At 38.3% G+C, this 64,290-nt stretch overlaps 2 protein-coding genes across 2 annotated transcripts; one reads left to right on the plus strand and one right to left on the minus strand.

Annotated features, from left to right (window-relative positions):
• Positions 1-4,277: 4,277 nt before the first annotated feature.
• LOC139713689 (uncharacterized) lies at positions 4,278-10,632 on the plus strand. The gene is made up of 3 exons (XM_071625395.1): positions 4,278-5,478; positions 6,374-6,619; positions 8,492-10,632. The coding sequence occupies exons 1-3, from the start codon at positions 4,278-4,280 to the stop codon at positions 10,630-10,632; spliced, it is 3,588 nt and encodes a 1,195-aa protein (XP_071481496.1).
• A 15,833-nt stretch (positions 10,633-26,465) lies between these two features.
• Positions 26,466-53,050, minus strand: LOC139713690 (epithelial sodium channel subunit alpha-like; the record flags this gene model as incomplete). The annotated part of the gene is made up of 14 exons (XM_071625396.1): positions 26,466-26,789; positions 28,668-28,743; positions 33,416-33,488; positions 39,991-40,201; positions 40,913-41,076; positions 41,322-41,437; positions 42,429-42,591; positions 43,172-43,357; positions 45,787-45,882; positions 47,028-47,123; positions 48,265-48,360; positions 49,861-50,037; positions 51,461-51,663; positions 52,878-53,050. Coding segments are annotated over 14 exons (2,154 nt in total), but the record flags the coding sequence as incomplete, so codon positions are not given.
• Positions 53,051-64,290: the final 11,240 nt, after the last annotated feature.

Consider the following 64,290-nt stretch of genomic DNA (forward strand, 5'->3'; position numbering starts at 1 on the left):
TTCCTGTAAGGTCGTGTTCCTCCACTTGCTCTCTTTGTTTCCATTCAATTTTCTCCGTTGGTTTACAAATCGCATTGCGAATAATTGTAGATCATTACTTTAACGTGGTGTCAACCAAATAATATCAATATTTGGTGCAAATGTATAATTCAGGGATCATTGCTTTATGATACTTCTACTAATTTTTATTTTTTATTTTTCAAGCATAGCTAAATATATGTGAAACTAAATTCAAGTCATGGCAATACGTTTAAAGATTGCATGATATTACGTAAAGATTGTCAAATAAAACACGACGGACCTGCAGAATTATCACAATTGACAACTTTTATGTAGGTATCATGATTATTTTTCCTAACTTTTGAAAAGGCATAACCTTTGACATGTTAGCCAAGAACCTTTGAAATATAACAGGTAAAGGGTAAGCTACAGGGAAGGTGGGAAAATGGGAATGGGAAGGAAATTAACTTTCGAATTATTCAAAATAAAAATGGGGGAGATGAAGAAGGCAGCAGTGGCAGACAAGAAGAAAGAAATAAAGTGAAGGAAAGAGAGAGAGAGAGAGAGAGAGAAAGAGAAAAGAAGAAAGAAGAAGAGGGTAATGACATTGTGGTTGAGGATGGGGAATGTGATGTAACAATTAAAGATGATTACTGATACACTGTAATAAAAACCGAACATCAGTCAAGGAAAGAACACTGCGCTGACAGTAGAGGGCGCTATTACAGCCAATGCAATACTAGTAGCCAATGAGCGATTCTCAGTCACTGCCCGTTCAATGAAGTGAACAAAATTGACTAACAAAATCAGTGATAACAGCAAGCTGCAGCTGTAGCAACAAGAACAGCAACAATAACAAAAACAATAACAAAATCACACTTCGGTAATCATTCCTTTAATCGTTATTCATCTCTAATTCAAAATAATATGATAAAAGTACCTTTTGATATTTTCTTGTGTGGGTTAATCGTGTAATTTACCTCCACCTCCTTCCTCACTGTCTTGTTTTATACCATTTTATTTTTATTCTCTCAGATCGAAAGCGGGGGCAGCTGTTCTTATTCGATTCTTTTACTGCCAAAGTTCACTTTGATTCGATTTGTCTTTAGCATTATCTCGCCAAAATTCTCTAAAATCAAAAGATTAATCTTATTATATCAAAATATTTGAATAGAATGTTAGAGCGATGACCATATCATACAAAACAAAAGAAAAACATCGGGTATACAATAGCACTTTTTAAATTATTATGGTATTCTCCCCTTGATAGCGAAACTGAAATTCGAAAGTCCTTATTCTTTATCATAGTTCATTAAGAAAGTGAATCTTGGTGAAAAGCATCATTAAGTCGGTACATATAGCCAAGACTAAGACTTGATCATCAACATGAACAACAACAAAAATATCTAACTACCATTACCACAACAACTGCAAACAACAACAACAACATCAACAACAACTACAACAACATCATCATCAACAACAACAACAACAAATGAAGTTATTCTATCAGGACTTAAATTTTGCTAATTCAGTTTTTACCATAGAACTTTACTTCTCTTTATTACTATAACATTCTTTATCTTTACCCTATTGGATACCAATGATTATTGTATGCATTTTGTCAATATTATATATAGTTTGTCAAGATTTTAGTGTTTTCTAGTAAAGTGTATTTTTGACTCCAATTTCACGTGCAGTCACCAAAATCCCCGCACGTGAAATCAGTGTAACTTTTATCTGTAATTTTTTTTTTTAATACAAGTTCAAGTTTTTATGGCGCCATGCCAATAGAAGTGACCAAAATTGATCGACATAAACTAAATAGATTTAAGAATGTTGCTCTGTCTTTCTGTCTGATTGAAGAGCAGCCAAACTTTCTAATTTGTTTTAAAGACGAAGGTAATGCATTACAGGCTCATTTTGTGTGACCCATTCGTTACCCTCTATTTTAATAAACAATATGAATAGATGGTTTTATACACTTAAAATGACATATATGATGTAATTACAAAATGTATTTTTCTTCCTTCAAATAATTTGTATGCTTTGAAACCGTATTAGATAAAAATCACTACTACAAACAAAATTCTTTATCCTTTTTTTTTTCGGGGGGGGGGAGGTGGAGGGGATGATTTGAGATAACATGGTGTGGATCACCTTCGTAATCGAGCATATTTCTATCATCTATCTTTTGTTCTTTCTTTCTTTCATTGTAGTTTTGTTTTTGTTTTGTTTTTACTTTGCAGAGGATCATGAATGACAGGAATATTGAGAGATAGAGAAAGATCAGGAGAGAGAATAAAAGACGGAGGGAGAGACGGAGGGGGAGGGGGAGGGGAGGACAAAGATCGAAAGGAGAAGCGAGAAAGAGATTATGAAAGACTATTATAGTAAAATTAATTCCCAGTTCAAGGTCAGGAGGTGCAGGTGCAGGTGCAGCTGATCTGTCTGTGACACTGGACAGTTTTAACGTACAATACAATATATCTGTAATGTAACTGTCGGTATCCGGCATAAAGACTTTATTACCTGGTACTTCATCATTTTGTCGTCCGCATCGAAAGAGGGTGCTGTCTCTTCGCAGGCAATCAGCAAACATCAACCAGTCCCTGCCTGTCGCTGACTGATGTAAAGGGAAGGCCGCTGGCTGACACTCTGGTTCGGGCAGCTGCTGCATGCTGCGGGTGACTGCGGCCGCTGGAGCTCTGGCCCACAAAACGATCGTCGCATCGCCTTTCCAGCTAGCTGCAGCCGCTAAGCGCAAAGCGAGGCCTACATATTGTAGCTGAGGCCGACTACAAACTACATTGTTTACTGTGTGAGTGCCTCAACACTAAACAGTCAGTCTTGTTTATGCTGTACCATCAAGGGTCTAGATCCAAGCTTCTGGTGACTTAATTGTCTTTAAGGTAAGGTTGTAAAGATTATTGCGACTACTGTGTATATCTTGTACAAACGTTTATTCACGCATTAACCTATTTGAATAAATTTGTTGGATATATCTTAAACTTTGCAATGTTTACGGCAAATTCTGACTCAGTGATGACACAAAACGAAGTATATGGGCCTGTAATGTACGCCACAATCCAGTTATGCTCTTTAAAAGACCATTGAAACCTCTCACTCTCATATTATACGTGGATGGTGTTCATATTCTGTAATTATAATTATTGTAGACATTCTAAAGGTGAATACTAGTAAGACCAGATATCGAAAGCATCTTTCAACTTACATAGCTGTTGCACAAAGTGCAGTGCCAGTGCAGTGGCTAGTTAGTATCCAAACAGTAACGTTAGAGGGTTCTTACTTTGACTAGGCTAGTATATTACTAAAGGGTATGTCATGTGTTTACATTATCTCAGCTAGCCAAAATGTATGTACCAGGTAACCGTTAGTAGTAAGCCAGTTCATAATTAGCTCATGAACACATTGGTACAAATGACCTTTTTTTTTTTTCTCTCTCTCAGTTGGTTAGGCACTTCACTCGTTTTCAAAGCGGCATGATGCATAAGCTTGCCCGACGTACCGGTAACATTTTATGGAATTTATTCAAACAAAGAATGAGCTTGGGTTGAGATCAGGTGATCAGAATACTCCATCTGTTGACACTTTAGCAGGCATCCATTTCATTGTTTTGTATTGAATGCAATAACAGCCTATTTCCTCTTTGCGAAATACCATTCTTGCTGTCAGGTGGATGTGCATGCTGGCAAGCACCATTTAGATAAGGATCATGTGAATAATCATCGCATCACAGATGCTTATCACGTACAGATGCTTATTTCAATGAATTTACAAACCAAAATGCCTGTTGGTACAAATGATCTTTTTCTGCTCTTGCGCAAAGTGGAATTACGAACTGGTTTCTTGTAGTCTAAGATCTATCATATCATACGCATTGTCTATGGATATGAGCATGATAGAGGTTATTTGAAGTGAACTTTTTCTTTCATGTTTTTTTTTCTCTTGGTTGATGGATCATACAGTCAGATTTCTACATTGTAGTCAATATTCTGACCACTGATCAAAATTCAATAACAAATGCAATTTGTAAAATAGACTTGTTTGTACATAGTGATTGTACTTGTGCTGTAATGTTTGTCAGTATTATGTTTCAGGCAATAATGCTTTTATAAATAACTTTTTCTTTGTAATTACCAGGTACAACAAAGGTGAACTCTTGATATAGAAAATCCTCTTATGTAGACAACACGAACTGGAAGAGAAGCAGTGCACAAGGAGGAGTTCTGTTACCTGTGAGAGTGTTTGTCGCCATGGAGACGGAGATGCCGATAAAGAAACAGTCCAAGAGGAAGCCGTACATGTGTGCATTATGTAGTAGGGCTTTCTCCAAAGCCTTGTCACTCCAGAGACACATGGAGGATATTCACAACATCCAGGAAACAGATAGTGAAGATGAGGATGATGATGATGATGACGGTGAAGAGGTGAACAAAGATTCGGGAGGAAATGTCAAAGTGATGAGCAGTGATCGTCTGAAGCTCTCCAGTACTCTTTGCTACCCCAGTGATGGTGTTAATAGTCAAAATCATGGTATTCTTGTGTCTGAACATTCGCTGAATGACATAGATACCCCTTCTCAACACACACTTCTACCTCAGCATCAAATGCAAAATACCATCGTCCAACCTGTAAGCTCAGGCCAATCACAGCAAAATTTCTCATCTGAAAAAGATGTGATAGAGCAGCATGATGGCTGTGTTACTGGAGATAGTTTTGTTCTTGGATGCAGGATTGAAAAACTAAATCATCACCGTGGCAACAACAGTGCGGTTATTGGTTCTCACCTCTTGTCGGAGAAGAATTGGATTCTGGCTGTATCAGACCAGAGTGCAGCAGATGTGGAGGTAGACCTCGAGCAGGGATGTAAGGACATCTTGGCGGAGGCTGCATCAGCAGCAGACATTTTCAGTCAAATCAGAGAGGAGAAGAGTGGAGTTGTGAGAAATCAAATCCATGATGAAAGTGTACAGGAAAGACGGACTCCTGCACCACCTTGTTCAACCATGCAGGGTGCTCAAGAGAGGAAGGTTTCTGAAAGCGCAACTGTGTCTCCTGGACTCAAACCAGACAGCAGTGAGCAGCCAGGGGTAATAAGGCAACATCAATCTTCAGCGCAAAGTGTCACCCCAGCGAGAAGACCGAAAAGAAACTTGAAAGAATTTATTCAGATTGGGAAGTCTGATGGAGGGCCATCTAGAAAACAGCAACCATCAAAGGATATAGGCAAGCAAAAGTCCACGCAAGTAGAAACTGCTACACCAAAAACAAGGAGTCAAAAGTCTGCGATAGAAGTCTCTCGCAATTGTCTTTCTGCTGTTAGCCATGATACCAGTTGTTCCAGAACATTGCGAAGATCACCACGAAACACTATGCAAGCTAGGAGCAAAAAGGCTGTATGTGATCTGGCAATTGGCAAAAAGCTACATGTAGAAGCTTCAAGTTGTAAATCTGGTAAGAAGAGACAATTTGAAACAAGGTGTAATCAACAGATGTTATTTTAAAGTCTCCATTCTAAGACTGCCATGACACTTTAACTGTATCAATATGTCTAGTTTTAGTAGAAAAAGAAAAAGAGTACAATAAAAAAAGTAACAAGATTTAAAGCTTGTACAAGATCATTCATGCCTTTACAGAGCAGTGCCCTAAATCAAAATCAAACAAGTAAAACAGATGTCAATGTGGCTTTAATTCATAACTTGTGAGGTATGTGAATTTTTACTTCATAATTAGCCACTAAATCTGAGGTTAATGAAAACCGGGCAAATGATGCAGAGTTCAGAATGACTTCATGTTGTGACTAAAAAAAAAGCAAACAAAAGATATTTCAATAAATGGAAATTCAGTGACAATTTACAGTCCTGCCATAGATTTCTGAGGTGACAATATCACTAAAATGTGGCATAATTTTTCAGGGTATGGTTCCATGCCATAGTATGACAGTTGTTAAATTTGCGAACACAACACCAGAAGAAAGTTTATTTGTTAACTTCAAATTCAGGAGATATTCTGCCAGAAAAGAAAACCATAACAGGAAAAAAAAAAAAAAAAACAAAGACAGTTGAAAACCACCATTCATTTTCAGCAGTCGGTAACCACTGTAAAATTGGAAATTTTTGCGCTTTTCATGCAACCAGAAGCTGTCGCAAAAATAAATGATGCAAATATTTTTGCATGCCATACAGTGTATGTTCCAGTTGTTTATGTCCTGATTCCGCAGAATTTAAAACATTTGAAATTCATCGTATTAGGCCGAGTGCGAAAAATTGGGTGAAAATATCCTTTTTAACAGTTATCTCTTCTGTATGATGTAGGTACTTTTATGAATATTCAATGTTGAATATTTCAGGTTCACCATCATCTGGAAAGCACAGACAGCACAAAACTTTGCAGCAGAAGATTCTGGACCTCCAGAAGGCCAACGAGGAAACCAGGAAACAATCTCTCTCGGTCAGCAAACTTCTTGGCAGGGACTCGGTCAGTAAACGCTCAAAGGGTACGAGGAAGACCAAATCAGCAGGCAAGGTCAAGAATGTCGGCTTGACTGATGCTAATGAGAGAAATGAGGAGGAAGATGGAGCACAGGAGGAAAATGGTAAATGTCTTATTGTTTGTTTTTAACTTTGAATGGACAGATATAGATACCACTAGCAAATTACTGATGCATGTAGAGACGTATTCTGTCTGGAGCTTCAAAAAAAGGCACATGAAGTATGCTCATAATATTGCATTGTGGAACCCTGTGAGTACGTTGAGAGAAAGCTGCAGGCGATAAAAAAACATTGATCATTTTTTTTTTGGGGGGGGGGGGCACAATTATGCAGCAGAAGGCAACACGCAATATGTCTGCAGCAAGATAAAGTTAGAAAATTGTTTTTAGAAAAGTACATTTGACAGTTTTAGACTAAGAGTTTTTGTTAAATGATGTGATGTGTGATGGAAGCTTATTGGGCATACACGGTCGTCATGAATATTTTCAAATTTGTTTTTATTTACCTTGATGAGTTATAACTTATAAATTCATTGTTAGGTATACTGAATGACAAATGTTTGGATATGAAATTATTCCAAGTGTTCTACTAGCATTCAAAATAATAATTCTTTTTTAGAAGAAAATGCAAATACACCCATGTTGTGATCTTGATGAGCAGAATAGTTCTGTGAAAAGAATATGTTTGGGAACTTTTGCAGTTTCATCATTAACATTGCTGTAATTCAACATTGATTACGAGTTATTAGGTTCTAAGTTGAAAATATTGTAAAAGTGGTTTCTTTCGCGTACAGAAACTTTCGCGGTTTCCATCGATGCCGACTTTTTCGCGTTTGTTTAAATTCGCGGTCGATAATCTAGCGTTGTAACAAGCAACGAGTTCAAAACATTTTCGCGTGATGCTAAATTCGCGGTTCAACCTCAAAGCGTGAAAAGCGCGAAAATAAAACCAGCGCGAAAGAAACCACTTTTACAGTAGTACTTGCAAAAACATACGTTAAAAAATACATTAAAAAAATAGTTAAGGTATAGAGTAATGGTACATGCAAATGACAGAACCCTTGGACCACAGTGCTGTGAATAGGCCGAACAAAATAGTTGTGCTGGTCAATAATTTGCAAATTATTAAAGGACAAGTCCACCTTCATATGGATTGAGTGAACCCAGCAATAATTGTAGAACACATTAGTGAAAGTTTGGGGAAAATCGGACAATCTGCTCAAAAGTCATGAATTTTTAAAGTATGTGTGCAGTCACTGCTGGATTAGAAGACTGCTAGAGTGTATGATGTCACATGCATTTTTAGGAAAATATTGTACAAAGAGAATTCATAAAATGTTTCTTTTTTTTTAAGTGCACATTTCCTCAACTCGTCACTGGCGTATGTTAAGGGTAATATTCTCCTTGCCTTGAAGTCTGAAAGAGGGAAGTTATGTGTTCTTATCATTTGAGAAAAGTGAAAGTATCTTGAATTTTCCTTATACTTTTTCTATACCAGTACCGTTGTACACATGTGACATCACAAACTGTAGTAGTCATCTCATTCAGCAGTGACTAATCAGAAACTTCAAAAAATCATAGTTTTTAAGCAAATTGTCTGATTTTAACTCAAACTCTTGCTGATTCATTCTATTACTATTGCTGTATTCTCCCAATCTACATGTCTATGAAGGTGAATTTGTCCTTCAAGGTTCATTCAAGAACCAGCTACTCTGTAGTGTTTCATCTCATATGTAGTTTGTTGTGAAATTTCATGAAAGTATCAGTATATTTCAATAAGTATAACATAAACAAGTGCCAGTTAAACAATTGCCCTCTTAGATATACTCCAACCAATTGGCAAGGTTTTGTAAACACATTTGCCCGCGTTTGTATTGAGCATCACACAAGTACTGTGATGCAAAGAGTACCATGCAAACACCAAAACACTGGGTTTCTCAAATGAATGTCATCTGTAATGCTTTGTTTATCCTACAGATAAACAGAGTGAGAAAGGACAGGAGCCCTCTGAGAATACTGCTGCAAAGATGATGCCTGAAGATAAATACTCTACTTGTTCAGTGTGCAGCAGCGGGTTTCCTTCTGAAGATGCCCTTCAGCATCACATCCAGCAATCACCAAAGTGCCAACAAGATGCTGATGATGCAATGTCTCCATGCATGTCACCACCAAGAGCTGAGCAAGGCCTGATAGTGACAATCCAGGGAAATGAGATCCTACAGTCACGAACATGGTCCAAGGAAGGAAGACAGAGTATGCCGTTTGTAGGTGGTATGCAACCCAGCTGGAAACCTCCCGGGGCACAGACATTTCCCTGCAAGTACTGTGAGGAGGTCTTCAAGACCGAGGGAAGCTTGAGGCAGCACATGACCAACCACTGTGGACATGGAGAAGGAAAGTGCCACAAGTGCCAACTGTACAGAGATCCCCCTTCCTCAGCCGAACTGGAGGACATTGCTCGGGCTGTTGAGGAGATACGGGACCTCACGGGGGACAGTGAGTACCAGCACAAGAGGGGAAAGCGTCTGAGTGTGCAGTACTTCCAGTGTATCATTTGCAATGACCGGTATGCTGTGGAGAAGCACCTGAGGAATCATCTGAAGACGCACAGAAGCATTGTCTGCCAGTTTTGCGATGGAGTCTTTGCAAGTACCGATGCTCTGGCCAAGCACATCCCCACTCACAACAAGGGACCTCTGGCCTGCAGGACGTGTAAGCAAACTTTTTTCTCTGCGTACATGTTACTCCTTCATATGAGAGGACATACAGGAAATGTTCACTGCAAGTTATGTAATGCAGTGTTCATGTGCCAGGGAAGTCTCCCAAGGCATATGAGACAGAAGCACTCCAACGGTAACAACAGCCCTCAAGGAGACCAAGTAGCTGAAAGGAAGCAGGAAGGAAGAACACATGAGAGAAAGTCCGCCAAGGGTTGGACCAGACAGCTAAACTTCAGGTGCCAGCATTGTGGGAACCTACATCGCAAGGAAGCCACGTTGAAGCGACACATTGAGAGGTACCATCCTGACAAGGTAGAGAATCCTGGTCAGTTTGTCTGCGAGGTGTGTGGTGCTGTGAGACACAAGGCTCAGCACCTCAAAGCTCACATGGTGTGTCACCAGTTACCCAAGCACAAGTGTCCTCACTGTGGCAAGGTCTTTGTCCGGCGTCTCTCCCTGAAGATCCATATACAGAAAGTACATGAGGGGGTGCGCAAGTTTCACTGCCAGTACTGTGGCCGGAGTATGTCTACCCAAGGCAGTCTTCTGGACCACGAGAGGCTGCACACAGGGGAGAAACCATATGAATGTACTGACTGTGGGAAGCGTTTCCGTCTTTGCCAGGCGTACAAGACGCACAAAGCCCGCAAGCATTCACAGGAGAATCTCTTTGCCTGTAACTTGTGCCCGAAGCGATTTGCCACGCGGCAGATGCTCCGAAAGCATATGAACACGCATAACCCCTCAGGAACATACATGTGTGACATCTGTGGGAGGATGTATCAACGCCCTGACCTACTGAAGCAGCACCTCGTGAAGCATCGCCAGCGCATCAACTGCCTCCAACCAGGATGCAAGCGGCAGTTCACTACAGAGAAGTCCCTGCGCTACCACATGAAGAAGATTCATGACATAGACCTCTATCGGTGTGCTGCCATCAAACTCCCGCCGAGCTACCAGTCTTCACTTCAGTTGAGTCCAACTTCTGAACCAGGCCTCATATCTTGCCATTCCTCTAGCCTGACCAATCTCTCATTGGGGGAAAATAGCATGGATATTGATGGCATGCTGTCTTCCAGACATGTTGATGGATCGATCAATGTACCACCTTCGCTCCCTCTAGGCCTTTCTATCTCCTCCAGCCTTACTCAGGACAGCATCACCTATGAAGCAGTTCCTTGTTCAGGGAACAAAACGCTGCCCTCTGCAGTGATTACTGAGGGTCCTGTCAGCCAGGCAGATGTCCAGGCCTCTCTGACCCCTGACCCTGTTCCTGCCCATTCCACTCTTGCCACTGTGGATCCAACAGAGATATCTTGTGACACAGAGACACGACTTAATGATCCCACCAACCTTGCCATATCAGAAATCCTGTCACAACTCTGTGAAAGAACATAGGTCACAATTTTTTTGTTTTCATGTAGAAAATAATTAAGTTCAAATTTGACTTTTTGCCCTGTTTTGTTATGTAGCCAGATATTCAAAGGTATTTAACTGTGAATTCAGCCTTAGGGAGACATTATGTGACACTGCACCTCAAAACAAACAAAAAGTCACCAGACATGAATTTTTAGTTCAGACCATATTCTGAAAGAACAGACTTTAAGCTTTAAAATGATGTATAACTCAAATCAAATGGACTCTCCTAACCTATCTAAATATTGGAAAGAAAGCACAAACTCAGGAAAAGTGTTAACTGAGAAAAGAGGCTCTGAAGTGCAGTGTCTATTCAAGCGCTTAATCTTTACCAAACCGTGCTGGCTGAGCGATGAATGGGACAAAAAACAGGAAGTAAACCACCAGAGTAACAACAATGAAGGAATTATCAGATTGAATTGAAATTAAGAATGCCTCATTGACACATTCTGTCCATAATTAATGCCAACTTTCAAAGCAGTAGCACTATCCTTTCAAAAGTTATTAGAGTTGAAAGTGAAGAGTGTGGACAAGGTTTTTCAGAAATGAAAAAGGGATTCTAAAGACACACATAATCACACTATTCTACCAAAAATGTTCGAGATAAACTGTTAAAAAAATACACTTTTCTGCCCGTTTTATGATACCAAATTTTAGCATAATGTAAAAGAAGACCCGCTCTTTCAGAAAATACATGTATGAAAAAGTCAAGTTCGGCTAGGTTGACCCATTTCACTTATTTTCAGTCCTCACGCAAAATCAGTGTGTGCGACTTTATGTTCGTTTTGAGGTGCATGGTCACTTATGATCATAATAGCTATATTAAGGAGGTGTACAACTTAAAGGAGACAGTTTGTGTCTCCTTAAAGTTTTCAACTTTATTATGTGTATATCCCATACAAACACTTGTAATTAAACTGATGATGCCAATTCATTTGTAGCACATCTTATATGGCTCACGTCAGTAAGACACCTTAAAGAAACTTGGCAAAACTACTCTGTATTGTGAATGGAAATGTCATGTATTCATACTGTGTACCACTTTATGAATTTCCTTGAATGTTATGCTTGTCCCTTTTGACATAGAGAGTTTGTCAGAACACATGCTTGATTTTTCCATCAAAGAAATTGTTCAGTTCATTCAGTACCAGTATCCTATCTGCAAGACACTTGAGATGTACATGTATGCTAATACAGTATTGTGACATAGATAATGTTTCAGTCATTATAAGTTTCCTCAATATGGTTATGTTAAATCTTTGTGTCTTTTTTTTTTTTTTTTTGGGGGGGGGGGTAATATTCTGTACCTGCTTACATTTGTATTCCAGGAAGCATTATTGTCGAATACGAATGTGCTTTATAGGAGGCTAGTCTAGATTTGCAGACCCTTGTACCACTGATTTAAACTCCTACACTGTGACATGTCGATTGCAATATCCACTTTCTGTCACCTTCCCTGCTTGAAAGACATTCACCCCCCTGCTTGAAAGACATTCACCCCCAAATATGTAAAATTCCCTCTATAGAGTTGAATTAATTTTAACTGAGCAAACCTCCCCAAAGTAACGAAGCGGTCTCGTCATTGCTCCCTACACTTCCTTGCACACACTGGTTTCATTTGTTTGAACGGAATTTGCCTCCAAAATACACTCAAACTGTCAATGATGTGTCGGGAAGTCCAGTTATTGCCGAAACTGGCAGACGACCAGGGTTAGAGTTGACCCCTTTCGAAGTCCTATCTGACCTTCGATGTCCGCTACTGGCAGAACTCGATTCCAACCGGTCGTCCTGCAGGTTTGAATACACCCACTGAAAAGAACCGTAATAATCGTCATCATCGCTGTAATTATCGTCTTCACTACCCATGGTTTCATTTTCAGACATTACTCCATCAGTACTTGTCAGTACTTTTTCCAAGCACGGGGAGATGCTCTTCAAACGTCTTCGAAAAGATCAGAATGTCGTCTAAGTACAGCACAACCTCTGTCAAGTTCATGTCCCCTAGTATATATTCCATGGTACGTTGAAATGTCGAGGGACTGTTTTAACAGGCTTTCAAGTGGCCCTACTTTTCCTACTTTTTCCTACTTTTTTACTGCTGTCCCTACTTTTCCTACTTTTTTGCTCAAAATCCTACTTTTTCCTACTTTTTCCTACTTTTTTGGTGAAAAACCCCGCAAAAAAAATGTGCAAGGCTACTTGAATAATTTATATTCAGAAATGATGAGTAGGCTCTAGTTGCAGATTCTTACTGGTGGGGAGAGCCTCTTCAGCATGAAAGAGGGATAACACACACCAATCAACCACAAGACTGCTGCCAGCCTCAGCTTTTGCTCCTGTGCAGATGTGATTGATCCCACTGAAATTGCAGCTTAGGACTTGGAGCAGTGCTCAACCAGCTCTCATCATCGCTCAAAATTACCAGGCTCTCCCAGGAGCAAAAGTGAGGCTGAGGCAGCAGGGTTGTGAGTACAAATTAAGATTTACATGTAACATCAAGAGTTCTGGTGAGTGTCGACGAAAACTACTCCAAAAAGCCTGCACATGTCCTGACTTATTCCTACTTTTTTTTCTTTAATGCCCTACTTTTTCCCTCTTTAAGTCCTACTTTATTCCTACTTTTTTACATTATCCCACTTGAAAGCCTGTGTTTACCAACCCCTGCGGCATTCTCTGGAATTCGTATAACCCCCATGGAACTCGGAATGCGGTCTTCTCCACTGAACACTTGTCCATGGTCACTTGGAAGTAACCATGGGCCAGGTCCAGTGTAGAGAAGAATTGTGCCCCTCTAAGGGCCTCGAGGGTTTCATCAATCCTTTGGAGGGGAAACGAGTCCTTCACCATCCGCTCATTTAATTTGCTATAATACACAGATGCAGGGTGTTATCTTTCTTGCGTACATGGACGATGGGGCTGGCATAACTACTCCTGGATGGCTGGATGATCCCCTGTAGGAGTATTTCATCCAGCATCCTTTTAACTTCTCGGATTAAGTTGGGGTGGATCCTTCGGTAGGGCAGGCAGATTGGTGGTCCCTCCTCGAGATCTATGTGATGAGGGATGACCTCACACTTGCCTACATCATATGTACCTTGTGAGAACACATGGTTATGCCTCTCTAGGAGTGCCCTCACCATTCCTTGTTCTTCATTTAGGCCACCCAACCTAGCCCCAGGTGGGAGAGAGGTCTGTTGGTCATTATCACCCAGGTGCCTCACCGTGTCATCTCCTCCCACGATGGTATTGTCTGAAATGTGCTCCTGTACAACCTCACAGAGGGATACCATTAGGCTGTCCACCTCTACTTCTACTACCACTTCTACTTTCTCTGTCACTGGTGAGGCTTCGGCGACTGTCATCTCTGGGGAGATCCTTACTTCTTTGTTGGAATGGTTAGCAACCAGGAGATCCAGTGGGTTACCAGCCTTTATCTGGTGTCATCCTTCTTACGCTTCTATCATTGGTTTCTCCTGCACTGTAGGGTGGATTATCACATCGTTGCCCCCAGAGACTTCTCTCTGTAGATCACCTCAACTGCAAACCACTCGTCTCAGTGAGTATGTGGAAGGATCTCGGCTTTCATCAGGTGTATTTTGATGAACTTGGCATTCAGCTCTGTCTGAGAAACCTCCTCTCCATCCCATCCTCAATTCCGCTAAGGATCTCGTGTGCTGAAGACAAATTCATCAAATTCCTGAGGATGTTGCACCCCAACAAGAAAGCAACGTCAGAAACGACAAGGAAACTACCCTTCAGTTCTTGTCCGTTTACCTCTATTTAGACCTCTATGAATCCCTCAGTTGGGATCTGTATCCTGCCTACACCGACAACATTCAGGAATAGCCCAGTGGTCTGCTTTGGTTCCCCCAGATCCTCAGTTGGCCATTGAACGAGTGAGGAAGGAATTATAGAGGGCTCAGCTCCCATGTCAAAAATGCATCCATACTTTCCTCGTTCCAATCTTGACTTGGACTTTGCACCACCAATCGGTCCACAAGTTCTGACTTGGCTACGTCTGGTGTCTTCACACTGCTGACACTGGGATTCGCTGCAACTTGGTTTCTCTTTGCAGGGCAGTCTCGGCTCGTGTGTCCCCATCCCTTGCAATTGTAACAGAGTCTCCCCTTTGCATTCTGTCTTTGTATGACCTCTCTTTCTGCAATTGTAGCTCTTGACTTCATCCTTCTTCTGGGGTGTCACATGATTCTTCCCAAAGGCCATCACGCATTGCTGAAGATCTGCTTATCCTCGCTTCAGTACAGCTAGTTCGTCTCGGAAACTTGTCTCTTCCTCGTGTTTAGTTATGGTCACATTAACTTCCGGGTTTGTGGGAGTGGTAACACTCACTTCCGCTTCGTTGACGCGAGGCCATCTGTTTGGTTCCTCGTCAAAGAACTCAAGGGCCCCCGCCCTCATGTCGATGAATGAGGACTTCTTGTCAGCCATCTGGATCCTCCGAAGCTCTCGTTGCACCCATCTTTCTCGAGCACCTTTGACGAAACACTCTTTCAACGTGCTCTCTTTGAGCTTCTCCAGAGCATCCTTTTCCTCGGGAGATACAGCAGCAAGCATTCTGCTTTATATTTGTAGCAAGGCTCCGCTGAAATCAGCGAGGGTCTCGCCACGACGTTGGACCCTATTATGGAGTGCTTTTGTGGCTCTGGCCAGCGATTCCGTGGGAGAAAAGAGCGCTTCTAGTACACTAACAATCTTACCATAATCTGGACATCATCTGTCTGGCACTTGATCTCCTCCTTGGCTGCTCCCCCCAGGTGGTCAACCAGTGCCCTAGCCCTCGCCTCAACGGTCAGCCGGTAGTGAGAACTTCTCCCAAAGTCGCCTAGCCACTCCTGCAGCTGTGGTTCCCCAGGGGACGTTGGAATGCCCCTAAACTTCATAAGCTTGACTGGTGGTGGTGTCCTCTGGAGGTTTAAGCCCTCTAAAGCGGTAGTGAGTGTCTGGACCATGCTGGTAACATCTGGTGCTTCAGCCATGGTTTTGTTTACAAAGTATCAGAATGGGAAGAAAAATCTGAGCAAACTGAGATACATGTGTAACGAGACATGAAAACTCGTCACATTGAGGACGAGTTAGGTGATACGCTTGTGGTCATGAGATGACAGTCATCTGTGATCGACAAAGAAAAGAATGTGATATAGGCACCTTGAAGTTATATTGAGCGTGCATGCGAAACCGTATCTGTAACCACTCGACCACGGGTCATCCACGGAAATGGTAAGACAAAAAAACAACAACAATGTATAGATATAACGGGGGGAAAGTCAATGCCCACTCAACTAACGTGGCCGTGTGAACATCTATTGCATTGCTAGACGGAAAAGCGGCCTTGTAACGACTGAGGTCGCTATGCCATTTCTGGCAACTTGGGAAAAATACGTCCCGCAGACATAAAACCTATAATCGGCTGGTTTTCATACCTTGCCTTTAATCACAATTTTCAGTGTAATGACGTCATCAAATTACAAAACAATGACATGGTCTTGAAAGAAAATTGTTCAAAGTACAACACCTCAGTCGTCGTCATTACATACTATGATCGGTTTGACAAAGTCAACCTGCAAAATGTTGCTGCAGTCGAAGCAATGTGGTCTCCAACACACAAAAAAGAGGGATATGGCGTGTGTGTGTGTCTGTGTGTGTGTATAGGTGCGTTTATATACGAACGTGATTTCTACATGGACGAATATGTAATACAAAATTGAAGAAAAAAAAACAGTAAAGTAGCTAATTATTTTGTTTCGTGATCTTGTGGGGTTCGAACCCGCAACCTCACGTCTCTGAGACGTCGCCTTTAACCACTCGGCGACACGTCTCGACGGGAAAATATGGGGAACGTTATGGACTTGAAAGACAGTTGTTCAATATATAACACATTCATCGTACGTTGTCAGTTTGCTATTGACATGACGATCTATCATTTGAATATGAGGCAGGCATTAGTACCTGTATGAAATTATTATAGGCATGGTTATCAAATTGCCCTAAAATATCCTTATAATTGCCTTATTTTTACACACAGTTACGCTATCCCTTTAAACTCGTCACAGTTTAATCAGAATCATTAACATCATACATTAGTACCATATTCAGTTCCATAGCTGATCACGTTTGCTAATCAATTAAGAGTAATTGTCTAGCATGTGTCATATGGCCAACCTGTATACACACGTATATACACACACACAATGCTAAATGTATGTATCAAACATCTGTAACACAGCTTTGAACTAACTATAGGAATTATCGCTGCACTTATCATCCATACTTTTTATCACTATCTGAAACTCCACAAAAACCACTAATTGACAAATAATCATCAATACAGAAGACTGAATACCTTTTTTACAATGTATAGCTTGTTACATGTATAAATCAGCACAAAGTAACCACGACTACATTGTGTTACTGAATTAATATGAACAAATTTCATGTTGTGACAGTATACTATATCAGTTTGAAAAGCCCAACCTGCAAAACTATAATTTTGCAGCAGTCGAAGTAATGCAGTCTCCAACGCAAAACAAAGGTATACTGTGTGAGTGTGTGCGTATAGGTGTGTTTACATGCAAATGTGATTTCTACATGGACGAAGGTGTAGTACTCTATTGAAGAAAAAAAGTAAAAAAAATATATTATTTTCTTTCGTGCTCTTGTGAGGATCGAACCCGTACGTGTGCAACCTCACGTTTCTAAGACGACGCCTCTAACCACTCGACCATACGTCTCGACGAGAAAATTAGAGGAACGTAAGCTTATGTACGTGAAAGATGAATCAGGAATCGTTTGGTCCGCATTCCATTCTCATTTTCAGTTTTAAATTGCAAAATTGTCAACCTCATGAGGAGATTTCAAAGAATAAAATGCATGATTACTGCAGCTTATTGTCACAGCTACAACATAAATAAGTTTCAGAGGAAATGAAGCAAAATCAGCTGAGATAAAGGTGCTTAAACGTTGTCAAGTCAATGCATGGTTTCTAAAAAAATCACCTCCCATAGACATAACACGTAAACTTGTCCGATTTTGCGTCTTTACCTTTAAACACAATTTAAAGCATGATGACGTCATCAAATTTCAAAACCATGACATGGACTTGAAAGGCAAATGTTCAAAGTACAACATATCTGAATTTGGGATAATATTGAGCTTAAACAACAGAGATACGAGCAAATGAATGTCAGAAACAGTACCTCAAAAAAATTAATTCCACTTTTTTGATTTCAGATGACGATATGATGACGTCATAATGTAATTATGGAAATAATGATACTTGAAACGTCATGTCCAATTTATATGCTTTTGTAATATGCAATAAAAACATAGGGTCACCTGACGTTTTAAAGAGCTATGGCGAAATAAACAAAGACATGTTTTTTCACTATATTTGCACATAGACGCGCACGCGAAATTTGAACTTTGACGCAAGTGCATTGCTTTGTTATTTGTAGGAATCGATTAGAAATCAATGGATATTGTTGCTCAAAGTATCAGGAATCCAAATCTGTCAAAAAAAGTGTATTTTCATGTTGCTGACGCGCTGTGCGCGCGAAAATGCGCGGACGGACGCGCACGCGCAAAATTGTTTGAAACGCATAAAATTGTCTGAAACTTCGAGATTTCCCATTGGAAAGTTGTTTTGAGCCTTTTAAAATTTTGACGCGCGCTTACGCGCACTTAATGATGTCCTAGGTAATTAGCATCAAAAGAAGTAAGATAGAACGTGACCTGAACTTTATGTCCACAAAAAATGATACAGAAATGACCTTTAGTTATGAAGTTATGATCGATCATGTAACATGGTCCAAAAATCACAAAATGGCGCCTAGACGACGTCATAGATATGTTACTGTCATGAAAACCTTATTGTGGCTAGATATTGTCATGAGACATGTTCCCTGAAAATGTCATGTTATTCCGTAATGTCATTCTTGAGATATTGATGACACAAAATTGTCCAGAAAGAAAGAAGAATAAAAAGAAATAAAGAGAGATTTTGACAATCACAATAGGTGATACGCTGATAGCGTATTAGCGTATCACCTAATTAGTTCATCAAGCATCAAATACGTCGATATTATAATACAAACAATTTACCAGATAACCATTAAGTACGCTTACTCTCAATCTTCATATGAACATAATATAAAATAAGTCCTTTTTTTCTCAGAAAGGTCCTCTACCACCGTTGAAGTACTGTATCTCTATAGTCCCGATGCACCCATCACTCGTGCGGCAGCTGGACTCGATGCTGCCTCTCCTGTGTGAAATCCCTCTGTGACTAGCTCGCTGTTCGTTCGTCCCTCAGGCTGAACGTCGTGTAGCCGGAACTATCATTCTCTCTCTACGACTGTCCGTCGATGTGCGTCGCGCAGCCAAGATTCTCGGATGACCTCGAATAACCTCGGATGACCAAGGGGTTTTGTTTCTGCTCGCTCAACACGTATATCCCATCCTCGTCACCATTTTCTGTCGTATACGCAGCACTGAATGTGCTTTATAGGAGGCTAGTCTAATTTTGCAGACCCTTGTACCACTGATTTAAACTTCTACACTGTGACTTGTCGATTGTAATTCCCACTTCCCGCCATTATTTGTCTTAACAATTGAATTTTAAAACTCATACACTGTTGCAATAACTTTGTATTTAACTGGATACATGAATGTTGTACGTACACTTTGTACTTACTTGAAGTATTCAAAGTATTCAAATGCACAAATGATGTTTTGATCTGACAATTGATGCCTTTTAGGACTTCTGTCTAAAAGACGAGTATAACCATGAGTGTCTTAGACACTAGTGTCTTCTCAATATGCATTGCAACTCCAAGGAGTTGATAGCAACACTTGTTTCCTGTTGCCATGAAAACTCAATATTTTAAAGAGATGTGATATGCAACAAAACCTGGTACGACAGACCTGCTTCTACAGTTCAAAAAGAGTAGATGAATTTATTTTATTACATAATATGTATTGGTACCTGCACCAGGAGGTGAAACCTAGGGCTGGCGGAGGGTATGTTTTCGATTCAGTATGTCTGTCTGTCTCTCTGATGGTATACAGTGGACTCCCGTTGTAATGAAGTCCTCGGGACCGGCCGGTTTCTTTCGTTATATCAACATTTTGTTATAACCGAACAGATAAATTATAAAAGTACATAGAGTGGATAATATTGGGGCTTAAATTTTTACTTCGTTATAACCAGAATTTCATTATACATAACCGTGTTCATTATAATGGGAGTGCACAATAAGCTTAATCTTCCAATAGCTCAACAATGGATGATCAGATTTTCACCAAACTTGCCTCTGAAATGTATTACATAGATATCCCTATATATACCTCTAGGCTTGTGTTGAAGATAGTGCCTACGAAATGGTGATATCATAATCGTGGCTGCTTGGCGGAGGTCTGCTCTCTCACAGTGCTTCTCTAGTTTAGTGTTGTTTTGTGAATGAAATAACATCAATTAAGCGAATCGTCTATTGACTGGAGTACATTTCTCAGTGAAAAGGATTTCCATAGTATACTGAGTTTACCTTGTACATTTTTCTCGTATTGTGTATGTGTATATCTGCACTTCGGATCACAACCCTCAAACGCAACTAACCTTTCAAGAATACATATCTTTAATGTGTGACAGAAAATGTGAATGAAATTAAAGTTTAATTGTTGGAATCTTTTGAGTGCCAGCAGAGTGTCAATTTTGTAGGTAAAATAAATTGATAAGGTTCACTTTTACCCCAACACAGTGAAGACTGCACTGTTAAAACATCGGTGTTAGATTTAACACCACGGGTGTTAAATCTAACACCGATCAAACTTCAATAAAGGACCACACCCACAGGTGTTAAAAATGCACTGTGATGGTGTTGAAAAGTGTTCACCTGACACTTCGTGGTGTTAATTTGACACTGTACCTGGTGTTATTTTGACACTGTACTGGTGTTAATTCAAAAATGACACCCCATGGTGTTGATTTGATATTTGTTGGTGTTAATATCAATGGTTTAACACCCGTCCAGCTTCAATAAGAGACCACACCAGCTGGTGTTACTTTGGTGTAAATTTATTTTCACATTTTTTCAAAAATCTAGTATTTTAATGTAAAATTCTTGTTCGTCTTGTTTAAATTAAAAATGAACAAGAAGTGCAGTTACTAAGAAACTCTTCAAAAAACAGTTTAAAATTTGGAAATGACACCTGGAGGTGTTGATTTAACACCATAAATGAGCACCGAAAATTTAACACCAGCTAGGTGTTCACTATTTAACACCGGACTTTTTGCAGTGTGTGTGGTGCTTGTAGATAGACGCGCTTATAGTGAATCTCAGATCGATCTTTGCATTGTAGTGAAATAATCAATTACTGTATAATGTCACTTCATGAGTGAAGAGGTGTTGGACATTGGCTGTTGGATATAACAATGTCCTGTTATGATAAAGTCATTGTGCATGTTTTCCCCTGGTAGGAGAAGTAACAAGGTAAATTTCACCATCCCATGACCCTTCTCATAACTAGGTTTCACTCTATGCATTGTGCTGCCTGTACAGTGGACTCCCGTTATAACGAAGTGCTCGGGACTGGCAGTTTTCCTTCGTTATAACTGAACAAATAAACAATTTAAATACATAGTGCAGATAATGTTACTGCCTAAATTTTTGTTTTGTTGTAACCGGAATTTCATTATAACCGGGTTTGATATAGCGGAGTGCACTGTAATGTATAAATCCGGTATTATCCCCTCTAAAATGTCTTAATGAATTTAGAATCATGAAATGCAAAAATGCCACAAATCTTTCGAATGGATGAAAAATGTGTCTTTGCTATCTCTCCCTTGTCACAATGCGTTGCTGCTGTTATGCAGTGGGAATGGAAATGAATACTAGTACACATTCACATTGCAAGTCACTTGCATCCATTCATTATGTAGAAAGGGCTATAAAATATACATTGCCCAATTGGTTCCTTTCATATTCCCCTCGTGATGAAATACTCCATAATTATGTATTAAACACATACACCAAATGATATCAGTCACTATGATTCCCCCCCCCCCCCCCCCCAGCTCAGATGGTCATCTGTACCGCATGCGCGTTCCCGATTTTTCGGGAAAGGGGTATACTTTATTACTTATACATGTGATTAGGGGTAGTTTACAAATCTTTTCCAAGCAATCGTGAAACAGCGTACCGAAAAATAAAAGCAAAAATAGATAAAAATCTGAAACACGGGTGCATGCTCTGCTGCAGAGCATGCCAAGCTCTAGCTGGCTTCTTCTCATAGAATATTTCGCCATTTATATGCGTTGCACGTATATGTCATCCTACAAATACGTACATAACACTATAGCAGACGACTCTGTAGGCGCTTCAGCACTTTTCCTTCACTATAGCTTCCCTTCCAAAAATTTGTGAGGGGGGGGGGGGGCGAGCAATTGATTCTGCTGCCTCACTTCCAAAACCCTTGTATAGGGGGTAATTTTGATTGCTCCCCTTCCAAAAGCCCGTAATAGGGGTTAAAATAGTAGCCCATTCCCCTCCGTAAAGGGGTATCGCTATAGGAATTTGGAACAAGCATTATGGTTGACCGTTTGAGTGGGGGGGGGGGGGACTTTGATGTGGGGAAGAGGGTGATGCAATGGATAATATATCTGAGCTTTTGTTCTCTGCCATGGATTACCATGAATATACATTGCAGACGTTGCACACTGTTTTAGATTTGTGTTTGCGTGTGTGTGTGTGTGTGTGTGTGTATGTATGTGTGTTTTGTTTTTTTCTGCTACTACGTACTGCTACTTGACGAACGCATCCAAGATCGAGTGAAAAATACCTGAATGTACTTCTGTATTCACAAGAATGATATTTCTGGATGTTGATACACGTGTACAACTGTATAACGTATGTTTACACGTATATCATACTCGTAGCTTTCTTCATACAATATTGTACCTCTTCCTCTCTCTCTTGTATCTACACATTCTAATACAAAGAAGAGTGACCCCCCAAAACACAGACACACACACAAACGCACGCACAAACAACAAACCACAGCCATATAGCAAAACAGAAAAACAAAACGAAGCAAAAACACGAAACGGAGAAGCTCAGTGAGACTAACTCGTTCTGAAGTCTTGGAATATTAAAGCAGAATGACTAGAACTATAATTGCGATTTATTTGAGGCGTCTATCACTATAGACGAACATGATTATTTACACATATCACACTCAATAAGCTGAGTAATTTCCGTTTCCCATTTATTTCTTCATCTGCAAAGTGACATCTGTAGTCTATCACAATACATGTAGTAATTTACTCTGAAAATAGCTACATAATATTCATTATAGCACTTAAACATTTTACACACCCAACTTTGTTGTACCCCTGCAACCTACCACATACTGCGTATTACAGAAAGCACGTATGTAAATACATAATGTGTACTAGTATCACATTACCAAAATATTAATGAAAACGTGACAGTGATGAGCAAAACATTAACAAACATTTTTAAAATAATAAGGCAAGAATCTTTTTTTTTCCTTTTTTTTTAAGTATTCCAAGTGCCTGATTCTGTAAACCTTCATATTTATCATCTGCTATCTACAATGTATATACAGTACCTGTATTCCTCTTGAAAGCACGATAAAACGATCAGCAACAGATAACGCTTCAAATAGGCTAACTAGGCATTCTTTCTAATCATTTGCATTTTTACAGATGCAGGACCCGTATACTGGAAACTACATACTATAATGTATATGTAGAAAGGAAGTATTCGATAGGGTATATATGACTTTATTTGAAAGTGATACGAGGTAACGTGTATGATGCCATAGCAACAATCGAGTTGAATAACCGCTTAAAAATGAAACTCCTGACTCCAAATTCAGTTCTGTTATACAATATACTGCGAAAAATGTGAACTATACAACAAATTAAACACTTTCGTTATGACCGAACACAGCACAATATAAGGTTATTTACAATGTAACGATTGGGACATTTTCCAGACATCAGCAGCATCGACGCGACCATCAATAATCATCTTCAGCTTATCTCATCTTTTTATAATTATTATAAAAAGATGAGATAAGCTGAAGATGATTTTGGCTTTGGATTGGACAAAAAGAAAACAAAACCAGATGGAAACTGTACATGATACACCAATTGTTTATATACACCTAAAATAATGTAAAGCGGAAATCTGAATTTCAATCCATCTGTTATGGTTTCTTATTGAAAAACAGAAAACAGGTGGCATTGCTTTCATAACATGGATTTTGTTAAAAGACAATTTGGTAACCTCGTGGACCTGAGGTCCATGGTAACCTGCATAATTATGCTGTTTCATTCTCTTTCATTTCTTATTTTATCAATATTATATTATTTTTTATTTTTATTTATTCATTTATTTATTTATTTATTTATTTATTTATTTATTTATTTATATTATCTTCTTCTTCTTTTTTTTGGGGGGGGGGGGGGGGGGCTTTACGCATATCACAATGTTCGAAATTATATCCTGCACTTTTCTGTTCTACATCAATGCACTGTTAAATACCCATAATAAATGATAATGAAGCAATGCCCCAGGATATCTTTATTATGATTATAATAATAATAATAATAATAATAATAATAATAATATTATTATTATTATTATTATTATCAAGTATGATTATCATTATCATAATCACTGTGATTGTTAAATAATATTTACAGTTGCTATACTAATGTAATTATTATTCTTATTAAACAGGAAAATGAAAATTTTACCCGTACAACCTGCTCCTAGATACCCGAATTCGTGTGAGCTTATTTAAGCAGTGGTAGGTTTGACTAAGTGTGTTGTGTTGCATTGTTAGCACATTTCATTTTCAAGCACTGTTGACACAACTTTGATCCAAATCACCGTTTGATGAAGAAGTTCCTAAACATTGCATTCCAAAACATTTTTGCACAAAAATGCAGGCCTAAGCAGACACGATTGCGTTTTTGCATATTATATACAATCATTATTTTCTAGACGATTACATTGCAGAACGTGCCATAATGAGTGCTTATCAAGATTTCTGTCACACACTAAAACTTGCGTTATAATGAGGTCGGCGAAAGGGGGTGGATGGTGTTCGTCTTATTGCTTCTATAATGGCATTAAAAGAAACTCATCGATACCATCCCCCCTAAAAAATAAAGAGAGGTAAAACAGAAACCATGAAAACATACACACACACACACCAAGTGTATTGCACACATTACAAGAGAGATTCAAACTTTCCCCTGTGCTTTCCAAAGTGTGTGCGTGTGTGTGTGTCTGTGTGTGTGCGTGTGTGTGTGTGTGATACGGTATGATTAGACCCTATTTGATAGGCCTTTAGGCCTACTGCAGAATTCTGGTGATTGTTCCATTTCGTGGCGCGCTTTCGTAACCTGGAGGAGGTGGTCTGAGAATTTATAGTCCCAACGCGCCTTGGCGCCTTAGGTTGCGTTTCACGTGTTCAAGATCTTTGCCCTCACTCCCTCTCGTCCTGAAAAAGCGCACGTCAATAAAGACGTCAATATTTAAAAAATAATAATAATAATGGTCATCTCCTCACACTTGCCAACTTCCAAAGACTGCCCCGATATCAACACATATCACATCTTGCAAACTTTGGCGCAACTTTTGAGTTTCCAAATAACGCAGGAACATGAATACACCCGTCTGGATGTAAAGTTTCTGTTGAGACCAATCCACGATAGGGCGACTTACGTATATCTGTAAGCCGTTTGACAAAGTCCTGTGGCCTGTACCTTGCTATTTTACAAAGCACGAGGAATTCAATCAAGACTAGCTCGTCGTTATCAGTCAAGTTCACGGCAATCCGTCTCTTGGTAAGCAAGCTCGTTTAAGAAGTGGAGGCGTGTGCTAGATTTTATGATGTAATGCAACGTACTCCACTCTTTATATAGACGTGGTACTTATGAAAATACAAAAGGACTATGAATAGGCCTACATGTACCATACATAGAACAGCGTGTAGGATCCAGCCAAATGTACAACCACCAAAAAAAGCAAAGGCGGGTGGGGGAAAGAAATGTCCAAACTGTTGTCAGGTCTACCAAATTTATATAATGCTAGTTTAATCACAACCGTTATAGGCTAACCATGCTCATGCTCAAAGTAAGCCACCTCACCCATTTCAATCTCTATAGCCAAGATATTGGTTGTATTGACGAATGTTTCCAGCATTGGAAAATGGAAAGAATATGGGATCGTTTTCAGCAAGCTTTGTGTGTGCCTCTTACAATCCTGCCATTTCAGACGTAGTGTGATGAATGCATTTTGAAGTATGTACATAGGCCCTATATAATGCTTAAGTTGTTATTCTACCTTGAAATTGAAATGCATGATTTAAATCAATTTTTTGTTTTCTCTCTCTCCTTTCTTTAAAACACAACAACATAAAATCAAACGACAATTCTGATACAAAATGAGAATGAATAAGGGCAAAAAGATCATCGTTATAAATATTCAGGTTGTATTCATTATCAATAATGTCAATTTTAGTCGTAAAGTAGGCAATATAGATCATGATAAAAAAAGTTTCAATTTGTGTTGTAACATGGCTATACTTGGGTCTCAAAAACATTTTTAAATGTAATCAAAAAATTAGATTAAAGTTAACCGAAATCACCTCTATCGTGACAGCTAACCAAAGAACTAAATCTTCATGACAAAGGACCTATAACATGTCCTCCACTGCTTTATATAATCACAATAAATCGCTTTGTCATCCCAGAGAGTAAATCAAAGGGCGAAAGCTATTGTGCCTCGAGCATAAAGCACGACAAGGCAGACTACCGCAGCGATGATCAATAGGAGAACCGCCACGATCAGCGAGATCAGCACGCGGCGACAATTGTCGCGCTTAGATTGGTCCTCGTCAGCGGCGGTGTCGGCGCGTGGACTCTCCTTCGCCTCTTCTGCCGGCGATGTGGGATGTCGGCGGATTCTCTTGGCGAGGATTTGCAAGATGCAGCCAAAGAGAAGAATGATCTCGCCAATGGACATGAATGACATGCCGATATAGAGACCAAGGATACCGCCCAAGTTACCCAACAGACTGGCAATCTGGGAAGGGGTAGGCGTTAAAAAGTGATAATGAGATTGATGATAATCCAACAGGTAAAATACAAAGTGTTTAACCTCAGAGAGCTAGTCGTAGTCTGTGTAACATTTCCAGAAGAAATTATGCGGTAAAGACTGTGTCAACGAAGCACAGAAATTAACAGACAAAAAGAGTAATACGTGCAGTAGTATCAAGGATTGAACGAACCCTTATATAGAAAGGAGGTATAAGATGATTCTCACGGTATAAATGTAAAAATAGAATAGGCAAAACAACAACAACAAAATACCGGCCAAACTTACGAGATGCATCTCATCTTTGATAGCTCCCTCGCTAACATTTCTGATGAATTAATCAATACAAAAGGCCACAATACCAGATGAATGGAAGGATATTATGCTCGTGATACTCAAATTTACAAGTGAACCTGCAGAGATGATATCGGTAATTAGACCTACTTCTGTTACCCCGTTTCGTGCCAAGATCATAGAGAAAGTTGCTTACGACCTACTTCAGACTTCTTTGATTGATACCCACATTTTTACAAATAAATAGTTTGGCTTTTGTCCAAAGCACTCTACCCAAATATGCATTGCTAAATGTAAAAGAAAAAAGAAATGGTTTGATACTATTGTGCCTGTAGACATTGTTGGGTAATAATCAGTTGTTTAAAGGTTTTTTTTTTTTTTTTGCCATTGTACATTAACTCACAAACGCAATGTATATGTGTCTTTGCTTAAAATGCTATGATAAGATGGTTTAAAACTATCGTTCGTCGAACCGGACACAATCTAAGTGGTTTCGTTTCAGATGAGCTATATAAGTATAAACTGTATGCGGTACCACAGGGATCCCTGATTGAACCTGTCCTCTTTTCCCTTATAACAACTATGTGAATAAATTGCCTTCTTTTGTCAAGCATAGTGAACTGTCACTATTCGTAGATGACACGTTATCTTTATTTTGCTTTGCAAAGAAACCCGAGGACATTGCCAAAGGATTAAGTGAAGATCTTGTTTCGGTATCGCACTGATAATTGTGTAAAAGAAAAAAAAATGTGAACTTATACTTCTTCGCACACCATCACGTCTGCAGATATCGAATGAATTCTAGGACTGTGAACGTACTTACTGATAATGATGTTCAAAACAAGAGAATAAACATTAACATGTTAATATCTAAGAGTAATAGATAAGAATCTGTTCCTACCCTATGGAAACCAGCTCTGCTGATCATGGTGTTCCACCCCATGATGTGGAATTAAATTCAATTCGATTCAATTCAATCCAATCCAATTCATTTAAATTCAATTCCATTCAATTTAGTTCAAATCAATTCAATTCAATTCAATTCAATTCAATTCAATTCAATTCAATTCAATTCAATTCAATTCAGTGCTTTCAAGCTACTCTACAGTTGGTCTTCACCATAAAGGCAAAAATAGAAAAGGAGATGAAGAAATTACCCTCCATATCTCACAGAATAAACAATTTGTTATTACAATGTAATAAAAATCCTAAGCTCATGCTTTTCTTCTTAAGAGATCGGAAAATTTACGATCCTCCTGTTAGCCATAAATTATTCCGTAACCTTAACAACTGAAGATCCAATATGCGACGGATATACTTCTATAGAGTTTATAACATAAAGAATATTAAATGAATAACCTATGAAAGTAGTTGGCACATGAGGCCATGACATCATCATTTTATTTTGCATATTTGTGTATTATATGTGGCAGAGGACTCAGTTAGAAGATTTCTTGACTTCTGTCTTGTCTGTTCTGTATAATCCCACTTCTCTGTTTTACTAAAATCAAACTGGAATACGGGGTAAACTTTCGTTACGAGAAGAGAGTACGGTCTCTATGAAACACTCACCGAATTAGTAGCGACTTGTAAGTTAAGTTCGTAGTTGAGCTCCTCGAAGTATATAATAAGGTTGACAAGGTTCTTCCTGTAACAAAAAGAATATCTAATTGATCAAAATGTATTTAAAAGATACACACATACACATCCACTTGTTTGTCTGTTTCCTTTAGCAGACAATCGCAACACCATTCTTTCATTCAAGGTGCGAACAAAATGCTATTTTTTGCCTCTAGACTTGCTATTTGAAATGTTTTTCTACCTTTCTTATTTTTGTTCATTTATGTTGCCTTGTTGATTTTCCTAGATATATAGAACACGTCGTGTTCTCATTGCCATTTGTTCACTTGATAATATTATAGTAGCATTGTAATGGTAAGCTTGTGTCTATTATAGTTATAATTTTTGTCTTCTTTCAATTCAATTCAATTGAATTGAAATGAGATTTTATTCCCGAAGCACATTTTTGTTGGTACAAGTTCTAGGAAAAATGTACAATGTATTACAACAATACTTATATGTTTACATACACATGAAACTAATTATTGTTGAAACTAAGTATTTTGTTATTTGAAAAGAGCGGCCAACGTAAAAATATAGAAATGTGGGCCACTTTGCCAAAAGGTCGGTATTGAAGCGTGTAGTTTTTATTTTGATCCTCCTTGCATTTCAATGTAGTATTCATTTTCTATTTCATTTAATCAGTAAAATCAATGAATGAATAAAGAAAGAAAATGATTTAAAAATCACGGAAATCATGATTTGTGAAAGTCACCTCGTACGCGTGCTGCATACACATTTAGGCCTACCCTTTTCCTTTTTTTTAACTTGTGGGGGAAGAGGGTATGTCTAGACGTCCATTTACAGCAATCTCCATGCCACGAAAAAAAAAATTCTTCCACAATTACTGGTGATGACCATTGAATACAATGATTTTGTTGGATTGTCTTGTTACAGTAATAAGATATTTCAATGAAATGTTATACAAAGGTGTTGCCTATTAAAACCAGAAAGCATTCAAGGTGTGAAACAAACAAGTGTCAGATTGCAGAAACAAATTTCTTGAATGTGATGCTAAATATGCTTTTTCTGTATCAACTGGAACATTACCTGGACAGTTCTATGTTGTTCAGAGTTCTGGCAGCTTTCTTGTTAATTTCTGTCAGCTGGTCCGCTAGATGTTCCTGGAGAGCGCGCGTGTGTGTGTGTGTGTGCGTGTGTGTGTGTGTGTGTGTGTGTGTGAGTGTGTGTGAGTGTACGAGGATGATAGTTTGTGTGTGTGAAAGTGGAGGAGGAAAACGAAGAAAAATATTACCTTTCATTATTCCACACTATCAACATACACGTGTAGTTTGTCTTTCAAAAAAAAAAATCAAAACTGTATAGAAAATGTAAATGAATTGATTTGTCTAGACTTGATTTGATTTCATTTTATGTGTGTTTTTTTAAATACTATCATCATCAAACATTCATGAATCGAAAAACTTATTATTAGATGATCGATGAAATACAATTTTCTGAATAGAAATGCTAAAATAATAATCTGAAACGATTTATTCAGCGCACAGAAAAAGGATTATTATCTAGCGTAATTTCTGGTAATATTTTCCCAGGCCTTATCTTATCAGACGTAATCGAATCAAAATTACACAGTGTTATCTAGTATCCATGCAGAAGAACAAAATAATGGATATCAAAACGACTTCATCATTACATTGACAGCGTGACCACTTCTTAAAAGAACTGTCGGGGTCTTGTGGGTGATGAACAATAATAATCCCCTATGATAATTATTACAGGCTTGTATACTCACCTCATACCTTTCCGCCGGCCAGAGTGCTGCAAATGCATTCGGGCGATACATAATCTCACTATTGAAATACACAGGTTCAAGAGAAATATTAGGCAGTAAGTACAGGTTTTGTCAACGGTGCGCGTAGATGAGGTAACAATGATCACTATTACCATGGTTAACTCTGTTCTTCTAACGCAAAACCTGCTCTCAATGTAGTCTTTTTATTCTTACCCGATTAAGTGCAATTCCCGATTAACCGACAGTCTCTACCATCATCACTAATCATCATGCCATTGGTAACTGGCATTGCCAACGGCCAACATTAGTGACTTAGTCTCTTTAACGATGACTGCGAATCTTTTTTTTTTTCCAGCGCGGAATCGAAGATGTGGGACTATGCCAGTAAGCAAATAATCAACGTAGATGATGGGACAAACTATCACTTCCGAGGCGATCTGGATGTAGCTATCTTTCCGAAGCGCAGCTGAGGAAAGATAGCGTGCACATTCAGACTGCCGAGGAAAGTGTTAGCTTGTCTCATTGCCTGAAACCAAAAGTTGATTACAGTTTGTATTTGCTTTATATTCCACATCTAGTATCCAAGATATTCCAATTTTATTCCACACCTCAACCCGTTTTAGCTGTCTTTAGGTCTCTCCTTAGGGCTTAGGCGCTAGGCTACGTAGTTTACTTTAGACGTATGCGCGTAGATAACAAAACAATGAATTTGGTCCGCGCACCACGCGGCACCAAAATAAAAGTGTGTTGCACTGGGTGATTTCAAGTTCGGTGCTAGTGCTAGTGCTAGTGCTATCTCAGCACTAGCACCGGCGATAAAACCGAACTTGAAATCACGTCGGTGTTGGGAGGTGACCTCAAAATTATGACGTATTTCCGGTTGCTGGTGCTGGGCTCGGTGTTGAATGTCGTCTGCTGAGTCGAGCTCCGCCGTTTGTGTTAGCGATTTACGTTCTTTTTCCCAATTGACTAACACTAGTCCCCAGGGATTATCATTTCGTCATTTCAAGTTCGGTGCTGGTGTTAGCGTTGCCGTTCGAGACCCGCATTCCCTTCCATAATAAGATGCACGTTTTACGTGCAAAGTCTATGCTAATGCAGTGGTCGCCCATCACGTAACGTACAGGAACACTCTCGACATGGCTATGTAAATCTGAGCTTAGGAACAAAATTAAGGTAATTGTGATTTCAAGAAGCAATTAAATTTGTGGTATTTTAATCACTCTTCCTCATTTTGTGTCCAAAACTAAGCAGTCATGGCGGCATCTTTTAATATTTTGACTTTTATCACGCGCGATAATTTTTTTTCGTCGCACAATTCTCGCGGGTTGCACGGTGGTGCTATGCTAGCACCTCGGTGTTGGGATCGATAATTTTGATCGGTATCGCTTCGTTAATATGACCGCCGGTGTTGGAGCTCGATTTAACGCAGTTATTTGGGAGCTAGCACTAGAGACCAGCACTAGCACCGAACTTGAAATCACCGTGTACTATATATCAAGTGACCTAGTTAAATGATAGTCCACAGTGCAACGCACTTTTATTTCGCACGTACTCATCTCGCGTATAAAAGACTGTATGGACTGAAGAGATCAGCGAAACTAAAGGGATTTATTCCACATACTAAGATTCTTGCTATAGGATTGGTCAAGAGCAGATCACGTGATAAAGCGTAGTTTTGTCCATCACATCACCTGGGAAGAAAAGTTCGTTACACTCTATGATGATAGTCATTTTGTTTCGCTGATCTCTTACCCCACACAGTCTTAACGCGTGAAATAACTTACAATTTTGAGTACGCGCGAAATAAAAGTGCGATGCACTGTGGTCTATCATTTTGACATGGGACAAATGATAGACCACAGTGCAACGCTCTTTTATTTCGTGCCACGCGCGGGGCGCGGAGCAAATTCTTTGTTTTGTCATCTACGCGCATACGTCTAAAGTAAACTTCATACGTAGCCTAAGCCCTGAGGATACCTAAAGACAGCTAAAACGGTTTCAGATGTGGAATAAAATGGGAATATCTAGGACCCTAGATGTGGAATATAAAGCAAATAATCAACTTTTAGTTTCAGGCAATGAGACAATCACTATCACTTCCTCGGCGATCTGAATATGTACGCTATATAGTTTGTCCCATCACCTTCACCAACGTAAATTATTTGCTTACTATCAACATAGAGTGTAACGAACATTTCTTCTCATGTGATGTGATGGGCAAAACTACGCTTTATCACGTGATAAGCTCATAACCAATCCTATAGCAAGATTCTTAGTATGTGGAATATAATAACTATAGTAATTATAATGATGTTTCCTTCACTGCACATGTCATGTAGTCCCTCTATTAATTCTACCAACAGAAGTATCAAAATTAATTTCGTATGATCATTATCGTTCCCATAATGGTTGCCACGTTATACATGTCTGAAAATGGCTCGAGTCCCAAGACGTTATGAGAGACGTTTCAGGAATATAACTTTATTGCAATATCATTGTTATATACGACTATCAGCGATGAACACGAAGTCTTACACTACACTACTGCTACTACTATATTGCTATATACTACTACTACTACGTTGTAGTATTACTATTTCATACACCTCTGATGTTGATAATAATGGTAATAATTAAAATGATATTAATGATAATGACGATGTTACGGATTTACAGGATTTTTTTATATGAGATTGTATATTTCAGAATACTTGAAACATGCCGAGAGCAACGCAGTGATTCGCGATAAGTGTAACATGTGTTATAATTCCGATAATTAACTATAAACTGTATTCTTCTGTGACAATCTCCTTCTTGCGTTATGCCAAAGTCTGTCTAGAACGGCAACGCTCAACAATGGAACAATTTATTCTGACAAAACTTCTCATACACTCCCTTCTAAGTCGACAGCTATTTTATTTCTAAGCTCCATGCATCATCATACCTGCAAGAGATCGGGCAGGCGCATCCCAGGGTGTTTGTTTCGTAGAGATACAAGACCAGCTGCAGGCACCGTTCTGCAACAAGAAATCATGCATTTGGAATATGTAAGGCACCTACAGTATTATCATTATTACTGTATTATATATGCGTGAATTATGTGCACCCTAACTGCTACGTTATAGGCGTTCGAATGTTTACTTTAATATTTTCCTCATTCTATCTCCATTCTTGCTTTTTCTTGAGACACCAATTCTATAAATGCTTGTAGGTTCTTTTAAAGGGATCATATAGTTTTGGTTGAGACCTAATTTCGGGTTTCTATACTGTAAAAACATCGGTGTTAGATTTAACACCACGAGTGTTAAATCTAACACCGATCAAACTTCAATAAAGGACCACACCCACAGGTGTTGAAAATGCACTGTGATGGTGTTGAAAAGTGTTCACCTGACACTTCGTGGTGTTAATTTGACACTGTACCTGGTGTTATTTTGACACTGTACTGGTGTTAATTCAAAAATGACACCACATGGTGTTGATTTGATATTTGTTGGTGTTAATATCAATGGTTTAACACCCGTCCAGCTTCAATAAGAGACCACACCAGCTGGTGTTACTTTGGTGTAAATTCATTTTCACATTTTTTCAAAAATCTAGTATTTTAATGTAAAATTCTTGATCGTCTTGTTTAAATAAAAAATCAACAAGAAGTTCAGTTATTAAGAAACTCTTCAAAAACAGTTTAAATTTGGAAATGACACCCGGAGGTGTTAATTTAACACCATAAATGAGCACCGAAAATTTAACACCAGCTCGGTGTTCACTATTTAACACCGGATTTTTTGCAGTGTAACATTTTTTGGTGAGATAATGAGAAACCTTGTATAAAATATGAAAGAGCATGTAATTCTATGCGGAATTCAACGTTTATTTGATGAAAATTGGTTTTGAAATGGCTGAGATATCCAAAAAAAAAAAGAGCAATTCCGATAAAGTGTGGAACCCACACTTTATTACGATCTAACATCTAACTACTGAACGCCGTAATGTATAGACGTGTGTGAAGTACCGCTCCGCCGAACATATACTTTACAATAGACCAGCAATCTATGTCACAAAATGCCTGCAAACGACCGACCCAAACGGGCCACTACTACGAACAAAGCCGGCGATAGCCCGTGTACTGCAGCGAAGAAACAGCATGATGATCCTGCTGTAAACGGAGCTGATGATGTCGAGCTGACTGAAACTATTCAGGCTGCAGTGGAAAACCTGCTATCTGACTCGGATTTTATCACCAAGCTCGTCAACGCTCTGAAACACAAGCTGCTAAATGAGGTCCAGGCTACCATATGTGAGGAAGTTCAGCGATCTCTGCAATTCAACATTGAAAGCCGCGATGAAAAAATGGCGTCCCTGGAAGCGGCCGTGCGTGATCTGGAAACCGCCATGGATGAGGCAGAACAATATTCCAGGAGAAACTGCCTCATCTTTGCTGGAATACAGGAGAAGGCGGACGAAAACACCGATACCATCATCAAAACGATATGCCAGGAGGATCTCGGAATCGAACTACGTGACGATGACATCGACCGTTCTCATCGATTAGGACCCCTCCTCGAACAGCCGTCGTCTGCCGCCACCTCGACCTCGAACACCTCGACCTCGAACAAGGGAAGGAAATCGCAGCCAAGGAACGTCATCATCAAATTCGCAAATTATCGCGTGAGAGAAAAGGTCTACCAAGCGCGATTCAACCTCAGGAAGCAATCTTCGAAGCACAAAACCGTCTTCATCAACGAGAACTTGACGAAACGACGATCAAAACTCTTCTGGAAAATCAAGCGAGACCAGACAAAGAAAGATTGTAAACTATGGACGCAAGACGGTAAAATCATCGTGAAATCACCCAGAGGCGAACGATTCACCATCACCAAAGACCGCGATCTCGAGAGACTCAACTCCCGGTTGTAAGAACTTGAGATATGACTTAACCATATCACCTTTCTATCTTGATTTTGTTTTTATCATTTGCCTATTTCATGTAGTTACCACGACTTTTGCCTGTGATATATGTCGTTGTTAATTTGTAATGGTATTTAAGTATCCATGCGTATGTTGTCTGCTGCCTGTCAAATCAAACCAAAAAGCATTGTTGTGTACAGAGTGTAATGAATGGGTTCACATTTCTTGTGCGAGTGTGACATCTGATCAGTACAACTCATCCGAAAAATTTCTACATTGGAAGTGTCCCAAATGTATTCTAAAAGTGTTACCATTCTACGATACGTCTGATCAAGTTAATGCCAAACTTGAATCTGTGAAAAAACCTGATGTCATTTTACAAAATTCAAAGTTTCCATCTTGTAAAGGAATGAAAATAGCACATTTAAACATAAGAAGTCTTCGAAACAATCACTCACGAATTATCTATGTTCTTAAGGAACAACCAGTATGATATTCTTTCACTTTCAGAAACATGGCTTAATGATGAGATTGGTTCAAATATGTTATCCATTGAAGGCTATAAATGTGAAAGAAAAGATAGAGACCAACACGGAGGTGGTGTAGCATGTTATATTAAAGATAACGTATCATATGTGAGAAAATATAACATAAAAACCAACGATATTGAATTAATGTGGGTTGAGATTCAGTTTTCAAACTCGCCATCAGTTTTACTTGGAATTGTGTACAGGAAACCTAGCTGCACTAATACCTTTTTTGAGTTACTGGAAGCCCAAGTAGACTGTGCTTCCTTGCATTATTCTAAGATCTTTCTTGTTGGTGACTTTAATTGTAACATGCTAACAAAAAATCCTCTTTCAAAGAAAGTCAACGAACTTTGTAACTCTTTACAATTCTCCCAGCTAATTGATGTTCCCACCCGCGTAACTCCAACCAGTTCATCCTTAATAGATCTTATCCTAGCCACGGATTCAATGGGTTCTTTGAATTCTGGAGTTCAGTCAGTGGGATTTAGTGATCACTCTCTTGTGTATGTAACTATGAAAGCGTCCATTCCCAAGTACACGCCCCAAATCTCTACCTTTCGCTCTTTCAGACGTTTTGACAAGAGTCTCTTCTTACAAGATTTGGCAGCAATCAATTGGGATTGCTTTTTTTCAGAGTCGCAGGACGTTGACGAAATGTGGGGCAAGTTCAAATCGAACTTTGTTACACTAAGTAACAAACATGCTCCCTTCACTACGGTACGAAAGAAACAGAATGGATCTCCGTGGATTAACGATGATTATTTACATTTAGCAAGAGAAAGAAATTATAATAAAAAGAAATTTTTTTCAAACGAGAAATGTTTTATATTGGGAGGGATTTATATACTTTAGGAATAAAGCAAATAAGTTAAATAAAAAACTTCGTAGGAAATATTATAAAGAACAATTTGAACAGACAAATGATATGGGTAGAACATGGAAATTGATGAAAAAATTATTACCAAATAAAACCTCATCAGCTTCTGATCAGAAAGTCATTATTGATGGAAAACATTGTCATGATAAAGATAGAATAGCTGATGAATTAAATAAAATGTTTAATAATGTTGGTATGAATATGTGTAATAACGATAATTTTGGTATTAATGATATGCATACATTGCAACCAACTGTAAGTATGTTTAAATTTACTGATATCAGTGTACAGTTTGTTGAAAAGGAATTGATATGTATTGATTGTTCAAAGGCTGGTGGCCTAAATGATTTGCATCCTAAACTACTCAAGATTGCCGCACCTTACATTGCTGGCCCACTAACCGTCCTTTTTAATCGATCGCTTTCATCAGGAAAATTTCCCAGTGACTTTAAAGTTGCTAAAATAATACCAATTCCAAAAACCGGACAATCATCAGAACTTTCAAATTTTCGACCAATCTCGCTGTTACCATTAATATCGAAAATATTAGAGAAAGCTATTCATGAACAAATTTACAAATATTTAATCGACAATTCTTTATTATCTGAACGGCAGTCCGGTTTTCGGCCAAGCATTCAACCTCAACATGTCTGACAGACATTAGTGACTTTATCTTAGACAATATGGATGCTGGCTACGTCACAGGGGCAATTTTTTTTAGATCTGAAAAAAGCCTTCGATATTATATCTCATTCTTTTTTATTACAGAAATTGTCTTTCTATGGTATTCAGGATATGGAGCTAGAATGGTTTACATCATACCTGACCGACAGAACTCAATGTGTATTTTATGATGGAGCACTGAGCAGTTTTCTCAAAGTTAAATCAGGCGTACCACAAGGGTCAATACTTGGACCGCTTCTGTTTTGTTTGAATATAAATGACTTGTGCAACATTGATTATAATCAATCAAAAGTATCTTTATACGCAGATGATACGGCCATTTTTGTGAAAGGGAAAAATGCAAATGCTGTTCAAATTACATTACAGAATAATTTTGATTTGATGTGTAATTGGTTTAATATAAACAAAATACAAGTTAATGTTAATAAGACTAAATTGATGCTGTTTGGATCAAAGAAACGCATTAATAAATGTCAACTTAGTATTTGTTACCAAGGTCAGAGCGCGTGTCTGGTCTAAAATACGTAGGTGTATATTTTGACGAAAACCTTAACTGGTCACCACATATTTCCCAAATCATAAGCAAAATCTCTCGAGCTATATCATGTATAAGGAGGATCCGAAAATTCTTACCCAAATATATGTTGATACAGTTATATTATTCCCTGATCTTATCTCACATAGATTACTGTGCAGTGGTATGGGGGAATTGCACGAAAGGTAATACAGTAATTGTATATTAAAGTTACAAAGGCTTCAAAACAAATACGCAAGACTAATTCTGAAGACTGATTATACTACTCCAAAAGCTGTTTTACTAAACTCATTGAAATGGCAGTCTGTAAATGGGAGATTGAAATACCAGTATTGTGTTACAGTTTTTAAAATCTTGAACGATTTAGCCCCTCCGTACTTAAACCCTTTAGTCGAAAGACGCCCTGTGTTGTATTATACCAGACACGCCCTCAATAATCCACTATTCATTCCGCACCCGCGTACTGACTATAAGAAACGCTCCTTTTCGTACATAGCATGCTCTTTATACAACAATCTACCAAGTACTGTACAAACGTGTCCATCACTGTCAACATTCAAAAGGCAGATTAGATTAATGTTTTAGTAAGTTTATTTGGCAGTAGTGTACATTGTAACATGTTAATGAAACGCATTATTTGTTATTATGGATCTACTAAAGACAGATGTGTCTGTGTCCGTATGCATGTGTGTGTGTGTGTGTGTGTGTGCGTCTGCGTGTCTGTGTGTCTGCGTGTGTGCATGATGTGCATGCGCGCATGAGTATATGCGCTTGTGTGTATATGTAAGGTTTTGACTATGTCTATTTCCTTAATCCTTTGTATTTTGAATTGTCATTTGTTGTATTATCTTCTATTTCCCTGTATAATTTTTATCATAATATGCAAAATGAATCTGTACAATTACAGGGCTCTCTTGAAAAGCAGGCCTCTGGCTTGAATGAGACTTACCCTGTATTTTTAAAGAAAACGTGAATAAATAAATAATAATAAAATCGCTTTGTTTTACTTTGTTTTTGGATGTTTCAGTGATTCCAAACCCAAATTTCATCAAATAAACTTTGAATTCCTCTTATAATGGTATGCTCTGTACTATATCATAAGTGTTTTCTTGGTATCTCGCAAAAAGTTAAAAGCCCAATTCTCATCTCCACCAATACTGTACCATCCCTTTAAGGACTTCTCTTACAGGAAGTAATAACATTCAGTTGGTTGCACAGACACTATAATGTGTTTCGTTTCCGGAATTTAATGTTGAACGTCACTATCTTTTTGGGATTATTAGGATGTATTTGCTGGCTTCGAAACTAGAAACCTTTACTCGTTAATTTTTATTATAATTATTTCAGGACGATTACTCATTAATGTGCCAAACTTCAATGCGTTAATTTTGTGGCATATTGTGTTTGAAGTGAAAGTGGAGAGAAATATTTTGTGTTTAACCTCGGTCGAGTCATTGAAAGATGTTTTGGGAAAGACAAGAAGTTCGAATGAGAAAAAAAAAAATGTACAAATGTGCTTGACCACTTTGAAAAAGCTGTTGAACGAATAACAAATTTGAATAGACGACAAGGAATTCAAATGATGATTTACCAAGCCTATCAGAACTATCGTGAATTTGAATCCTTTTCCCGCTTACTGTGTGGCAAGAATAAAAAATTGAGCTGGAAAATACATACTTTTATTATTGATATTATTATGATAAATCAGATAATGATGGTGATGATGATGATGATGATTACTACTACTACTACGTACTACTACTACTACTACTATCACCACCACCACTACCACCACTATTATTATTATTATTATTATCATTATTATTATCATTATTATTATTATTATCATTATTATTATTATTATTATTATTATTATTATTATTATTATTACTATTATTATTATTATTATTATTATATAAAATGTGGCTTGAGTTATGATCCACTGACGGGGGACTGATAGACCAAATCATGATAAAGCCGTATACCTTGTGTCGAGTTGAGGGAGGTACACTGGGTCGTGTTGATGAGTCTGATGTCTGTGATGCACTTACAGCGATCCAAGAGAGCCCTCTGAAGACACATTTTATAACACGCTCTGTCGCTGTAAGAAAACTCGGCCATCTCCGTGAAGTTAGTGTTCGACCCGTCTCTGGTGCACGGGAAGCCATATCGACCCCCGAGTCTCGTGACGTTGACCTGGAAAATGTCATATACAATATGATAATATACTATGAATATTATACAGTATGCATAGATACAATACAATATAAGAGAAAGACAAGCAAAACGGAATAAAACGAAACTGCATGCCTTGTTTAAACATTTCAGCTTACAGACCTCATTGGTTTTTTTCTTATATTCAGTAAATTTGTATCATAAACTGCATAATTATCAAGGAATCCCAAGACCATTCTACTCAAAGCGAATTCTTGTTACATTACTTTGCGTTTGTTAAAGATATAAGCATTTGATCATTATCATGACATCTATCATAATATTTATTATTATATATATACAATTATTATATATACACATATAATGTGTGTGTATTTGTTTATATGATATAGTGTACACAGTTACATAATCATCTCGTCTACTTAGCCTTTGATAACTAGTAAAATTGATCATCTGAGAAACTGTAGCAATGGAATATATGTTAAATGTCTATATCGTGATGTTTAGCTAGAGAACTAATGAGAGCCTCGAAATTTAGTCTAGACTTCAGTCCACCTCGTTAAAAATCACATAAAGCAAATCCAGTGAGGCTATGACGTCATCAACTTGATAGCCGTTCAATAATCCTAATCCCAGCTAAAACAACCAAACAAATCGGTTTTTTTTTTTCAAACCGTAGAATATCTTATTCTAATATGATTTGATGTGAACTTCGACAAGTAAGAAACGTACCTCTCTCAGACTGATGGAAGTCTTTTGTCCCGTAGACACTGTTATACCGTCGTCTTCTGGAAACGGCTGCACTGTGGGCGGGTGAATGGAGACTTTCACGCCAGAATCCGTGGACAGCAAGCCAACATACTCAGGCTGCTCCACGAACAATGTGAGATGGAGTCCTTTTAAAGATGAGAAAGCGAACAAGCAAGCAAATAAACAAAAAACAAACAAACAAACAAACAAACAGAAATCGGGAGTCAGAGCCGAACTCGAAGCATGCACATAGTAATTTTTTTACAGATCATATTATTGTTTATGTCACATTCACCCTTGTTCATTTTGCTTTCTTTGTGTTGAATAAATGCAATGTTAATAGTACTCTTTATAGTGTTTTCTCTGTAAAAAAAAAATACAGTTAACTCACCATACTGCGCGCCAGTTCTGCCCGTATATCTCGCTACCTTGGCTTTGTCTGCGGGGTTCGCGCCATTAAATGTAAAACAGTTGCCATAGTCTCCGTGCTGCCACATGGTAAAATTTCTGGGGTTTATGGATGAACGATTACAAACCAAAAGGCGATTAATGCTGATACAGATATCATTGCAAGCGTCATATTCTTAGTTTACGGTTCCATTACCTTTTTTTTTTACAAGCCAGGGTAGAAATACTCATTCAAAAGAAAACTTAAAAAGGGATAAAGAATATTTTGCCTTATCATGTGTTGCGAATGTTTGGAGTCTCATGTTTGTCCCTTTGGTCACGATGGCAGCATGCGGTAGAAAACACAACCTACCAACTACTCAACATGAATGTGTCTTGTCATCTACAGCCCCATAAAATGATGATTTCAGTCGTAAAGTTGTAATCTATATGAGCTCCCTCGTGGAGACTTTATGAGCTCCTTTGCGGAGACGTCCATTATGAGCTCCCACGTGGAGAAGTTATGAGCAGCTCCCTCGTGGAGACATCATGGTATATTAATATTCTTGTTCAATATCTCTAAGATTTATTATTTTTGTTTTACGTTAGTATTGTCTGGGGCAAATCATTTGCTGTATAAGGCCCCAATTTTTTGTTCTCCCTCTCTTCTTTTTTTTTTTAACACACACAGTTGTAATTATCTTCCATCTTATCGAAATCTTGAATTCAAAGTACATGTTGAGTACACGTACAAGCAACCTCATTACAATCCCCCATGTTGATATCATTAATAGTGAACCGAACGCCTCTCTGTTTTTCTTCTTTCCGATTCATTTTGGTTTTATGAGACTTTCCCAGATAGAATCAGGCATTATAGAGTGGCAATAAGAAAGGAAGGGCGTACCGAATAGAAAGAAGAAAAAAGAAGAAGGAAGCCAAAAGAAGTTGTAGAAAGTCAGTGAAGACGAAGAATCAAAAGAGAAAAAGGAAAAAATAAACAAAGGAACAAACAATTTCCTTGAATGGTCACACCTCAATCAATTCGCTAGTAACTATTTTCTACCAGTAGACAAACGAGTACAAAGAGCAACCGAGCCATTACAGTCCCTACTTGTAGCTGCAGTTACGTCTATCGAAGGAGCACTGTAGGATGAGGTCCTCGGGCTGATGGCCGTATTCCCGCAGCTCCTCCAGTGATGGGTTCAACAAACTTCGCACGTCATAGAAATCGGGGTCACGTGACTGCTCGACAATCGCCTCCCAGTCGCTGCTTCCTTTGGATAAAATCATATCATATACAGATTCTAGAGGTGCAGCGAAAAGAAGACTGGTAAATTGAAACACGTACTGGCGCTTTATTCAGCATGGTAGAGAAAGATACATCACTAAACCCACACGGGCAGTTTGCATATACAGTCATTTGACAGTAGTTCGCAGTGAAGAGTACACTACTTTTTCAAACTCGGCAATGGAGCGTCTTTTTAATGGGAAGCTCGTCTGCGCACTGCAATTTTAGAAAGAAAATTGATCAAAACTATCTTATCTCGCTTAATGTACTTTAGAAAGAGAAAGTTTATAGTTGAATATGGACATATATTACATTTATGTCTTACTCTTCATTACAGGTAAAGACGTTTGCTCATTTGGGTTTTCTTTCGTTTTCTAGCTATTTTGAGTTTGATAAGCGTGAGCGATTAATTCACTGGTAACGGATATAATATATATATCCACTCTTTGCTGGTCGAGAAAGAAAGAAACAAAGACTGGCCAATTAAAAAAAAAAAATAGACAAACACATTGCAACGAAACGATCAATCCAAGTATCATGATATGTAAGAATTTAAATGACCTCACCCTGTACACCCTGCCAGTCGTAGTTGTAGAAGTCAAATTGCGAGCTGTCCCACCAACTCTGAAAAAAGGAGAAGGTTTCATACTGGCTGCTTGACACGCTTGAGGAGGACGAATCATCCTGCGACTCGGGTGGTGGTGACGGAGACGATTCACCTTGAGTGGCTGAGGAAGTCTGGGCTGATGTCGCTGTTCACGTGGAAATACAAAACAGGACGAAATACGAGGGAATGCAAGACAAGTTGTGTTTGGTGGCTTTGGGCTTCATGACACAATCAAACAAACAAACAAACAAACAAACAAACAAACAAACAAACAAACAAATCCCGTCTAAACCGGTATGAGAAGAGTGGATTCATTCGAAGAGGACTTTGTGTTTCATAACGTTTTATGGGGATAAACTGTAACGTTATCATGAGGCGTGTAATACAGATAGAACATTCCCCTGTTAATATACCCCACAGCATGCCTGACCTTAGGGATGTGTATGAAATTCTTGCATATTTGAGTCAGATAAGCCAGCTCGGAATTAGCTCATGGGCACATTGGTACGAATGACCTTTCTTCTTTTTTTTTCCTCAGTCGGTTATGGGCACTTCACTCGTTTTTTAGAAAGACATAATGCATAAGTTGTGCTTTAAAGAATGTTTTAGCGATTTGTGTCCAGCGGAAATGGCGCTCTAAAAATATCAACTATCATCATTATCATTATTATTATTTTTATTATGTATGGGATTCATCAATCCTGTTCAAACAAAGAATGGACTTGCGTAGACCAGATGTCCAGAATGATCCGTCAATTAACATTAGGAAAGCATCCGTTTCATTATTTTGCACTAAATGTATTAACAATCTCTTTCTATTGATATTGCAAAATACCACTTTTGCTGTCAGGTGGATGTGCTGGCAAGTAGCATTTATATGGATTACATGAACAATCATCACATCACAGATGATTCTCTCAGTGAATTTAAAAATCAACGTGACTCTTGGTACAAATGACCTTTTTTACTACTCATGCCCAAAGTGGATCTCCGAACTGGTTTATTTGACTCACTAGCGCAGAAAGGGTTAACCAGCTAAGTTATGGTTACTTGTTTGTAACTAAATCCTTATTGGTCTTGTATTACAGATTCCTTTGCGTCTATTACCTGTTTAGCATGCCATCCTCTGGTAACGTTTCGGGCGCCATAAGCAGTCGACACAGAATTTATTTATAATAATTATCTTACAGGTGTCATCGGTAGGCATCGCGACGGATTTTCAGATGTTCTATGGATAGCCTCATCCCCATGCTTTACATGCGCAAGTCGAGATCAGAAAACAGCTCTGGGATTAGATCAGCCGAGGAGGGCAGTAGAGGGAATGGAGTTGGGGTTTCATCTACACAGCGGTAACACTTAAATACGATAGTACATCAAAACAGAATAGAGTCATGTTTACTGATAATATGTACCAAAGAAGCCCACTCTCCCAGCATGGATACAGCTTTAAAGAGACTTTAACATGGTCATATTACTACATAAGGAGGCACTCGAACTGTAGGAGACAACTTTAATTGTTGTGTCTCCTTAACGTTTTCAACTATCTCTAATCCCATTCAATCGAATGCTTTACTGCTGACATTGCTTAGTACACAATAGTTTTCTACCACTGTCTCAATACAGCTGGATCCAGTGTTATGCATGGTTATAAAACATTGATATTGATATGAGTGAGTTATTGTGTATTATAAAATGGGTTCAAGAATGTATCCAATAGGAAGCGCTGAAATGAGTCACGTGTGCTTTGGTTATTTTAGTCCCATTGCACTGCGTGTTAAATCCTATTGCCGATCGTCTGTGCGCGCGGCGGCTCCTTCGAATTGCATGCATACGCGCTGTCAATCCTGTAAAGAACTTCTAATTCGGGCTGCCGGTCGGGCGGCCTTTCTTCCTTGTGCGTAACAGTATGTGTGGCGTACGTATACTCTTATCTTACGTACAGTAGACCAAGCGTTGTGGGACCGGACGCGTACATGGCGTCACTTTGAAGGGCAAACCCAACGATTTAGCAGGTTAATTCTCACGCCGTTTTCAGAGTATGTTGTCTAGTAGGCCTACATGAGGAGTCTATATCGAGTCTTTAAGGTAAAGGGTGCATATTCTATGTGAAATAAGTAAGTTTTCATGCGGGAACTTGAGTGTCCGGAACCCAACCCCCATCATACTTATATTATGTGCGGGATTTCCGAGTGCGACGTGCGTAAATGTTTGGGACGAACATCTTCGGACATCTTGACCCACAAAGGTACGTGAAAAATGCTGTTAGTTTTCGAATTTTCGACCCATTTTATAAAACAAATGATGCACAGGATTATTTCGTGGCGTTAGTGGAGGCGTAGCTCACTCTCGGGTATTTACAATGTAGTGGAACATGCACTCGGCTTCGCCTCGTGCATGTTTCACAATTGTAAATACCCTCGAGTGCGCTACACCTCCACTAACGCACTCTATCCTGTGCATCATTTGTATATGAAAGTATGTAGGTATATAAACGGAAAAGCTAGAGCATCCGTTCTTGATGAGGAGAAGAATATGAGTCTTACAGGTTGATATCCCCTCCACCTTGATGGTTACCTGGTGGGCCCGAGGCAGACACAGTGGGAGACTCGTCTCCTCTTATCTCCTGGTTGTACTGGCTGCTGAACCAATCGGAATAATCATAGTTCGTACCTAAAATGATGGGAAGAGAGAGATGAACAGGGGAATGCTGAAAACGTGAATGAAAACGATAGCTATAATAAACATTCATTCATTCATTCATTCATTCATTCATTCATCCATCCATCCATTCATTCATTCATTCATTCATTCAATCATACGATCATTATTCATTCATGTCATTTCTTGTTATTTCTAACGTCAGTCAAAGACTGTGTGTAACAAAGCAAACAGATTACAATTTAAATGCGAGGACAAAATCCTTAAATATGACTATTATGAAATCACACAGCTTCATAGATATATGCATTAGATATATAAAAACAAAATCAAATGATTTTCTTTTTAGACATGAGAAGACAGGTACATGTAGGTCTAAAACCCTCTTGTGTCATAACATGACATTATAAACATAGACAAATATCTGGAACTCGATAAGACTTATCCCTTATTTCCCCTAACATTCCCATGTAAATTTTGTATACATAAAATGCATTCAAAAATTCTTGTACTAGAAACTTATAGACCTGCTAGGTTCGGAGAGTGAAACATTAGCAAAATGATTAGCATACTGCAAATTTGGGAGTGTTGTCCGTTTCTTTGTTTAAATCAGTACAGCACTTACTTTAAAAAAATAATCTATATAGTACATCATCAGTCGAAGAAAGTATCAGTAGTCGTATAGAAATAGTAGTAGTAGTATCAGTTGTAGTAGTGATGAGTGTCCGGAACCCAACCCCCATCATACTTATATTATGTGCGGGATTTCCGAGTGCGACGTGCGTAAATGTTTGGGACGAACATCTTCGGACATCTTGACCCACAAAGGTACGTGAAAAATGCTGTTAGTTTTCGAATTTTCGACCCATTTTATAAAACAAATGATGCACAGGATTATTTCGTGGCGTTAGTGGAGATGCAGCTCACTCTCGGGTATTTACAATGTAGTGGAACATGCACTCGGCTTCGCCTCGTGCATGTTTCACAATTGTAAATACCCTCGAGTGCGCTACACCTCCACTAACGCACTCTATCCTGTGCATCATTTGTATATGAAAGTATGTAGGTATATAAACGGAAAAGCTAGAGCATCCGTTCTTGATGAGGAGAAGAATATGAGTCTTACAGGTTGATATCCCCTCCACCTTGATGGTTACCTGGTGGGCCCGAGGAAGACACAGTGGGAGACTCGTCTCCTCTTATCTCCTGGTTGTACTGGCTGCTGAACCAATCGGAATAATCATAGTTCGTACCTAAAATGATGGGAAGAGAGAGATGAACAGGGGAATGCTGAAAACGTGAATGAAAACGATAGCTATAATAAACATTCATTCATTCATTCATTCATTCATTCATCCATCCATCCATTCATTCATTCATTCATTCATTCAATCATACGATCATTATTCATTCATGTCATTTCTTGTTATTTCTAACGTCAGTCAAAGACTGTGTGTAACAAAGCAAACAGATTACAATTTAAATGCGAGGACAAAATCCTTAAATATGACTATTATGAAATCACACAGCTTCATAGATATATGCATTAGATATATAAAAACAAAATCAAATGATTTTCTTTTTAGACATGAGAAGACAGGTACATGTAGGTCTAAAACCCTCTTGTGTCATAACATGACATTATAAACATAGACAAATATCTGGAACTCGATAAGACTTATCCCTTATTTCCCCTAACATTCCCATGTAAATTTTGTATACATAAAATGCATTCAAAAATTCTTGTACTAGAAACTTATAGACCTGCTAGGTTCGGAGAGTGAAACATAAGCAAAATGATTAGCATACTGCAAATTTGGGAGTGTTGTCCGTTTCTTTGTTTAAATCAGTACAGCACTTACTTTAAAAAAATAATCTATATAGTACATCATCAGTCGAAGAAAGTATCAGTAGTCGTATAGAAATAGTAGTAGTAGTATTAGTTGTAGTAGTGATGAGTGTCCGGAACCCAACCCCCATCATACTTATATTATGTGCGGGATTTCCGAGTGCGACGTGCGTAAATGTTTGGGACGAACATCTTCGGACATCTTGACCCACAAAGGTACGTGAAAAATGCTGTTAGTTTTCGAATTTTCGACCCATTTTATAAAACAAATGATGCACAGGATTATTTCGTGGCGTTAGTGGAGATGCAGCTCACTCTCGGGTATTTACAATGTAGTGGAACATGCACTCGGCTTCGCCTCGTGCATGTTTCACAATTGTAAATACCCTCGAGTGCGCTACACCTCCACTAACGCACTCTATCCTGTGCATCATTTGTATATGAAAGTATGTAGGTATATAAACGGAAAAGCTAGAGCATCCGTTCTTGATGAGGAGAAGAATATGAGTCTTACAGGTTGATATCCCCTCCACCTTGATGGTTACCTGGTGGGCCCGAGGAAGACACAGTGGGAGACTCGTCTCCTCTTATCTCCGGGTTGTACTGGCTGCTGAACCAATCGGAATAATCATAGTTCGTACCTAAAATGATGGGAAGAGAGAGATGAACAGGGGAATGCTGAAAACGTGAATGAAAACGATAGCTATAATAAACATTCATTCATTCATTCATTCATTCATTCATTCATCCATCCATCCATTCATTCATTCATTCATTCATTCATTCAATCATACGATCATTATTCATTCATGTCATTTCTTGTTATTTCTAACGTCAGTCAAAGACTGTGTGTAACAAAGCAAACAGATTACAATTTAAATGCGAGGACAAAATCCTTAAATATGACTATTATGAAATCACACAGCTTCATAGATATATGCATTAGATATATAAAAACAAAATCAAATGATTTTCTTTTTAGACATGAGAAGACAGGTACATGTAGGTCTAAAACCCTCTTGTGTCATAACATGACATTATAAACATAGACAAATATCTGGAACTCGATAAGACTTATCCCTTATTTCCCCTAACATTCCCATGTAAATTTTGTATACATAAAATGCATTCAAAAATTCTTGTACTAGAAACTTATAGACCTGCTAGGTTCGGAGAGTGAAACATTAGCAAAATGATTAGCATACTGCAAATTTGGGAGTGTTGTCCGTTTCTTTGTTTAAATCAGTACAGCACTTACTTTAAAAAAATAATCTATATAGTACATCATCAGTCGAAGAAAGTATCAGTAGTCGTATAGAAATAGTAGTAGTATTAGTTGTAGTAGTGATGGTAGTAGAAGTGGTCGTATAGTAAATGACTGTGATTATATTAAAACATGATAAGTAGTGATTTTTATAGAAAAAGTGGTAGTAGTGATAGCGCCATTGGTATATTAGTGGATGTATAATCGTAGTATAAGTATTATTCATTCTTGTGTAGATATAAAGTTGTAAAAAGGAAATCAGTAGTAGGTACATTAGAAGCAAAAGTAGAATTATCTTTATTAATAGTAGTAACATACAGTGATGTCGATGTCAAAAGCAGTTTACTAACCCTTGAATTACCATTTTCGTATTTTTTTTTTTGCCAGCGGTTTGGGGGGGGGGGGGGGGGGGGGGGGGGGGGCACGTGCCCCCGTGCGACCCCCCCCCCCCCCCCCCCCCCGTAGTCATACAGCCCATGAGTTCTACACTAGGTAATCAGCCCACGAGTTCGACAAATACAACACGGGGATTAATGTGTCGGTCTCGCGGGCCTTGTTAGCTTAGTGTCGAACTAATGGGCTGTATGACTCGTGAGCTATATAATTCATTGGTTGTATGATTTATGATCTGTATGACTCGTGGGCTGTATGACTCGTGCAGTGTCGGATCCAGAGGGGGGCGCAACCGGCGCACGCCCCCCCCTTTATTTCTCGTCAAGAACAAAAGAAATAAAAAGAAAAAAATGAAATGAAACCCGGAAGTGCCACCAGAAATATTAGTCACGCCCCCCCCCCCCTTTACAGAATTCCTGGATCCGCCCCTGCTCGTGGGTGTCGGTCTCATGACGTGCACCCCATCCACCCCTGTAAGACTCACTAGTGGATGATTCGTCCAGCTTGAGAAGTCCCTGAAACCTCGTGTTGATCAGCTTGGATCTCCTCATCATGTTCACGTTACAGAGGGTAATGGCGGGAAACTGGAGGGCCGCTGAAGTAATGATGTCTGTTCTAGTGGTGTATGGGAAGCTCAGGTAGTCGGCGATAAGTGTTTCACCTGGATCGGAAAATAGACAAGTATTTTGTCTTTATTTTTCATTGTCTTCCCTCTCCTAAATGGAGCAGGAAACAAAAACCTTGTTCGTCATAAATGACATCATCTCGTAACCCGTCCATTCTCACATAACACATCTTTTTGTGCAATGTCGCTGTATATTTTATTTCATTTGCAAAGTTTTTTGATAATTTGTCATGAGGTAGAGTTGAAGATATATACATACTTTTTTTTAATACTTGGAGCCATTTCTTAATCCAAATTGTTTGTTGAGGTTACTTAATTTATCAATTTCCACCTGAATCTTACAAGTGGTAACAGAATTTGGAAGATATACAATTTTTTTCAAACTTTAAGCTTATTGAATTAAAGTATCTGTTCTTTACTTCGAGTAAACAATAAACGACAATGCTTCATAATACTTATCATTTTTTTTTCTATCCATCAAAATCATCAAATTTCATTATTTCGGTGACCCGAAAAAAATAAAGAAATGATAAAGATATAAATAATTAAAAAAAATCGAAGTAGTAGAACTAACCATAGATATCATGTGAATAACTGGCAAGTACGAGGAAAATGTTTTAAAGACCACCACTGTTCCTATGATTTATAAACAATCAGATTTGGGAATTAAAAGATTTGATACAACATCAAGGTAATGATAACACCATGACAGTATCAAATTGGCAGGTATGATACAGGGCTCGTTTCTGCTAGTTCAAATTTACTTGAATAGTCTCTATATGCAATAAATATTAAGAACGAGGAATACACTTCTTTTTTTTTGACGACTTCGCTGATTCATTTATGAAATTATCATACTCAATACAAGGGTATATCCTCTTCTATAGACATATAAGTTTGGTAGTAAAAATCAATGAATAATTTCACCGATTTTTTTTTTTTTTTGTAGAATAGATTTAAGTTTGGCCATGAAAACTGGCAGCCATCATGGAAATACAGGAAATTCATTTTTAAAGCATCCGGCAATTTGTTCTAACTCGAGTTAGTAAAATTGATTATTAGCTTATAAATAAAGCATTAGCCTGTTTGAGTGAATAATTTCCATATTTACGTTAATACAGGTCTTCCAGGCAAAATTCATTAGATTTGCATTCAAATAAACGAGAAGGCGTTCAAATTCAAGTGATTTTCGTCAGCGCTCTGATCTCAAGAAGATGAAGAAAATAAAAATCAGGATTTATTTTCTTCATCTTCTTCCTCATCTTCTCCTATAACACTTTTCTGTAATCTTCTTATGCAAATTTTCTAAATCTTGTTCTTCATGAACCCTATCTGTTGGTAATTTAATTTAACAAGCAAATTAGACAGACATAGTATATTCAAATTTGTACTTTTACATTTCTGAATGGTAACTATTAGTCAATCAACCTCATAAATCTTGACTAGTAAAACAGCATACTTTGCCAGAGAAACACGCCAAGGCAAACCAAGAAGGACAATGTCCAGAAAATCTTCTCGATGATGGATCTAGCACTGTAGATATTCGGTATCCCGTGGGCGGTGGTCGTGGTGGCGAACTCTGACAAGAGAGCCGTGACGGTGCTTGGAGACCTGGACTCCACGTCAGAACTACGTGACCCGACTTCGATGTCGTCGTCTTTGCTGAGTGATTAATGAGATCGAGCGAAAACACTAAACTTAGTTTTCCGTGGACCCTATAGGGTTCATGGTTATTCCGAAATAACTACAAGGCCACGGCAGGTTTATATATGCAGGGCAGTATATAACATTCGCATATTTGAAATAATACAATTCTGATGATGATAACAGTGATACCTGTAATAATAATGCTAAAAACTATAATGCCCTATTCCTGAAAAAGAAAAGATCAATTTTACTTGTGATTTTCATAACATGATACATAATGATTACATCTGTAACCTATTCGTTATCACGACTTTTGAAATCCATGATAACAATGCTAAAAACATTGATGGAGTTATGCCAATTATATAAATACTTTTTGAATTATAATACTTGCTTCTCAAGTGGTGTAAAAATAAATGGGAAATAATACCAGGCTACTAACACCACCTCTACCACATCTCCATTTAATTATCATCATCTGGATGTTTTGTGATGTATTATATAATCTTTGAAACAACTTGAGACGTATGAATTTCAAGTTGACTGCATAAAAACGAACAAGATTTCAGGGTTCATGCGTTTAGAAATAAATAATGATATTCGTTGCAAACATACGCACAAATCAACAGGCGACGATTTTATCACCTAGAAACATGATAAAAATCACGTTTTTGATCGATAACATAGAAAATGCGATGCCTTACCCCTAAATGTAGACCATTGTTGACAGGATCTATAACTTTCATGAAAAGGATATCACTTTTCGTAATCTAAATGAATATTGTTGCGTGGACAGTTGATAGGTACATAGATCACATTTAGAGTTTGATTGCAAAAGGAGATAACTCCATTCTTGTTGATTTCACATATTTACATGGAAGCTGTTAAAAGCAAAAAAAAAAAAATTGATATCAAACTTTCAAAACATTATTTGTCGTGTAGCAAGTGAGGTATTATTGTAAATGTTTTATTTTGCTCTATTTGATGATGGTATTACTTGTAAATGTGAAAAAAATCTCTTAGCGTATTTTGCGATCAAACTCTTAACTTTAATGCTTTCTTATTTCTGTATTTTTGTTCATCTGGGTTCACTCTGTCTGACTATAAGCCAAATAACGGCCACAAGATACCCAATTCCGATCCTGCGGTGAAAAGGCGAGAAGTTGAGACATTAGTCTTCTCGATTTCTTGGGTGAGAGAAGACTCGAAGACGGGGTCATGTATCTCACATTTTTGTCTTATCGGACCCGAGATAATGAGAAGATGCCGAGCAGACAACTCGGACCTCTCGCCGTCTCCCACCCGAAGTGGACGAGACGCCGCGGCGTGGAAGTCTCTCCAATGCTCTCAGCGGCACTTTAAGCTTCGGTAGTCTGCTGCTGTCTGTAAAGCTCAGTATATGCTTAAAACAGGGAATTCAAGGTTCTTATGTTGTTGGGTTGCGTAAATTCCTGAACAAGATGTTTTACAGGCCATTCCTTTTTTATCAATCTATACGATTAAATCTGTACGATTTGGTCTTTACGATTCGGGGTTATCTTACTGAACGGCTAATGTTTGCAAACGTAAGGAATTCTCGGTTTCGTCAGGGTTCCTAAAGAGTTGCAATCAAATTCCTAAACTGATCCAATCAAATTCTCAAACGGTTTTCATTATGTCAAACAATTTTTTCTTGAGGCGAGGTAATTTTGAAGGGTGCTGTTCGTTATTCCGAAGGTTCGCTATTCCGAAGGTTCGTTATTCCGAAGGGTCGTTAATCCGAAACACACAAATTCCCTATACCTAGAGGCTGGTTATTCCGAAAATGAAAAAGGGTTCGTTAATCCGAACATTTGTGGCGTTATTCCGAAGGTTCGTTATTCCGAAGATTTGTTAATTCTAAAATGAAATTCGGAATAATGAACCTTCGGAATAACAAATCTTCGGACTAAAGAGCCTTCGGAATAACGAACCTTCGAAATAACGAGCTGTAACCATTTTGAACATGTTCAAATCTGAGACCATGCTTTCGTTCATGTACGTCGATAGTGTTGACAAGTTGGTTGTTACGATTTAAGTATTCATGTTTAATCGATAATTATTTATCTGACAATATTAATCGGAATTGCCTCCTCATTTCTTTGGCGATTCTCACCATCTTACACAGTACAATGCATAGACAATTTCTGCCTTGTCTCTGATGAATGTTTCCACGAATCCACAAAGATCAAAGCTCACGTTTATATCTTAAAGCATGATAGCCATGATGCTTGGTTTAAGTGATTATCACTGATGACCTTCACGTTATTTCACAAAGAAATACTTTCGCACACCACACTGGGTCATGGGCTGTGACTGCGCAAGGGGTGTAGTTTATGTATGTTTTGTGTGTTTGTATGTGCTTGTAAAACTTGTGTAATTATATAAAAGGCGAAAAGACAAGCAATTCGTACAGTACCGGAGACCAAGAAACGGATGAAAATCATTCAAGAAGTAGAAAAAATGAGACTCAAGCAGATGATACGACCGAAGCAAGCAAATGAGTCCAAGTAGTAGGATAGTGAGAGACATGAATAGAAATGTATATTGTAACTATTTGTATATACAAATGAATTCCAAGGATTTTCTTTCCAGCTCTTCGTTTACATAAGATATGATATGATATATGATATTGTATATATATATATATATATATATATACACATACACATATATCACATATATATATATATATATACATATATATCATATATATATGTGATAAAAACCTAAAATGGCATTAAAACGCTTTATCCTGGCGAGGAAAGCGCATGTTTTAGAAACAAGACACCAAACAGGTTAGTCATCGCATTCTTCATCAGCGACCAGGATGCGATGAGATTTTAGATTAAATCCGTTTCTGAAGCAGACATACACACAAGGGTATACGTCTGCTCCTGGTCGAAGGCGCAGACGTATTATATACCTATAAAGAGAGAGAGAGAGAGAGAGAGAGAGAGAGAGAGAGAGAAAAAAAGGGGGGGGGGGATATGACATACAAGAAAAGGAAAACCATGACATGAATTGTAGTTATTAGGAAGAGTTAGGAGTGGTGTCAAATATGTTTATTAAGTAAATTTTTTCTAGCGTTGTCGATATAGATGGTTTAGTTGTGAGCTCGAACAATATAGCAGCAGGAATGTATGGGAAACTGGTTTATTGTTAGAAAATACGGTGTACCAGTATTCTATTATTCAAATCCAAATTCAAATTTTATTTTCACCTTTTTCCACAGAGTGTACAAGAAACAATGATAAATTTGACACGCGAGTCGTTTATACATAACCAGAGAAGGATAAGAAGATGTTCATGTCTACATGATCAATACAAAAAAGAAACGATACTCTATATACACTCGACGAGAAAAAAAGTGGAGGTACCCACTCAAAAGACTATATGCTTGTATCATGTGTGGGTATACCTCTGAGGGAGAGGGGGAAATAAGGGGGGGGGGGGGGTCGGTGAAAAGCTTACAACTATAAAGAGTGCTGGAAACTTGGAAAGTCGGGAATAAAAAAAAAAGAGAAAAGAAAGCATAAGTTTGAAAAAAAAATGGGAACAGAAAATAGGGAGAAGAGGAAGAGAGTTAGAAGAGGAAGAGAGTTAGTAGTTATCGCCCTATATCTATTCTTCCTCTTTTCTCGAAGATATTAGAAAAATGTGTGTATAATCGTTTTTCTGTTTTGTTTTGGTTTTTTTTTTTGAAAGTGCAACATAATCAGTAATAAGCAGTTTAGCTTCCGAGCTGGACATTCTACATCTTCTGCAATTGTTGAATTTATACACAAGGTCGCTGATACTTTTGATGATAAAGAAATAATGATTTGTCTTTTTTTTTAGATTTGAGTAAAGCCTTTGATTCACTAAACCATTCAAGTTTATTGCAAAAGCTTAAAGGCAGCCGATCGCCATCCCTAATGGTACGTAAACTCCGAACGACCGAAGTTTGTGCATACAATTGCGCAATGCTACCACTGAGACAAGTGTGTGTGTGTGTGTGCGTGTGTGTGTACGCATCATACACAAACATTGTCACCGCGAGGTGCGGTGATTGGAGGAGAGAGGCCAGAAGACGCTGCGGCGTGTGTGTGTGTGTGTGTGTGTGTGTGTGTGTGTGTGCGTGTGTGTGTACGCATCATACACAAAATTAATATTGTCACCGCGAGCTGCGTTGATTGGAGGAGAGAGGCTAGAAGACGCGTGGCTCTTTCGGCCTCTCTTCATGTGCATGCGCACTGAGAGTGTGCGTCCATTCGGAAGCTCTCGTGGCTCGCTGGAACAGCCATTTTGGGTTAGGAGATGAGCACAGGGAGCTCTCTTGTAGCCTACCGTATTTTCGCTGACCCATTGAGCCAGCGCTATTCTCATTCGGGGGTCACTACATTGATACAGAATGGGGGAGGCAGCGTGTTGCGTTCGTCTCCGTGCCGCACAAACCACTCGCCACGACTGAGTGTCTTTAATTTGTATGGCGTAAGAGGAGTGAACCTACAATGGTTTGATAGCTATTTAAGTGGAAGAAAGCAATATGTTGTGTATGATGCAATATGTTGTGTATGATGATATTGAACCTGATATGACAATAAGATGTGGTGTGCCACAAGGATCTATCCTTGGTCCTTTGCTTTTTTTATTTTATATATAAATGATAATGTGTAATGTTTCAGATTCTTTGCAGTTAATAATGTTTGCGGATGACACCAGTATGTTCATGAAGGGTAGAGATCCAGTTGTAGTTCAAAATGATTTTAATAAAGAATTTCTAAATTGTTTTGATCGGTTAGACTGTAATAAACTTGTTCTTATTGCAAAGAAAACAAATTATATGGTATTCACGAAAAGACAGATATCAACAAAATTAAGACTGAATTTAAGATTTACATTTTGATCAAGTTTGTTCGATTAAATTCCTTGGTGTGACAATTAATAACAAACTTAATTTGAACGAATATACTGGTGTCGTCTGCAAAAGATTGTCCAAAAATGGAGGGATATTTCATAAATTGCGTTTTCTGTCAAGAAAGGTGTTGCTTCTTCTTTATAATACTCTCGTATTACCTCATCTAAACTACTGTGCAATAGCTTGGGCAAATTCAGGTACGACCAATGCCAGGAGATTGTTTTTGTTTCAGAAAAAGCTGGTCCGTATTATTCATCACTGTGATTTTCTTGCCCATTCATCGACTATATTTTTTAATCTGAAGATTTTAAAGTCTAATGATATATAATCATTATCAAAGTGCAATTTCTATGTACTTATGCTTCCAAAAATGTTTGATTAACTATTTTCAAATGAGTGATAACAGAAGATATGATATGAGAATCAAAGATAGATTTACATTGCCTTATGCCAGAACTATGCAATCATATAATTCTATATTTTTAAATGGACCCAAAATTTGGAATTCTATTCCGGTTGAAATAAGATAAAGTTCAGCGCTAAATGTGTTTAAAAGAAAATTAAGATTGCATGTTTTAAATCAGTATGCCGAAATGGTGGGATAAACTTTTCTCATATAAAATATGTCAGTGTGTGTGTGTGTGTGTGTGCGTGTGTGCGCGTATGTATGTGTGTATTAATTCATAAAGAAATGTATTCATTCAATATTTTGATGTTACATGAATGAAATAGTATGGGGACAGGACTTTTACATAAGGCATAGCCTTTCTGTCTGTCTCCGAACACTTTCAAATGTATTGTATATTCGTACTGATGCTTATTGCGATAATTTTTTTCTTGTTATACCATGGTGTTGTCAATTATCTGTATTCTCCTGTTTTTTTTACTGCAAGTGTTGAATAAATCTGAATCTGAATATGAATCAGAGAGAGAGGGAGAGAGAGAGAGAAAGAAAAACCTAAATCATGTTGATGCATACACCAAGGGCCAAAGCCTGCATAGACAATAATTAGAGAGTGATATGAGTAGAGCTGCTAACCGTGAGGGCACGACCATACGGAATACTAGTACGCAGTAAAAATGATCGATGCCTCAAGAGAACGCAGCCTACAGGAAAAGATGAGGAGCTGATGTCGTGCTTACGAAACACTTCACAAAATTAAATTTATTCATTGTAAAATTTCAAATTATGTATTCTAATGCTTTACAACATGTTATCGGACAGACACTATTCGTTATTAATGTCTATAAATACTGATCTGCGATGAAACTTTAATCGATAAAGCCATTATCTAAACCCAAACTCCGCTTTTCATCCTGTAGTGAGAATGTTTAATTTAGGGATGGAAGTAATATCCGAACCCTCTCCTGTCAATGTGTAAGCTTCGCATGACAATGGCCTTTACTTGGCTGTTTTATTTCTGTCTAATAAACATAATGGAAGCTTAATGCCTTTGAATGTGCAAACTGCGATATGGTGAGAAGCGCCCGTTTCTTTGTGACGTTGGAAGCGCTTGATTGCTTTCATGTTATGTCAATGCCTGAGCGAAGTGACAGAGCCCAAAATCCAAACACACGCGACAATGAATCTGATCTTTGCCAGCAGAACCATGATCATGTTTCTCGACAACAACGCATAAAGTTTATGAAAAGCCTCATCAATTTGTGCCCTCACATTGAATGATGATAAAACCATTTTTTTTTTCATCAGTGAGCCCGGTGTACGTGCTGACTGGAACGTTGCTTACAATATTGTAATGCACCGTACGGATCAGGTATACATTGAACTATTATTTGTGTTGAGGGAGACTTTATATTCTGTCCCATTCCCGTTCTTTCACAAGAACATTTTCAGGACTTAACTTAAATCATTTTATTGTTGTCTCCCTCTCTCCCACAGCAATCCTCCCTAGGATACACTCAATCCAATCTCCATCACTTCGAGCTGTCATTTCTCCTTTTCTTTCCTTTCTTTGACACAATAGTCTCGTCTCTATTAGACTTACCTCTGCCCCCCCCCCCCCCAATTTATTCCTCCTTTTGTCGTTTTGATTCCCCGTTCCATAGTCCTCATCGATCGTCAACTTGGTTTCTCTCATTTGGTTTCGTGAAACTTCACTTCTCTCTCCTATCTCCATCATGTTTAAAACCTTCTAACTTTTCTCACTTCTCTCTCCTTTCCATTTAATCTTTCTCCATCCAACGATGTCCACACCTTTACCCGATTTCCACTCTATTCCTTACGTCTCTCTCGGTCCCCCTTTTCCGTCTCCACTGGTGCAACTTCAACTTCCACCTCTCTGCGAGCTGCCCCTCACTTGTCACTATTTGCCTTCCTTACACTCTCCCTATGTTGTTTCCCTCTTCAATATTCCTCTTTCTATCTCTTCCTCTTTCAAGCAATGGTCCCCAAGACCTGATGAAAACGAGAGAGAAGAACATGAACGGGGTCAAACCTGAAAACTGCAAACTTACCCCATGCAATTAACATCATGTCAAGGGTCATTAAGACCATTGGTCTTTTTTCTGAAATATTTACACGTTTTCATTAAACCATTGATTGACACTGGGATAAGGAACTAACCTCACATATCTGCGAGTAACAGCTTTGTACAGCTCGCCAATGAGGACTCTTAATTGTTAACTGACGCCTAGAAGGGTCGAAGACACCTCATGTGGGACGAAAAGTGTACTCGTTCTAACCACGAGGCCTTATCATATTATAGAACTAGAAGGCTGAGAGTCCACCATTGCACCTCGACAGGCGCTCTGATGAGGAGAAGGTAACCTGCTAAGACTCAGCGAGGCGCCCTGTTACCTTCTCATGCTATGTGCAGGCCAGTGAGGGGTGCCTTAGCGAGTTTCAACAAGTTGCCTTCTGGCTGCAGTTTTGAGCTTTCGTACACACCAGCAGGTACACGGAGTAACACACCTCACTAACTAAAATGTCACGCAACAAAACGAGAAAACAAAATGACGTCTTCTCGCTCTGGTAATCTGGATCATAAGCTAATCAAAAGCATCCAAAGTGTAATTACTGTGCCGTTTTCAGATGAACCGGTAATTTTTTACCTCTGCCAAAGAAAGATGTCATTAGTGCCGCAATGCCTTGGTGTATAAGTCCCACCTGATTGAATTCCGTGGTACCTTTATACCGTTAACCGTAAGTACATCATAGTTGGAGGCTTAAAGGTATAGAATCAGCTTTTCTTCTACAGAGAAGAACAAACACTTGCAAGTGAAATCAAATTACACACATGATACTTGTACAGTACAGGAGGTATATCATAACGTATAATACACCTATTCACAATTGCTCGTCATTGCTCGTATGCCCCATTTCACACTGAAAACATCGTTCAAATCAAACTGTGAATTTAATCGAATGGAAAGAGAAAGGAGATATATGACAACACATTCTGACATACGTGCATTCTTACACTTTCAAATTCAATCCAGACGAGTTACCATTGTATCACTTTGTGTATTAACTACACTCACGCAGTACATAAACACACATGATATATTATACAATGTGTAATCGACAATTCGTATTACACCTAAACATGAACCTACTGCACATGCACAGCACTCACTCATATCTTCTTTTGCCCTCTTAAACATATAATATTGCAATTAAAAAAGAACAAAACTATACTTTTCGTGAGGGCCAAATCAGAGCTATGTATACGAGACCATCAGCTCAGTCAAGCTATGCTTATGCTGACGCTGACGGTCTCCTACTTCATTGTTGAAGCAAATGTACTTCCTTTTCTGTGTTGTACGCAACCATTCATGCAATGATTTTGTTATGCGTGTAGTAAGAACTGCAGCTGCTGCTGCAGTTGTATTGCCCCTTTGTTATTTGGTTGCGTTTTGTTTAAATTTGTCATACCCATGCCATTTATGTTGATTTGATTAGAAAAACAAAATAATTAAATACGCAGGAACGAACGAATATTCTTTGACATGTATACAAATACAAGTATTTAGCCTTGGGAAACATTGCCGTCCTTGTTCCTAATGAATTATGGCTATTTTATACGAGTAATCATAAACCTGCATTGGTTTTGCCAGACCTTGAAGAGAAGTCAGGATCGCACGCAATGATGGACTATAATGTTATATATTCAGCAAGTTACTAAGGTTTGCCTTGACGGATTCTTGATTTTTCTTCCCTGTAGCTATGTATAAATATATTCATTTATATAGGCGCATTTGTTCATTTATTGCATCAACATAAGTCTATACCTTCCAAAATGCAGGAAAGTAAGATGTAAACTTAAAGGCCAAGACAACTCGACATCAAAGCACATTGTACTATACTGCATCATTGAAGCTGCAGTTAGATCTTTACGGTGTGATAATGATAGCGAAGGTGAAAATATTGATGACAGTGATGATAATAGATATAGTCATTGTAATGGTCATGATGATGATGATGATGATGATGATTACGCAACTTCTGGGGAGAAAGAATATTCAAATGGCGACGTTTTCATCACAACGTAAATGTTGCCTGCGTGAAAGTCAACAATGGTCTGAAGCAACTGACCAAGCTTTGCGCGTTAGTGGCATGGATTAAACGAATTTAAACCCGGAGGAGCCCCGCCACTGAGCGTTTTGCTAATCCGCAAATGCATAATTTGTCTTAATGGACATAATATATATAGTTGTCCTCAGCCAAAAAAAAAAAAGAGAAACAAAAACAAAACAATTTAAAGCATTATTGGCGGAATGAGCTGTTGTAGGTCGATGCATGATGTAGGTCGATACATGCCAAGCTATGCTTCCGTATTGCAAGCCCCACCCCAGATTCGCGGTAAGTCCCCATTGATGCCAAACTTTGGTTCGCCATTGAGTCACGTGACTACACTGTAAAAACATCGGTGTTAGATTTAACACCACGGGTGTTAAATCTAACACCGATCAAACTTCAATAAAGGACCACACCCACAGGTGTTGAAAATGCACTGTGATGGTGTTGAAAAGTGTTCACCTGACACTTCGTGGTGTTAATTTGACACTGTACCTGGTGTTATTTTGACACTGTACTGGTGTTAATTCAAAAATGACACCACATGGTGTTGATTTGATATTTGTTGGTGTTAATATCAATGGTTTAACACCCGTCCAGCTTCAATAAGAGACCACACCAGCTGGTGTTACTTTGGTGTAAATTTATTTTTACATTTTTTCAAAAATCTAGTATTTTAATGTAAAATTCTTGATCGTCTTGTTTAAATTAAAAAACAAAAAGAAGTGCAGTTACTAAGAAACTCTTCAAAAAACAGTTTAAAATTTGGAAATGACACCCGGAGGTGTTAATTTAACACCATAAATGAGCACCGAAAATTCAACACCAGCTCGGTGTTCACTATTTAACACCGGACTTTTTGCAGTGTACCTCATAGGATGTGAAAAGTGCGGTGAACCAAATCATCGTGCCTTGTCATGCAGACACACCTATCAGCTGCAATGTAGGAAATGTGCAAACTTCGGCCATAAGGAAAAGTTCTGCCAATTCTAGGTCCTTGGCCAAGAAGAGAGAGCCACTGAAGATAACGCTGACTCTGTACACATCCCCACTCAGGTATTAGAACAGAAAACAATTAATCTCAAAGATAATGATGACGATTTCACTGATGAGTATAGTAAATGTTACCTTAATTTATCAAAATGTAAGGGGTTAAAACTTGGTCATATAAATGTACGAAGTTTGTTTGATAAACTGGATGAAGTCCGATTTATGTTATCCAAAATCAAGTTTGATATTCTATGTATATCTGAAACATGGCTGCATGAAAGAATTCAAGATAATTTAATTCAAATCCCTGATTATACGGTAATAAGACAAGATAGACGAAATAATCGGCGAGGAGGAGGAGTATGTATGTACATCCATACTTCGCTAACTTTTATGAAACGTGATGAGCTCTGTAATGATGTTCTTGTGGCTGTTTGGATTGAGCTACCACGGACAAAGTTTAACAAGTTGATTGTTGGTTGTCTTTATAGACCCCCAAATGCTGATAGTTTGTATATGGATATCATATTTGATACTTTAGAAAGAATTATGACGGAAGATAAAGAACTTATAATCCTAGGGGATATGAATTATGATTATAAAAGAAATGATGTAATAAGTGATACCAGTAATCCAATTAATGATATTGAGAATTTATTTATGATGACCCAACTTGTGAGTGAACCAACTAGGGTTACTGAAACCGGTTGTAAATGCCTTTATCATATATTGACTTCTATACCCGAATATCATGATTTCTGTGGAGTCGCAAAGATTTCCGTCAGTGACCATTATCTGATTTATACGTGTGTGGTATTTTATAAGAAAGAGTATGGACATAATTTGATACATTTTCGTGATTATAGTAAGTTTGATTCTACTCATTTTATTGATGATTTAGAAAAGTGTGATATATTTCATTCAGAAAATGATATGGACGATAACATGGAAATGAAATGGAATAGATGGAAATCTGCATTCATGGACATATGTGATAAGCATGCTCCGATTAAACAATGTAGGTTGAAACGAAGACATAATCCATGGATGACACCAGACATTATCACGTTGATCTATAGAAAAGATTTTTTTTTGAAAAAAAAGTCTGTTTCTGTCAAATCTCCAGAAGTCTTGTCAGAATATCGGCAAGTCAGAAATAAGTTATCTGAAGAAATTAGATTGAGTAAGAAACTGTATTTTGATAATGTCACTCGAAAGTATGGTAAAAATAGTAAAGTATTATGGAAGGAATTGAATAGAATTCGAGGTGACAATAAGCATATATCTATTATACCTGGTGAACTTGATGGTGATAAATTAAACAGATTTTTTGTAAATGTTGGTGAAACAATATCTAGATCTTTTCAAGACGAAGCTTTTAAATGGTATCACCCGCAGTGTATTCATTCTTTTCAATTCGATAGTATCGACTCAAATAGAATCTTTACATTACTATCGAATCTACCAACAGATAGCAGTATTGATGTGTTAGAAATGGATGCAAAACTATTGCAGGTTGCTGCACCAGTGATTTATACCTCTCTTTGTAGATTGTTCAATGAAAGCCTGACAACTGGTCAAGTACCAGTATATTGGAAGAAAGCAAGAACTACACCTGTTTACAAAGGCAAGGGTTCGAAGAATGACCCTACCAATTATCGGCCAATCTCTGTAGTTTGCCATATATCTAAACTCTTGGAAAAAGAGGTCCAAAAACAGTTTCTGAAATATCTCCAGAGCAACGATTTAATCGGCGCATGGATCTTTGTCAAAGTTCCGTGATATTAGAGTTGGTGTGCCCCAGGGTAGTATCATTAGGGAGCTTTAGATTTTAGACGCGCGGACGTTTGAGCCGACGCTTGCGCTGGACGTTCTCCTCTCCCTGCGTCGTGTCGAAAAGTAGCTTTAGATTACGCTGGGACGCAACGTATAAAAAATAAAATCGCGCCCCCATATGATCAGTGCATGAAGAAGCTCTCTACGTCGCAAACTGTGCGGACGTGAAAATAGCCCAGTACGCGTAGTAAACAACTCAGGCGACGCAAGCTAAAAATAGATTGACTTTACGCGCGCTACTGCGCAAGCTCAGAACATGTTTTTTTCTTTTGAACGTCCGCGCGTCGAAAATCTAAAGCTCCCTAATTGACCGATTCTGTGACGCGCTATGTGTATTTTTAGCATAGGCGCAGCCATAGTG

Source organism: Diadema antillarum, unplaced genomic scaffold, assembly GCF_040938485.1.
Source record: "Diadema antillarum isolate AM-2024a unplaced genomic scaffold, OU_Dant_1.0 seq00002032_RagTag, whole genome shotgun sequence".
Taxonomy (NCBI): Eukaryota; Metazoa; Echinodermata; class Echinoidea; order Diadematoida; family Diadematidae; genus Diadema; species Diadema antillarum.

Bases quoted from the DNA above. Each gene is read 5' to 3' on its own strand.
- LOC139713689 (XM_071625395.1), top strand. From the start codon at position 4,278: ATGGAGACGGAGATGCCGATAAAGAAACAGTCCAAGAGGAAGCCGTAC. The intron at 5,479-6,373 runs GTAAGAAGAGAC...TGAATATTTCAG, and splicing joins AGCTTCAAGTTGTAAATCTG to GTTCACCATCATCTGGAAAG. The intron at 6,620-8,491 runs GTAAATGTCTTA...TTTATCCTACAG, and splicing joins TGGAGCACAGGAGGAAAATG to ATAAACAGAGTGAGAAAGGA.